Genomic DNA, 72,089 nt, shown 5'->3' on the forward strand with positions numbered 1-72,089 from the left:
TGTATTGTGTGTTTACCATTTTCTTCTTCCGACTGCGGTCACATGCGTTATTTTGTTTTCGTATTCTGCAGGTAGATCATAATCGAATTGATAAATCAAAAAAAGACAAAGGACAGTAGAATTTTTTAAGTTTAATAATAGGTTTTCTCCCCTCTTTCTTTTTTCACTTCCCAGTGCAAGACCGTGATCGGGGCGCACGTCGTCGTTATCAATTTATTAGATCTATCAGATGCAATTTCTCGAACACAATACTATCGGCATTTCATGTTAACGAATAATTGCAGATAACAGAGTTCTTTTAAAACTGGATACAGTACGTTAGCCGGTCCTTTTTACATCTTTTTGTACACCTTGCTTAGACGTGCAAAAGAGAAACAAACACAATCAATAAAATGGGCGTCTTTCATCCACTTATTTGCTTCATAATGCCTTGGCTACTGTCTTGTAAGACAGGTGAGTTTATATAATTTGCATATTATTCGTTTTACGAGGATATTTTGAAAAAAAAAAAATGGACCGGAAGTTTAGAATCGGCCATTGAAGTCCCGAAATGTGTATCGCGGTGCCCAGGGAAGCCGAGGCAAGCTACTGGTCCCTGCGACGAAATTAAAACATATACAGTACTGTGTATTTCCCACATTACACATAAATTTAAAACATAAAAATGAAAGAATGATTCCCCATGAAACAACGGCAATAGATAACTTACATCCTGGATTAGCACCTAGATCAGTGTTTTCCAAACTTCTTGATGGCGCGGACTCATTGTATCAATGCACCGCGGACCCCCCCCCTCCTCCTAGCGCAGGTCAATGTTCCGCGAGGCCCCTGTAGTGTCAGAAGGCTAATTTCGACGCCACCTTCTCATAAAATCCAAAATGCACAGATATTTAATATAAATTTTCATATAAAAAAAAAGGATAAATTACAATTTCACTGTGCAAAAATGTGTCATTCACGCCACGGTAGTAAATTTGAATGATTCCACTGAACCCTTACACCGTAGTCGCGGACCACAGGTTGGAAAAAACTGTCTTAGATCATCGCGATCAATCAATTTGATCAATCTGTGTTGGATTACAGCCGTCCACCTCGATCAGCGTTCATGCCTGTATACAGGCGCGGTCCTACAAATTTTGCCGCCTGAGGCGAATAATATTTTGTGCTGCCCCCTTAAGACACGACTACCTCTGAAAAGAATTTTCTTCTCTTCTATTACCTTGATACAGTGGTTCCCAAACAAAGGGGGAGATTGATGAGATAAGATATTGCCAGAGAATTTCCTAAATAAAAACGTCCAGATGAGTGTAAATACATCAAACCAATATAATAACTCTTCTTTGAGGGGGAAAGGTGGTACCATAATGTGTGGTTTATATTTTCTCCTATGGATTTTGGAAAATGTCTGCCCTTCAAAGGATTAATTGAGCTATTTTACACATATATATAGATCATATAACGCATTAAAATTCTACATAAAATTTACTGAACGTAATTCGAAGAAAAATCTTATTCACAATCAAATATCACATATGTGAAGTGACATCCTCGAGTTCATACGTTTGTGATAAGAGGTGTACGCAGGAGAGAGATCACGGGGGGGGGGGCCCTTTTTCTCCCCAAGACGATCAAAAATTAAAGATATTTTCAAATACAGTCGAATCCCGTTTCAACGAATACCGTTATAGCGAAAATGTCGTTTTAACGAACACTTTTCCGATCCCCCCAAATAAGTTTGATGTAATCTGGAATTCCTTTATATCGAAATTTCGTTTTAAAGAAGTGATTCATTCGGTCTCTTGGCGTTCGTTATAATGGGATTCGACTGAAAATATTAAAATATCGAAAGAAAATACCTTGGAACTGTATGTTGTATTTATCAAAATCGGTTAATTTAGAATGCTTTTTTGAAGATTAGTAGCTCAAAATTTCTCTGGGAGATTCCTTGTGCTCCCCCGAACCCAATCTGCCCCCTCCCCTAAAGGTCGATCTTGCGTACGCCAATGCTCGTGACCAGGGCGCAGGTTATTATAATGTGGTAGGTCCTCTCATTATGAAAGCTGGGAACGCAAAATCTACCATAAGTCATTATACCGCTTGTTCATTGTTTGGGAAGCATAAATCTTGATGGTCCTTGCAGCTATAAAAACAAATTTCAATCCAATCCAGCAAATCCGTCGGAAAAAAATCAGCAAATCGTTCTCCAAAAACCACCCTCTACAGCCTTTGCTAGTGTGATTGGACAGAATATGCTGTGATCAAAAATGCTTGTTTAGGTGTCTTGTGTATTACCTCTTAAAGTTCGTCCCATGAATTTAGAATCACCCTGTATTTTACATGTGAGAAAGACATCAACGAACTAGAACTACTTACGCCACCTATCAAATAAAACTGTTACAATTCTTCGATTGAAATTAGTAAGTGAATTTTGATTAACGTACCGTATGAAAAAAGCAATATCACACACATATGATATTAGTTAGTATTTTATAAGAAATAATATTAATTAAATTGTAAAGTTTGCTTCGAAATTTTAACAAGTGTTATTTGTACGTGGTAAAATGTTATTAGTAAAACAAACAAAGCATAGTTACTGCAAAATAAACATTAAGGGTAGGTATAATTTGCGGGTTTCATTAATGTTATTTTACCGCTGACAAATAGCAACTGTTAAAATTTCTAGGCAAACTTGATAATTCAACTAATATTATTTACAAATATTACCTAATATCATATCATATTTTTTTTTACGCGACATATTAATCAAAATCCGGTTATTAATTTCAATCAAATAATTGTAACAATTTTATTTGATAGGTGGCGGAAGGGGTTCTAGTTCATTGATGCATTTCTCACATGTAAATACTTTAATACTGTACTGTATAACTGTTTTCAATATTTTCTAGAATGCATATTTTCACTGATGAAATTTTATTTTTACCCGTTTTATTGGTAATGGACAAAGGTGTCTAAGACAGGCGCAATTTTTTCATGGTAATTTCATCAATAAGTTTACAAAATATGGCCGTTTAGAGTCTGAGAATGCCTCCATGTACACAGAGTTTTTCGCTGCGCAGAAAAAAATTCTCTATATTATATTTATATAAGACAGCATGTTATTTTATCATTCCGCACAGATATACAAATTCTGTGAGCAAAGAAACAGGTCTGTGTAGATGAAATAAAAGGCAATGTGCCCCCACCTATTTGGGGGGAAAAAATTAAAGAGCTCATTTCATGTAATAACATTTTTCCTTTTTATTGCGAGCATCTCGGCGCTCATCATTCATTCCCCCCACCATCCTGGAGCTGAGCCACCCCCCAAGACTGAGATCTTTGGTGGGACCTCCTGTATAGTGAATTTATAGTGTAAAATAAACAACAATGAGTTTTGCCCCAGGGCCCCGCGCCAGAGCCCTGTCAGCCCTACCCTTGTTGGGATCATAGTGCTCACTTAAACCATTGAGGATAGATACTTGATTTCACACTCAGGAGATATTTACCGACATTTCAAATGAACACCCTATGAAATGATTAGTATCATGATTATTTCAGTTAAAGCCATATATGTCAGAGTTCTTGTTCGACTGCTTTTCTTCTGGTGAAGTTATAATCAAAGCTTTCGACCCGCGGATATGCCTCCCAGTAGGCTGACAGGGCTGCAACCTCGTGAATCCCAAACATGAGTTCAACCGGGCACGGCACGGAGACTCATAGCTCCACAACCCGCAGTGGGGGGGCTAGGCTGAGATCTTTGGTGGGACCCCAGTTCAGACTCTTGTGTCGGGCAAGAGCCCTGCCCGATACACTCTTTTAGTGGGGGGCATGCAAGGACCTCAGTCCTGCATAGAATAGGAGCGAACTTCCACGATAAGATCAGGCAGAATGATTTATGACAATAAATATGTAAATTAAGAGGTGCTGCCTAGGCCCTCTTTTATTTTGCCCTGGGGGCTATGATTTTGTTGGGGGGGGGGGAAACAGTAGGGAATTTTTTTTTTTGATTAAGTATACAAAAAATTGAGTTCTGTAGAACAGCCTCATTATCATCAAGGGTTTCACTGACTATCCTTGTAACTATCAAGGGTTCCCGAGATACTTTACCCTGATATAGAGAACATATATAGATAACTGAACATAATGGCAGTTTAGAACATTCCGGAACCAAACAGCACGACACTAGAGATTTTTCTATTATGGTGTTGGTGAGAGAGGCATTTGTTGGGAGATGAACAAGGAATCCAAATTTGTGCTGGAGAAATTGACTAAAGAAAGTAAAGTCATTCGGAAAAATGTTGACAGTGGCGTCGGAGCCGGCGTCTCTGTCTATAATAAAAATCTCCTATATAGATTTCTGATTTTTTTTTCCCGAAAATATCGAACACGAAAAAAAGAGAAAGAAATTAAAGGAAAAACTGCCTGTTTATTCTCTCTATACGGCTTGAATCTTTCTGGAGTTTTCGTTGCCATCGCAGTTGATAGAGCCTTTAGGGGCCGACACAGCAAACATTCTACTGTAGTGCACCGCTTCAGTCGAATAAATATTCATTTATTCAACTGAAACGCGTGTATGGATCACCCCATCAATGCAGAATTTCATTTCACTCAAGATCGCCTGCGTGAATCAGAAAAAAAAAGCCGGTATGGGCTCCAAAAATACCCATCGTAGGTACCTGAAGCGGTGCACTACAGTAGAATGTTTGCTGTGTCGGCCCCTAAAGGCTCTATCAACTGCGATGGCAACGAAAACTCCAGAAAGATTCAAGCCGTATAGAGAGAATAAACAGGCAGTTTTTCCTTTAATTTCTTAATTTATTTTAAGCCTGCAAAAATTTTTTAAGCAAAATTTGTCTCCTTGTTTATGACTGATACCGGCAGACATTGGCGTGCGCAAAAGGGGTGGTGTTGGGGTTCTAACCCCCCCCCCCGCCCCCTTGAGCCAAGATTATAGTGTTATTTGGCAGAAAAAAACGTAAAAACCCCCTTAGAAGGAAAAAAAACTGAAAATCCCCCCCTCGTGAAAATTCTACGTGCGCCTATGCCAGCAGATATGGGATAATTTGCTTATAAGGTCTCGACAGTGGTGCAATTGTGCACGCATTTATTTTTTTAGACCAGCGGTTCTCAACCGGTGCTCCGCGAAGTTCTTGGGACTCCCGAAAGGACTCCACAGTCGAAGAAAATAAAATAAATCAGTAAATTTGATAAATAAATAAAAGACGAATCTACGGAGCTCCGCCATAGAAATTATATACTAAAAAAGGCTCAGCGAGTAGATAAAGGTTAAGATCCGCTGCTTTTTAGACCGCTTTTCAAGGCAAGTCCTCTGAGTGTTTGGACATTTTATTTGAAGCAACTAGTAAGCAATATATTTCCACTTATACAATATCAAGTGGGTCTCGAGTGTTTGCCAGCCACGGCTCCCCTCGTGCATGGCCCCTCCAGGATGTGGAGGCCATGAGATTGTGAGAGCGCAAAAGATGCCAGCCCCTAGAATGGTATCTTCTGCGGGGGTCCTAGACTTGACTTTCACGGGCCCCTTTATAATGAATTTATATAGCGAAAAAAAAAAAAAAAGTGACGAGAATCGTCCTGGGCCCCAGCACTGAAACCCAGTCAGCCACACTCTTGTGGGGGAGGGGGGGGGGCATGCCCTCATGGTCCTAGCCATCGTTTCTCTTCCGCATTCTAGAAGTGCTGAAAGAAATCAATTTAATTCCACCATATATAGTAAATTTTCCGGCGTGAAAAGGGTTTCCGTGGGCTGCGTTAATTTACATGCCGCGTGGAATGCATTCCAATAGATGGTTCACCTTTGGTCTAAGATAATCACAAAATAAATCACATATCTACTACGCAATAAGATATGCTGTCATAAAAAAAAAACGATTGTTTTTTACGTTATTTTATCTCTACATTCTATTCTCATATAAAAAAAAATAATTTCGGACTCTGTCCAAAAAAAAAACAGGAGAATCCAATCAAATACAGTACCTAATCTTGCAAAGAAAAGATAAGGATAAGGACTACCAATTGTCTTACTGATAATGGGTAGTGTCACCTTCCTTAGCCTTCAATTACTTGCTGATTCCAGACTGAAAAAAAAAAACCATTCCCATTATTTTCTTTCTGTAATTTAAAGCATAATTTTAATTCAATATATTTAAGGGGCCGTTCAAGTATTACGTAAGCAAATTTTTAGCTATTTTTGACTCCCTCCCTCCCTTGTCAGCAAAATTTCGTCATCAGCTATGTCCCTCTGAATCCTAACGCATATTGGCGGGATCAGAGACGTAGACGGGGGTGGGGGTGGGGGGCTCGTGCCCCTCCCCCTCCCATGATCAAAAATTTATTTTTTCAATGCAAAAAATAATTTTTTTTAAAATTGAAATTTCGGAAGAAAATACCTTTACATGTTATTACAATCAATTTTCGTTCACTTCAATGCTATTTGAAGGCTGTGAACTCAAAATTTATCTTTAATAAATTCATTGTGACTCTAAGGCATATAATGATAAATCACATAAAAGCCCTTTGCCCTCGGACCAAATATGGCCCTGGGGGTTATCTGATGCGGCCTGCCCTCTTCAAACCTAATTTTGTAAAAATGAACTAAGCGGCACATTTACAGATCGCTTAAGTGCCCCGTGGTACAATTCTAGAACATTTAAGCGGCCCGTGGCATATTTTCAGATTACTTAAATGACCCGGGACACAGTTCCAGAACATTTAAGCGATCCGTGACACATTTAGAGATCGCTTGAGTGACATGTGACGTAGTTTTAGAGCACGTAAGTGGCCCCCAGTGCGGTTCTACATCACTCAAGTTACACGCGGCACACTCTCAGATTATTTAAGTGATGCATGGCACAGTGCCGGAGCACTTAAGCGGCCCGGGCACATTTCCAGAGCACTTAAGCGGCCCGGACACATTTCCAGATCACTTGGATCCGCGAAACATTTAGAGTTCACTAAAAAGGCTCTGTAGGGCACTTATCAATAGAGGGGAGGGAAGTTACTTCAAGTGCCCACAAACTATCCGAAGGCTTTTCTCATTTATGGCGCACCGAGTAAGATGCCATTAAAAAATATTTCATATTTTCATAAAGGGGGGTTGATGACGTAAGCATTATCAAAAATTCCCTCACCCCCTTGTCATCAAAAGTCAGCAAATCGGAAACCCTCCCCCCCATCGATGATGACGTAATACTTGAACGGTCCCTAATACGAATGAAAAATACAAAATATTATTTTAATTAATTTAGTTATGATTAGCTCCCCGATCACAAGGTAATGGTAACTATACGGTCTTTGTACACAGGGGTATCATTCAGGGCCGGAACTAGAGGCGGCAAGAAGGACAACTGCCACGGGCAGAAAATTTTCGTTAGAACAGGAAACACCGCTATAAAAATATCGAATTTTACAGTGTGGAGGATAATTTACTGATCACTTTAGTTAACTACAGTGCTGTCCCAGATCACTTGATATAAGTGGCCCACGACAAGTTTTAAAATCAATGAAGTGGCCCCGCACTCTCTTAAAGGTTTCCTTATGGTCTCTCTGATTCAGGGGCTTAATGGGTTCCTATCCAAATGGACACAAACTAGGAAATCCGTCTTTCAAAAAAGGTCTGACTATATGCGCGTATACGCGCATTCTGACAGGGTTGCTGGTTCGAATTAGTAGACGAAGTACGTGCTACCCTGTATGTTTAGGAATAAACGGTATCGCGTACTTACCATTGGCTTTTCTTTTAATATAAAAAATAATATAAGCTGTTTGATTTGACAAACGATAATCTTTAAACTTTATTGAGCATTTTTATATCAATCGATTTGTTTCTTTTCCTGCAAAGCTCTGATAAGTTTGTTTTCTTAATACAGATATTCCGTCGACCATGGTGATGTCAAGCACAGTTCCCATTGACATTACGACTGCCAACGTTTCAAAATTACCAGACACAACTATCTCTGAAATAATAACATCGTTTCAGACTAATCAGGAGTTCAATGTGACTACCGATGACCCCTACACTCTACTACCAGACAATTCGACTTCGGGAACATGGGACAACAACTCGACTAGCGATGCACCTTCCCCAGCAACAGGTAATTCTACCGATACACCTGGCAACTCGACTAGCGATGCAACTTCAGAAACATGGGACAACTCGACTAGCGATACATTTTCCCCAACAACAGGTAATACTACCGATACACCTGGCAACTCGACTGGCGATACATCTTCCCCAACAACAGGTAATACTACCGATACACCTGGCAACTCGACTAGCGATGCATCTTCCCCAACATCGGGTCATTCGTCCAGCAAATCACCTTCATCACCAACACCTGGCCATTCGACCAGCTCAGGGACGACTGGAACAACACCTGGCCATTCGACCAGTCCAGGGACTGGAACAACACCTGGCCATTCGACCAGTCCAGGGACTGGAACAACACCCGCAACAACTCCACAGCCAGATGAAAAGAAAGGACTCAGCGCAGGAGCAGTCGCAGGCATCGTAATAGGTTCAATAATCGCTATCGGAGCTCTCGGTGCGGGAGCCGTTTACATAATCAAGGCAAGAAACAGCCCCAAGTCGCATGAAAGGCAAAGATTAAACGTTTAAGCGTTGAAGAATGTCAACGAAGCGTAATTTGGTGAGAGAAACAACGAGTATGGTGAAAACTCGATAAAGTTACCACGGGTTTATCCAGCTGGACTCGATTTACCGTATGCGCATACGCTTTGTGATAAATTTGTTGCAACTTTTAATGTTTTACGTAATAAATGCGTTTTTTTTTAAATTAAACGAATTTATTCATGATTTGTAACGTTTATTTGGCTGCTGTATGGATAATACGAATTCTGATTATTATCTGAGCATTGAGAAATAGGATCACTCGTAGACCCCTTGAGAAAACACAACCTTTCAAGTTGTTTTTCGGTAGTGAACTTTGCCTTCTAGTTGGTTCGTGAGATGTTATACGAATAGAAAATCTGATGCCAGAATAGGAAATTCGCCCATTTTTCGTTGGAAACCCTGAAAATCCATGATAAGTGGAGGAGGGTTCCACTGAGTAGTGATAACTGACCTGACGTACGTACGCACACAACCCTCTTCCTCATTACTCTGCGTAGGCAGTGATGGTAACCTCTTCCAGCAAAATTTACCTTTTGACTAAATTTTTCCCACGAATTCAGAAAAATGTGTTGCCATCTAGCGGGGGATATACGTAATCAAGAATTTTAAAATAGAAATGCATTGAACTGCATTAATTTTTTTTTATTTTTTGCAAAAATTCTTTTGTTTGATGAACTCTCAAAATCTCCCACTAGGGTGAATTTTGTCCAATTTTTCCCACGAATATGGGAAATTTCCCACGAGTTACCATCACTGTGCGTAGGAGAGAAGCGTAGTAATCTCTAGTGGGCTCATCACTGGCAGCTTGCACCCTATGTACTCAATAATGGCGCTGATGAGTCGGCCCGTTTGTACAGGGGCTATAATTCTGCCTAAAGCAGTAGTGTGATATGCCATGATTGAGTAATAAGTAGGAGGACTGACCGAGGACTGACTTCATCGAGAAAAACACGAAAAATTTGGTTTGCAAATACGGGAAAATACAGGACATCCCCCCACAAACAGATCATATGAATGATCAAGTGAGTGACTGTGTGAGTGAGTGACCGTAGGAGTGACTGTGTGAGTGAGTGACCGTAGGAGTGACCGCATGAATGATCAAGTAAGTGGCCGTATGACTGGACAATTCAACGGCCGTATGAGTGACCAAGTGAGTGACCATATTGGTGTGTGAGTGACCATGTGGCCGCGGACTTGGCCACTCATTTTGTCACTAACTTGATCACTAACATGGTCTTTTGTGACTCATAAGGGCCACTCACCCACTCATTTCTTCACTCACTCATTCACTTGTTCACTCACCCACTCACTTGTTCACTCACCCACTCACTTGTTCACTCACCCACTCACTTGTTCACTCACTCACTCACTTGTTCACTCATATGGCCACTCACGCAATCCTCTGGTCACTCACACGGTCATTGATATGGTCACACACTTGATCACTCATAAGGTCACTCACCCACTAACTTCTTCATTCAGAAGGTCATGGCATTATTGCTGGGGGAGAGGGGGACAATGATGATGATGATGATGTCAATTCATATATATACATTAGATCAGTTGACTCCACCTTTGGCACTAGCCCCCCCCCTCCCCCCCCCCCCCTATCTCCTCCCATGAGGTAACTTCTACTGAGAATATTTTTCTCGAATATATTCCAGTTGCATCACGTACGTTCCTTAACTTTTATAGGGTTGATTGAAAGCCAACTCAAGACAGATAATTTCAATGGTCTTCTGAACTTTCTGATAATTTTTAACTACCTTTTTGTTTTCATTTGAATTAAATCTAGCTTTTAAAAGCCTTCTTTATTATTATTATTTTGAATGATAATATCACAAGAGATATTATTATTTACCAACTATTTCTTGGATTTAATCCACTTCTTAAAAATTATAAAAATACCACACACACATACCCGCGACACTAAAAAAACACCATAAGCTACTAAAACTTTGAATAATCCTCTTCAATACAGTACGTCTTGTAAGCCGATGTCATCTGCGAAAAAAAGGGAGAGATCATGTCATCGCAAAGGAGCTCCAAGACCACGCCAACTCAGCCAAGGCGGCAATCGTAACATCAAAGAGATGAAACAGTCCTTATCACATACAGCTCTTGCTTAGATTTGGTACTGCCGTGAGCATTACTCTGGAAGAACGTCAAAAAAAGTTCAGCCAAACAAGCATTTATATATTATTGTTCCGGCTGGAGCCAAAATTTCAAGTGCGAAATTCGAATTCCTTGAAACTTTTCTTTCCGAATTTCAAAAAATGCTGGAAAATAGTAATTTTTTTCAAAAGTTGAGTTTTCGAATTAATTAAAAAAAATGGAAGCCATAGATATATAAAGGGGGAATTTAATAAATAAAAGGGTATATAGATATTAATTAACCCCCTCAAGCCACAGCCCTGAGGAGAGTTAAATGGAATCGCTGGTTTTCACAGACGTTCAGTAAAAAAAACAAATTTGTCTAGTAACTTATAAACTAATCATTCAATTTATTTGAAATTTTTTATGTTTATAAAATAACGTATTGTCTATAACGTAGTTTCCCAACCTTTTTTGCCTCATCGCCCCCCTTCTTCAGAAATTTTTTTCCCCCAACGCAATCTATCCCATAAGATCCTATGTTATACCCTTAGCTTCTACCGCCCCTGGAACATTCCATCGTCGTCGGGTGTTAACGCCCACGTTGGGAATCACTGGTCTATAGTATTGTACAGTATCACTTGTATTACTTAAAAATTTATGTGATATTTTCTTTGGGCGTGGTACCACAGGTCGATAAGATACTCGCCTAAAGTACCAAAGGGTGTTTAAGAGGTGTCGCGAGTTCGATACCCGGTTCGTCCTTGCAAGAAAACTTTCCTGACACAGGGGTACAGCAGAAACTGCGACATGACCGCAGAAAAACATTGCTACCGCAGAGAGTCCCCCCCCCCCATCGAGGGGTTAGCGCACCAACCTCTCGATGATTATAAAAAAAAAACAAGCTTGCCGTTCGGAATCGGCAATAAATTGTATGTCCCAGTCTCTCTAATTAGCCCTCGTGTGCCGAAAATGACTGTGGCGCGACAAAAATGATCAAATATTTTCTTTGGTAAAATAGTATTTTTTTTCACTTGTACGGCTGCCAAAATTCGAATTCATAACATAGCCTCCTGGCTGTAATAAAGAACCACTAACTCAATTATACAAGGCATTTTAGCTCGGAGGGACTTAAACAGGCTTTTTACAATAATAATTATACCGGGCGTTTCGATCTTTACAGTAATATCTCGGATCCCACGTGTGAAGCATACATTGATCATACCCATAATAAAACATGATAAATGACAATAATAAAAATAGTCAAGAACCACTTGGTTAAAAACTTGATAAGGGTAGAGTATTTCGGTTTCGTATTTGTTTTCTGCACGACTCGTATGACATTCAACTGCCATTACTACGTATTTACAAGTGCAGATGATCTGCATTGGTTTGATTTCCGATTGCACCAGCTATTGGCATTCAAACACTTGTGCATATGCAGACACACACACACACACACATACACACACACAAAAAGATAATGTAAATAAATAAAAAAAATATATCGCCAAAATAACATCTGGATATTATGGATTCATTTTTATTTCGCAATGTTAACAAAAAAAGCACATTCGAGTGAGAAGATAGCGTTATCATTACCTTTTTTCGCTTCCTCTCCCCCCCCCTCTCTCGTCCTAGATCGAAAAATGCATTAAATTTAGTAGAATCCGAAAAAATAGAAACTGTTATCAGTGAGTGTTTTAACGAATGGTAACACTTTTATAGTGAACGGAGATGATTTTCGCACTCGACTATTGAGTGGAAAGTATTCCTTTTTCGTCTGATACATAATTTAAAGCCTTTGTGTGTGTGCTTACCTTCATAAGAGATGGGCATAATTATACATATTATATGCTTCCTCTTCCCTCTTCTACCTATGTGCCATAAACGTAAGTTGATAATTTTTTTAAAACTATCGGATTTCACCTACAGTCGAGTTTACTTATACATATCCCCTTTGGTGATTCGAGAGTTGTGTAATTATTAAAATTAAAAAAAAAAAAGAAACCTTTTATACGGACACCCTGTCCTCAAAAAACCCAATTATAAAGTTGATTGTTTATCTTGAGGACAATAGAAAAATTGCACGTTTCTAAGTGCGATATTCACTGAGGTATTTGAATTCAAAAAACGAAGTTTGCAACCACTACATAGTGACTTTTGATTTCACATTATATGGTAATTGAAATGTTATTGAATTAACTTCATTGTAACAACCAGTAATGGGACCTTGGTGTCTCCTTGGCGGTTTTCATTAACCTAATGTATTGTTATTATTCACCTAACATATTAAGAAATTGAAATTGAAGTTGGATAAAAACAGGATAAATAAGGTACCGTATATAAAAGCGCTGTCTGTGCTTATGCTGTTCTTTCCCAAGTTTTGTCCGATTTTGAATTTAAATATTTCAGTTAATATTGCACTTGGAAACGTTGAATTTCTTTTTTGCTGGTATATATCAGGAGAGACAAGGCAACATTTTTCTTATTGGGTTTTTGAGCACAGGTTGTCCGTATATTACGTTAATTTTTTTTAATTTTAATAACTGATATATGAATGCAATATGAATGATCCATCTGAGTTCTACATTTAATTTGGATAAATTTTCTAACCGGAAGTATGTTTCTAGGATCAACTGTTCGCCAGTAAAATTGCAGTGCGTGCTGGTAGCTATGCGCCCTGTATAGCAGTTGTATGTATGCATAAAGTGTCATACTCAGACTGTTCGGACAAAATAAGCTCAAGCAAGCACGTATTTAAATTTTATATAGAAGGAACATAATTTGTTTTATATCATCTGAGTAGTTTGGAAAATTTATTGGAGTACGTATTGTACGTACAGGATATATAAAAATTGTATAGACTTTCTCTTAATTCAAATTGATTCCATTAGTATTATTTGAGTTTATGCCAATAGTTTTCATTCAAAGTTGTTAGAATTTGTGCAGTCAAAAATAATAATAAATAAATAAATAAAAAGTTCATGAATGGTTGCTTGTCATTCATCAGCATAGTTTTTGCATAGTCTTCTAATAGGTAGATATTTGATGCTGACAACAGTGCGTCAACAAGCCAGAGAGGCCCTTAGAGAAATTTGCAGGCATAATACAGCCCTTTCTATCAACAACACTCATTTTGTTTAAATTGATCATGCATCCTACATTACTTTACGCAGCTCCTGCCTGGGGATGTACGCTAGAAATCGTAATATTATTGCGCTTGCACGTTTCCAAAACGTGACACTCCGAAGTTTTACCAGGTCCCCCCCCTGGTTCATCAGAAATAGGCATATACGCAGAGATACCAAAATTGAATCATGGATTATGCCAAAAGTCTCCCCAGAAACTGCGTTGATTCTTTCACACACAACTGCATTGATTCTTTCACACAGCTGCATTGATTCTTTCACACACAACTGCATTGATTCTTTCACACACACAACTGCATTGATTCTTTCACACACACAACTGCATTGATTCTTTCACACACACAACTGCATTGATTCTTTCACACACACAACTGCATTGATTCTTTCACACTCACAACTGCATTGATTCTTTCACACACACAACTGCATTGATTCTTTCACACGATCATCTTCGTGAAATCTCCAATTTTCTAATAGCACTGATACTTTCAGACTCAAAAAGCCTAAAAATTTTCTCGAGATGTCTAAACCCAATGTTCCGGGTCTTTGACATGTATTATATTGCTAGTTTTTCCCCTCCTGGTACTGTCAGAATCGATACACTGCATTATATCATTGTAAATACTTAATGAGTTAAACATATTATATGCCCTATTTAACCCGAACGTTTCCAAAACGTAACACTCCGAAGTTTTACCCCACAGGTCTCTCTGGTTCATCATAAATAGGCATATACGCAGAGATACCAAGATTGAAATAATCATGGATTATGCCAAAAGGCTCTCCAGAAACTGCTATTACTCTCTTCTCAACTCTGACTATAAACATCTTCGTGAAATTGATAATTATAATAGAATTGATAATTTTAGACTTACAAAGCCTAAAAATTTTTTCGAGATGTCCAAACCCAATGTTCCGGCTCTCTGACATGCACTTGTATTATAAGGCTGCTAATTTCTCCCTTCTGGTGGTGCTGTCAGAATTGACACACTACATATGTCATTGTAAATACTTCATGACTTACACATATATATTCTTGTATTATATACGACTTGTATTATATAACCTCAAGTTAAATATTGTACATCATTATTATTATTTTTTCTATATTATCATATTCATATAGCAACAACCACATCACTATTAACATATTGCACCTCCAGCATCTTCGCATGGCGACTTTATTACCATTTATTCATTATTACATCATATTATCATGATAATTAATTAGCATCAATTATCATCAACATATGATATCTATTAGTTTCTGCGGAGGTGGCTGGTAGCTCGCTGGGTAAAGATGCACTTTCATCCACATTTCTAAATTTTTCGTCATCTTGACATGGTGTGAGATGACTTAAATTGTCCTATCATCATAACCATCCCTATTCCTTTTTACCAGTGATTCCCAACGCGGGCATTGACGCCCCCGGGGGGGGGGGGGTGATGGAATGTTCTAGGGGGGTGGTAGAAGCTATGGGTATAAACACAGAATCCTATGGGTTACATTGCGTTGGAGGGGCATGGGAGAAATAAAAAATTCTGAACAAGGGGCGATGGGACAAAAAAGGTTGGTAAACTATGCTTTATACCAATCATGGCTTCAATGAACAACTGCATGTAGTTGACAGAGTGATGATGAAGGGGGTATGAACTGTTAAAGTCTCATCGACGCCACTCCGATGTACGAATGAAAGTTCAAGAACAGTGCGGATATCTGCTTTTACCGATCACAACAATCGTTCATCACTGCCATCTACCAAGTGATCAGAAAAAGTAAACATTCAATAATTTTAAGAACATATTCCATGCAGTTTTCACAGAAAGTCATAGACACACGGAAATGTTCTCTTTTAAATAACACCCAATTTTTTTTTTACTGTTAAAATAGTTATATTTGTTACTAACAGGTAGCGCTGTTCATTTCGTTTCCCAAAATTATTTTGATCATATCCCCCTGTTCAGAATCTTTTTTTCCCGTCATCGCCCCCTTTCTGAGCGATCACACAGGACCCTATGTTGTATTCCGTAATTATTACAGCCCCTCCCCGTGGTGAAACATTGCCCTCTTTAGGAAACACTGTTTGGACCATTACAGTGCTAATGCACTTATTTACAGCTGAATGTAATTATACGAAGGTTTTAACAACTGGATAATGCGAAGATATATTTTGGAAAGAGAGAAAATTCAACTGCCCCTGCGGGGAATCGTAGTCTAGTGCAGTGGTTCTCAACCAGGGGCCATATGGCCCCCTTGTGGTACTGGGATACTTCAAGGGGGCCACGGAAGAAAATGGAGAAGGGGCCATGACAGGTGGTTTGGAGAGCTGAGAAGAAAAATTAAGGTGTGAAGAAATAAAGTTTTTATATTAGTGACTAACACTTTCAGAGAGAGAGAGAGAGAATCCAACAAAACCACCCATAAAACCAGGGCCTTCTTTAGGGAATGGACCCACCCATTTGGACTCACCGCCTACATTTTGCAACAAGTTCCCTAGGATGGGGTTTTTCTCAAGTCCCCGGCTAAATTTTTCAGACCCCCTTCCCTATATGAAATTTATTGTATGAAAAAAAAAAGAAAAGAAAAAAGATGAAAACCATATTAGGCCCCGGGCTGTAGCTCTGTCAGCCCCACTCTTGTGAGGGGCCTCATGCCCATAAGTGACCCTACCTTATGATATTTTGTATAGTACAATTAATTTTGAAAATAAATAGGAAATATGTAGGCAGTTTATTTCCAGCTAAAGTATGGGACTACTATAACATCACTTTGCCTGGGGGGGGGGGCATGATATTGAGACGGTCCTGATAGAACTCGGACTAGCGGGGAGATAAATAAATTCTAGGCTACTGGTCTGGAGGCCAAAATTTTCGTTCAGTATAAATTCACTGAAAAAAATCATTTCAATACGTATAAAGTGTCTTGCTTCTAGATGAGAGTTGAAAACTCTGGGTAAGACAGGGGAGCCACGAGAAAAAAATATGGCCTAAAGGGGGCCACGGGCAAAAAAAGGTTAAGAAACACTGGTCTAGTGCGCCTCTGTAGTCTAGTGCGTTCACCCGGAAAGTGAAAGGACGTGGGTTCGATTCTCCGCAGGGGCAGTTGAATTTTCTCTCTTTCCAAACTATATCTTTGCAACATCCAGTTGTTAAAACTTTCATATGATAGCGGAGAGTGACGTCATCCTTGTATGAATGTAATTATTTCGGCAATTAGTTTTTCGTTATTGTAAAAACACTTACAGCTTTCTTTTCAGACCCCTTTTCCATCCCAATTGTAAAAACTATTCGTTGCACCTACTTTTTTTTTATTGGTTTGATGACACGTGTGCTCATTTTAAAGTGTATGGGAAAAATCATGCGCACGCGAAACGGAAATGAAATATTTTCGCCCAATATGATAAGGAAACACATCACGGTGAAGCTAATTTTTTCCCTGAATAATATCAACCGTCCGTATCTAAGGCAATGAAATATGGACTCTGCTCGATATAATATATAATAACAATAAAAAAAAAGTTATGATAACGCACCACAGGCAATAAATCTATAAAGATTTTGGTTTTTTTTTGAGAATCTACATGAATAATATAGATACATGCGATACTTCCCAAATGCGTGAAAAGTGTCTTTCTTCTTTGCATACTCTCCAATATAGGGTTTCTTTTCTCACCGGCATCGACGAGATACCTCGCCATCTAACAATCCATGTATCTTAATAATGACAAAACCACGTATTTTATGAAATGTTGATTTTATTTTTTCTATGTTAATGGATCCCGTTTACCGATTCCTCCTTATTTTGCACTTGCTGGAGATCGGTAGAAAGTCTAATTTTAAAACGATATGGCATTTTACAGCGGGTTCAGTGATTTCTGCCACGCTGGTAAAAAGGGGTTAACTGCTCATCGAATTGTGCTGTTCTGTAACAAAAGAGGGAAATTTCATGTCTTCTGTGTTCTTCAGTGTGATGCTTGAACAGAAAAATTCTTTTGAAAATTGTAAAATATTGTGTATCCCTGGATATATTGTAGGAAGGCTATTTTTGTTATTATCGGGCTATTTTTATTGTTTTATCTTTTATAATTTTCAAATGAGCTGACATGAATTTTGTTCTCCCATATACAGATCATTCGACCACGACGGTAGTGCCCATTACCATTCCTTCGGACACAACTGCTGTATCTAATATAACGCAAACCATAACAATAACACCATCGCCACCTACTGAGTATCCGACCAATACAACTCATGGCTCGACTTCTACAATACCGAGCAATTCGAGTAGCCAATCATCTTCCTCAACACCTGCCGGTTCTACCGGTGGATCCGCAACAACCGGCAGTCTGACCAGCGAATCGTCTTCCACAACTACTGGCAATTCGACCGGTGGTTCGTCTTCCCCACCAACGAGCAGTCCGACTAGCGAATCGTCTTCCACAACTACTGGCAATTCGACCGGTGGTTCGTCTTCCCCACCAACGAGCAGTCCGACCAGCGAATCGTCTTCCACAACTACTGGCAGTCCGACCGGTGGATCGTCTTCCCCACCAACCGGCAGTCCGACCAGCAAAGGAACGACTGGTACACCGCCCACATCGACTCCGGAGCCTGCTCCCGTAAAAAAGGGACTCAGTGCAGGAGCAACAGCCGCAATCGTAATAGGATCTATAATCGCTGTCGGAGCTCTAGCTGGAGGTGCCGTTTATTGTGTTAAAGCAAGGGTATATCCTTTCTATCGGGGTGGAGGAGTTGAAAGGGAGAGGCTACAGTGATGTGCACACGTGCATTTGAATAGCCATGATCAGACGATGACAATTTACTAGGAAGTTTCAGAAAACGTCAATTCCTAGAGAAAGACCGTTTGGACAATTAGAAGACTGTCTTTGATGATGCGAGTCTTTTTCGCTTGGTGGTAATCCGTGATATTTAACCTCATAAATATGCAAACACTTAGAAAAAATACCAAGCCTAAAGCCTAAAAGTGTTTACAAGCACATAAACATATACCAAGTCTCTCTCTTCAACCTTTTAGACATTGTGGGCCCAAAAAAAAAAAAAATTCCATGAAACTCGAGAGCCACTAAGTCATACTGCGGCATCTCAATTCACGCAGTGGAGCCTTATTGAATGAGCCTAACGAGGCCCGTGGCTCCAGAAGGGGGGTGCTTATAACTATCTGAAATTATTTTTTCGATGAATGTCAAAAGCTTCATTAATTCTGGAAATATTTCTTATAATTACGCTGGGAATATTTTTCATTAATTATGAATTGTCCTGAATTTTTCGAAATATTTTGTTCAAACCAATTCTGAAATGTATTTATGTGAAATGTATTACTATGTATTTCTTTCACGAGTTCTCGAATTATGAATTTCTTTCATTAATTCTTGAATTATGAATTTCTTTCATTAATTCTTGAATTATGTATTTCTTTCATTAATTTCAAATTTCCATTAATTTTTTGGTGTGTTCATGCATTTGGAGGTATTTTTCCTCTGCATTCTATAATGATGTTATGTCTTTTTGGGTGCCAACTGCTCCTAAAAAAATATTGTGTATAAAATCATGATTTACAATTGCATGTATCATGGCTCACAAGAGGGCTCCAAAAATATCTTGGACCTAGCGCAGGCTACCGAAACCGTTAGGATGCCCTGAAAGCAACGCAACAAACAGATATAATCCGATTGTAAAGTGGATTTGTATGCCTCTGATATTTTGTGCGATCCATTTCAAGAACCCTAATATGTTAAGAACCCCTGGTATATAAAATAATGTTATCCTAAGAAAAGGGAAAAATTGAATACTTTTAGGAAAATGACAAAAAATTGGAAAACAGAATATGTATGTATGATACTATGATATCGCGACTCAATTTCTCAACACTGATAAAAGATTTAATGTTTGAAATGAACTGATAGCATGTCACAAACCCATTTGAAGTGATGGGGGAAAAAAAAATAATAAAAAAACGGAACAAAAACGAAAAGCCTGTCATCTCTTTGGATTTCACAGGAGCATCCGGAGCGGAAATAGCAGGAAAACAGAGCATCCAGTAAGTAAAAGAGATGCTTTTTGGTGAGCATTGGATTCGACAGTTTCTTGCCCTAAAGTCACGTTTTGTTTGGAGCGCTGGAGGAATCTTCGTAACACAACGCGGACACGCGTCGCTGTTTAAAAATAAATAACAAAAAGAAAGAAAGAAAAAAAACTGCAAAAACAACACAGTTTTGAATACGAGAGGACAGTTTTGGCACAAAAAGGAAAGTTCTCTGGATTCACTTCAAACTCTTCCGAATAGGAAATAAAAATATAATAGCAGCAGTTGAAATCGCGTCCACTCACTTTGGCACCGTATCGGAAAAAAACAAAATTGATATGACTAGGGCTGGGACTTTTATATGAGCTAAAAGACCGACAGAAAACTTTTCTACTCCATTAAAAAGGCATTAATGCCCTAAAAATCTTAAAATATGCCGTAAAAACCTAAAAATATGTCTTTACTACCTGTTAAATGCGGCTTCTCCCAGGAAAATTTCCCCCAGGGGTCAATTATTCCCCTTTAGAAGATTTTTCTGGTTATCAAAAATCATTTATTTATTTATTTTGTTTTCATTATGAAAAATTTATCCCTACATCTAAATATTTAAATGGATTTTCTGTCTGTGTGTGCGTATGTTCTCTATACAAATCTACAATTTTAGACCGATCGTTGCCGAATTTTGAAATATGTATATACCAAACAGGTCCCGGATTGAACGACAGGCTACTTTAAAAGTTTGTCAGAGCAGGGCAAATGCCCAAAATAGGCAAAATAATCTGTCGGGCAACAATGGTTACTGAGCTTCAACAATCACGTTCCGAATGTTTAAGGTTTGCTTAGGTTACCACGGTTCCCTAGCAATGTGTTTCAGATATGCGTTTATGGCTTTACAATGGTTTGTCCCTTTTTCAATCCTCCCAGCAATTGAAGAAAACCCGGGCAGTACCGGGTTATTATATAGATAGTCTTCTATGTGTATAAAATTAATTGTCTGTTTGTCTGTGTGGGTGTATGTTCTCTATACAAATCTACAATTTTAGACCGATCGTCACCAAAGTTTTCATATATACGAAACAGGACCCGAATTGAACGATAGGCTACTTTAAAAGTTCGTCAGAGCAAGGTAAATGATCGAAATGGGCAAAAAATAACTGTCGGGTTACAATGGTTCCTGGGTCTCAACAATCCGTTCCGGAATGCTTACTTTGGACGGTTCCCTAGCAATGCGTTTCAGACATACATTTTATGCCTTTACGATGGTTTGTTACTTCTCTAATGCTGCCAGTATTATGTATAATAGTTTTGTTCCTTTATAATGGTTTGTCACTTTTTCAATCCTCCCAGCAATTGAAGAAAACCCTGGCGGAAGCGCCGGGTGTTATAGCTAGTACTCAATATAATTTAGAAAAAAATTTTTTTTGGACGTCTAAATTATATATGACATGAATGTCGCTCTCCACTTGTTAATACAAGGTATAATGTATCTGTATCTTGTATTAACAAGTGGAGAGCGACATTCATGTCATATATATAGCCATCTGGTGGCTCGTCGTCCATGAGCTATTAGCTGATCGGTTCACCGTCCATTGCACGGTTCCGTTCGGCACATATTACGCTCTAGCGAAGGAAAATCTCTATCTCCTCTGTAGCTTAGTGGTCAGAGCACTCGTCCGGCAATCGAGGGACCCGGGTTCGACTCCCGGTAGGGGCAGCGATGAGTTTTTTTCCTTCCTTCCTTAAAAAATTAACATCTCAAATAATAAATATCTTCACAACATCCAGTCTTCCGTATGTCTTGTCTAAATTATAGCCAGAATAATTTCATCTTTCAGATCACACACACACACAAGACAGTGCTAGAAAAGAAGGATTTGTAAAAGGAATTTCCATTTTCTAAAAATCTAAAACTTCTGTTCTTTCATTGATACGCCTACCTTCAAAATCATAAAAAAAACATTAAAAAAATGTATATATATACATTTTTTCTCTTATCCAAACTTATTCAATTGAGTTTAATTGTATTTTCCCCCCTCATTCAAACACTATTTTCAAGACCGAAAGGATAAACAATAAATTCGTACAGAATGCAATCAATGAGTGTAAATGTGGTTTTAATTAAACTTTCACTTCAGGGATTCTTCAAAGTTTCTATTTAATAAGTTTTCTTATTCTTTTCTTTTTGTCATGTTAAAGTTTGATGAGGAAATTGAAAAAAACGAAAATAATGTTTGTATTTGTGGCATATAAAAACATTATTTTCTTTTTCCTTCTCGGATTCAATCGCAAAAAAATTTTAATTTACTTTGCTATAATCATAATGAAAAGAGAAAAAAAAACCAAGAGTTTCTTTCCCCCAAAATAATTTTTCGTTGCCGGTTTTATTAGTGGAAATTCGAATTGTAGGAAAGAATTGAGAGTAATTATAAAGTTTCAAACAGGGTAATTTATCAACTGGAGAGGAAAACTTAATTCCGGGAAGAAAGTTTCCCAGGGTTTTGTGTCGAAGGCCCACACCCCCGCCCGTAAACCGATGGTACGCAATAGAGAGGCGTATCACCAAGAGTTTTCTGTAAATTAAATTTATGCTACTCCTTAATCAGATGGGTGAAAACTTCACATAATCAAATACGAATGGATTTCTTGCGGAATTTGAGAGGAATTTTCAAAGTCGTGTGCGCGAGGGTAATGCCTTTTATTCCAGTGGTTTTCTCTCAATTCATCTCGAGACGCAAGTGGAGGAATCACTGAAAATTCTGGGTTGCTGCAGTATGTGTGTTGTGAAGCGGGGGGGGGGATTTTTAAACGCTTCTCAACAAAGTATTCCAAAATACAGTCGAATCCCGTTATAACGAACTCCATAAAGAAACTCATGGATAACGAACTAACTCGTTATAAAGGAATTCCAAGTTTTTGCATTGTTTCTATGTAAACTTATCTAGAATGATTAGAAAAGTGTTCGTTAAAACGAGATTTTCACTATAACGGTATTCGTTAAAACGAGATTTTCACTATAACGGTATTCGTTAAAACGAGATTTTCCCTATAACGGTATTCGTTAAAACGGGATTCGACTGTAGTTCAGTGCATCGGCGACATATCAGTGTATTTCTCTGTAACCTTTTTATTGTATATTTCTCTGGAACATTTCAGTATAATTCTGTACAGCATTCCAGGATACCTCTCTGTAGAGCGCACGAGTGGTAAGATGCTCGTCTTCCACTACGAGGTTGTCGTCGAGGTCCATGGGTTCGAATCCAGCCAAGAGAACATCAGAAAAAAGTTCTTTACCTATCAAGCCTAGGACGACAACTGATAGATGGCTGATTTATTCCCTACCTAACTCCACTAGTTAGACATTGCAAAAAAACTAGAGTTGGTGTGTAGTAAAGTGGAATATCTCTGTATAACATGACGCAATATCTCTCTATAAGAGTGGTTTCCACATTTTTTCAGGTCATGCGCCCCCCCCCTTCCTCCACCAAAGTATTTCTGAAATACTGACGCCCGTGAAACTCCATAGATCTTTCACTAAATTTGGTTTTCACATTAAAAAAAATAGTTTTTGCTTTGCATTCTTTTAAATTTTGCAAACCGGGAACTCCCCCACCCGTCTTCCTCGTTCCCCGTTACTTGATTTTTCTTCATTTTATTGGCACGGAGTGGGGGGGGGGCGTCCATGGACTCAGTGAAACCCAAAACGTTTAAAATCCCTGACCAAACCCTTTTCAAAGAAAACGCTGAAAGAGGAAAAATACAAGAAAAAAGTCACACATCAAAAAGAAATTATTAAAAAAAATGAAACTGATATGAAAATTCTGAAAAGTTCTATGTAAGCCTAAATAGAAAAACTGTCCCCTCCACGTCCATTGTTGGCTCCAAGTTCGGAAATCACCGCTCTACAATATTTAATAAAATGTGCCGACAATATTTGAGAACAATATTTCCACAGAATTTCACCAACATTTTTTACAAAATAATTTCACAACATTTTTTACAAAATAATTTTACGTTTCAGAATATTTTTCTACAAAATTCTACAGTATTTCAGAATATTTTTCTACAACAAATTCCACAATATTTAACAATATTTTCTACAAAATTCCACAATATTCAGAATGTTTTTCTACAAAATTCACTAGTATTTCAGAATATTTTTCTACGAAATTCTAAAGTATTTCAGAATATGCTTCTACAAAAAAATTCCACAATATTTCAGAATAGTTTTCTACAACAAATTCCACAATACTTCACAATATTTTTCTACAAAATTCCGAAAATACCAAAATTGCGAAATTTCAGAACGTTTTTTTACAAAATTCACTAGTATTTCAGAATATTTTTCTACGAAATTTTACAGTATTTCAAAGTATTTTTCTACAAAAAAAAGTCCACACTATTTCGCAATATTTTCTACAAAAAAATCCTCAAAATTTCAGAATATTTTTCTACAAAATTTCATAATACTTCCGAGTATTTCTTTACAAAACCTCACCAATATATTTGGCTACAAAATAATTCCACAATACATCACCACGGAGCTTCAGAACACTTTCTACAAGATCTCACCAATATCTCTAGACAACACCTCCGAATATTTCTCAACAAACTTTCAAGACAAATTTCAAAACAATTATATCAGAATATTCCTCAGTATATCATATATTTCAGAAACATTTTCAAAACATATAAAGACTCGATACGTATGTGGAACGACCCGGATTCTCTCAAATGGAAATATTCAAAAACTTAAGAAACTGGAAAATCTCTAAAAAAATTCTAAAATAATCTTCCTCCCCCCGTCCTTGATAATCCAATTTTTCGTGCTAATTATGACCTATCACAGAAGTAATTCTTAATTGCATTTTAAATAAAACTCACGTTTTAAAATATATGTATTTTTAAAAGTCCATTATTTTTCTCTTCTTTGCATTTAATTAATTCATCGCTTTAATTCCCTCGGGTAGAAACACCAAATCGGTTTTCCAGCTGAATAAACTAGATAATTTTTTGTAAAACAGTTTAAATGCGAATTTGAAGAAAAAAAAATATTACTTTTTTGATATTTTCTGTAACTGGATGATGTATTTTTGATCGGATGATCATATTTATAATACTGAAAAAAAAGTATTTTCTTTTAAAATTAATTTTTGTGTTTTATTATCTGAATTAACTCAATTAATGTCAAATAAATGTATATTTATGGGTTTAAAAAAATATTTACATAAGGAATAATCCTATTTAGTTATTAATGTTTGTGGATTTTTTTACCATTGTTGAATTTTTAAAATAGTTATTTAAAGATCTAAAAAAAAAAAAAAACGAAAAAAAATTCAGGAAATCACTTAAAATATAATGAATATCTCGTGGCATACTATGTGGAACACAGGAGTTGTTTCTGTAGGACCCAATTTAAAAAATATATACAATGAATACAAGGAATTTATGTACAGGGTGATTCAGGAAAGGTGGGGAAAAAACTTTAAGAGGTGGTAGTACACACAAAAACAAACAATTCTGTGGTGTTTGGTCAGAACATGATCACTCCAAAATCACATTTTTGAGATATAGAAATTTTCATTGCCATTTAAAAATCAAAAATAAAGCATACACACAAATACAAATGAAATATCATACATCAGCATGTTGTTTAGCCGCACGCACGTATTTGTGAGTTTGTCCCACTTCTAATTAGTTTTAATTAGTAAGACTTACTTTTAGATCAAAAAGCCACTTTTTGGAGATGCAGTCGAATCCCGTCATAACGAACTCCAAGAGACCGGGAAAAATCACTTTAAAACGAATTTTCGTTATAAAGGAATTCCAGGTTTTTGCAGTGTTCCTATGTGAAATTGTCTGGGGGGGGGGGAAAGATTAGAAATGTCTTCGTTAAAACGAGATTTTCGCTATAACGGTATTCGTTAAAACGGTCTGACCAAATACAACAGAATTTTCATCAAAGAATGCATGGTGTCTTAATGAAATGCAAACGTGCTACAGATTGCAATATAGTAAAACAAAGGATACGAGGAGAAAACACAAGAATAATGTATACGTTATGAAAGCAATTTTAGTGAATTACAAGGTCATTTTAAGCAATTTTAGTGAATTACAAGGTCATTTTAAGCAATTTTAGTGAATTACAAATCGCAATGCCTGTGGGGGGGGGGGGGGGAAAGCTCACTTTTCATTCGTGCTGCCTCTGTGGTACTTCCGTTTGCAGCTCCGTATTTGAAATGCATGTCTGCTTCTTCAGTATTACTAAAGTGTGCCATTAACCCATACGTTACAATTGTTAGAACGCGCGCGCTGGATTAACTTCACAGGACTGGTGCCCGCGCTTTTTATTTACCGTGACGCTGCGGGCAACGTTTTATTTAAGTTGCATACGGGTTTTCTTCTTCCCCAGGTTACATTTGCATGCATGGTATTACATTCTAAATGGTAGTACATGGTAGAGTATATTCTTTTCTTTCCGATAAATTTCAACAGGAATGCCGTTTTAACGTTGGCGGAGCGGCCGTTTCGAAACGCGCTAGCGCGTTTGCGTTCCATGTTAGACCATGCATTCACTGATGACAATTGTTTGTATTGGTGTACTATCACCTGTCAAAGCTTTTCCCCATCTTTTCTGAATCACCTTCTGAAACATTCCGAAAGTGATTGTTTAGGCCCAGGAATCATTGTTGTCCGACAATTTTTTTGCCCATTTTGGGGAATTCGCTCAACTCTGACAAACTTTTGAAGTAGCCCATCGTTCAATCCGGGTCCCGTTTGGTATACAAGCAAAATTTTGACGCCGATAGATCTAAAACTGTAGATTTGTATAGAGAACACACACGCTCGCGCGCGCGTCATGTAACACATAATTTTTATTTCTATTGCTCCTGAGAGCATTTTTATTGCATAGCATCATTTTTGCAACATGTTACATGCGCTACATTCACGATTGAATTATATACCGTGTGAAAACAAATAAAATATTTCATGACCGTAAAAGGGAACAGAACAAAACATTGGTTAAAAAGCAGAAATACTATTTTGTTTATATTTTGAAGAAAAACAAAATGAAATAGTTGAAATTTATGATGCATCTTTATTCTATTGCATTTGAATAAACTCTCGAGAATTTTATCTCTGCTGCGCCATAGCTCAATAAAACAATGCTAACATAAGTTTTTGTTTCATTTTGGATTTATTTCTTGATTTGAATCGTTTCATATAAAATAAGTTTTTATATTTTCTGTCTTTTCACATGATTATTTTACCTTATACGGAATTTTATCCTTCTAAAATATTGTACGTATTTATGTTTATTGCATGATTATTTTTCTGAATAAATATATGCATTGTAATATGTATGATGTTTATTGAAACCGTATCTATTAGCGTTTAATATTCAACTGATGGAAATTACAGAGGTTTTATTATATGAACCGAATGATTCAATTAGGGGTCGAAACTGGCTACTCGTGGGGTGGATACGACCTGTAATGAAATTGAACTTATTTTGATCATATTTTTTGGATTATGAATATAAGTTGGAAATTTAAGTCGTGTTTACTAAATTTTTTAAAATAAATAATAACTATTGATAATATATAATGCACTACCCATAAAAAAGATTAGAGAGCTTTTGGATTTAATCCAACATGTTTATCATACTTCTTTTTAAACGTGCAAATTGTGTTACAATTCACGACCCCCCCCCCCGGAGGTAAGCTATTCCATTTATCAAAAATCCTATTAGAGGAAAACTCCCTGCGACACCACTACCTGGAATTGTCGCTTACTGAACTATATTGGTGCACCCTCGTCGAAAAAGTTCATTGATGAAGTATTGATAACTCATGGTCCATTTTATGCATCGGTGATCCATCAACGGCAGAGTGCAGCAGATCCATATGCAAGGTTTACAAACGGTGAACTGCTTGTGGATTTGGAGCGCAAGTTCTTACAACCGTCTCATTTGTATATTTCCATCGGCGTCGCTCGCACCAGCGCCAGCTATCGGCTGTTTGTCCACTGTCTTAAAAGAATCCCCGTGTCCTTAGCGATTCTAACCCTGCAAACCGTTTTTTATTTCGGTTATTTTTATTAATTTTCAAATTTCTTCCACGGACTTTTTGCCCACCCTGTATCATTCACACATATATCGAACATATAATATCCAATTCTTAGAATCTTTCCCCCTTTTGAAACTATGAGAAGTTTTCAGAGAAAATCCCTATTTTTTTTTTTATTATTATTATTATTTTAGAACTTTCCGTATTTATCTGTATGCATAAAAACAGTTTTGAAACACTGAAAGGAATAAAAGAAACTTTTCTACTTTTTTTTTAGTTTCATTCTTCCCAACTTGGTAAGTGTCAGTCGTATTCGCGCAGAAGTTTCCGACTTTATCCCAGACATTCATGTTGTGTTTGGATTTGAAATTCCAGAGGTGGGAAGAAAAGAAAAAAAACCAAAAAAAAAAAAAACTAGAACATGAAATCACTGCCAAAACGAATTTTAGTACATGTCTACAGAAACGATTTATGCATTTTTTTCCCCCTTCTCTTAAAAAATTTATTTCTTATGCATTTTTAGAATCGAATTGTGCCGGAAAGAAAAACATTCTTGTTCCTTATTTTTCGCGCATAAATTGCATTTTGTATTGTTTTTCCTCTTTTTGCTGTTTGGAATTTGAAATATATGAAGGTACAGAAACGTATATATATAAAAAAAAAATTCACCTCTTTCTGACCTTTTCTTAAAAAAAAAAAAATTGTTTTTCACTTCCCGACGTGTTTTAAAATACGTTGAAAAATTTCCGGTAATCTTTTCGAAGAAATACTAAACAGTTTAAAATATTGATTTATATACGAACACAGAAGAATAAATTTTTCGTTGTATTTTTCGTGTGATATTATGCATGTGATACTGTTATTTATTTTTCCCCTTTTTTTGTTTTTAGCATTGAAAAGATTTTCGCAATCGGGAAAAGGAGAAATCCCTAAGCCCAAGAAATGAATACGATGAATATCAATCCGAGAATAGGTGAAAGAATTTGTGTAGCCTGAGAGGAATCATATGCCAGACATTCATTTATTTTGATATTGCTGCAATATGTAATGTTTCAGGGCGGGAGGCGCGGAAGCTAATGTTAGCGGTTAGATTCGGCGTTGATATGCTTTATAGTATTGCGCGTGGTTCCCAAACTATGGTACGTGACTGTTCGCGTAAAGTAAGCCAGTGTCCTATGAATTTCTAGGCATCAGCCAGCAACGTTGAACAAGCCCCCATGCACTCCTATGGGTGGAAAAAGCCTCTTTCTAGGGAGGTGTACAATACTTTTACGTTTTTCCAGCAGTGTTCAAGCCTTATACGCATTTCAACGGATAAGCAAGCCTCTTCCGCATTTCTAAGGGGAGAGCGGACAAGCTTTCAACTCATTTCAACGGGTATGCAAGCCTCCTGCGCATTTCTGGAAGTGGGTGAACAAGCCTTCTACACATTTTTAAGACAGAGCAGCCTCATACGATACCCATATTCTAATATGAGCATGCCTCCTACAAATTTATAGGGTGTAATAAGCGTTTTATACGCATTTCCAGGGTTCGACAAGCGCCCTCTACGTATTTTTAGAGTTGGGCGAACTCCTTCAACCTATTTCTAGGGATAAGTGAGTGATCTACGCATTTATAGGATTAATCAATCGTCTTACGCATGTCTAGGGTTAAGCAATCGTCTTACGCATTTCTAGGGATAAAGTTACCGTCTCAAGAATTTCAGGGAGGGTGGGGAGGGGGGGGGATTAACAAGCATTTGTAGGATATAGACAAGCCTTCAACGCATTTCTAAGAATAAGCAAGACTTAGACCCTAGACATGTGATCGTCTTACGCATGTCTAGGTTTAAGCGATCGTCTTACGCATTTCTAGGATTAAGCAATCGTCTTACGCATTTCTAGGGTTAAGCTACCATCTCACGAATTTCGGGGGGGGTGTTAACAAGCATTTGTAGGATATAAACAAGCCTTCAACGCATTTCCAAGAATAAGCAAGACTTTTACGCATCTCTAGACATGCTTTTTGAACATTTCTAGAGATAAAAAAGACTCCTAGTATTTTTAGGGATAACAAGACTATTACCCATTTCTGGGGTTAACAAGACTTATGCATCTCTAGAGTTAAACAAGATTTCTACGCATCTGTAGAGATAAACAAGCTTCCTGCGCATTTCTAGCTAAGGAATATACTTCTACGCATTTGTAGGACGGAAATAACCTCACACATATTTCTAGTATAAGCGAGCACCATACGCATTTCTAGAGATAAAAAAAAAAGCCTTCTACGCGTATTTCTAGGGTTGAACGAGCACCTTCTATGGATTTCTAGGATTGAACGAGCCCCGTACATGCATTTCTAGGGATGAATAAGGCCCTTCTACGCATTTCTAGAGACAAAAAAAAAGCTACTTCTTTTCTACAAAAAAAAGAGAAACGACTTCTACGCTTCTTTAGAGGATAAACAAGCCTTTTACGTATTTCTACAAATGCATAAAAGGCTTCTTCAGGAACAAAGCTATGGGAGGTAATGAAGGGAAATGAAATGAATTTATTAGATTAACGTATTAGCTTCATCACATACGTGTTACGCAATGGGAATTAAAATTTTAACATTTTCGAATCGGCATAGTCCATGTGTAAGAGGTGACCATCCTGTCCAATTTCAAATGGGACTATTTGCTACTCTTAATGGAGATTTTCTTTGAACTGAGGATTTATGATACTATTGGCCGATAACAGGCACCAGCTGGCCGGTTTTTTCATCTTACTGAAATGCAGTCAGCTCTCATATGTTGTAACTTTTCTCTGCAAATTGAATTCGATTTTTGTAAGAGAGTTTAGCAATTTTTTTCCATATTTTCGAAAAACAATTTTATTTTTCATACATTTTCCGAATCACAACCAGTGCATTCTTATCATGGGCCTACCCATCCTCAAAGGAACGGGTGGGGGGGGGGGGTGAGTGAGCTCAGAAAGACGAGATCTGGTTGAAATTTTCGAGCGTAAGCATGCAAATTTGATTGGTAGGGCCTCAAAAAAAAAAAAAAAATTAAATGACCTGGAGGCCCCATGAGGCTCTTAATCACAACGAAAACCATGTTTCACAGTCTTTCAAAATTTTCCGTATGGCGTCATACTAGTTGGAGAAAGTACAGGCCACACACACACACACACACAAAAAGCTTTTCAACCATATCGTAACAAAACCTAAAGTTGAAATTTTGTCCCGTATGTTTGAAAAAAAAAATTCAGCAATATTTAAATAAATTCATTGCATCTGCAATAAATCTGTAGGATAGTTCTGAGAATCTGGAGAAAAACGAGACCCAACTTGCCTTCAATCTTATTCTATGAATAAAAGCTTAGGCGTAATCAGATTTCATACAGAAAGCACAAAATTTCATCAGATCATGAGAAACTCTTGATTTCGAAATAAGAAACCCCCATATATTGTAGCACAAACACGTAAATCCAATAAAATTGCCTCATTTCTCAGTAAAGCATTTTTTTTTATCTTCGATTCAACTTTGCCATACGCGGAAATGGAATTTTCTCAACATTTGCAATGATCCAAATTAATGGGCCCATATTGACAGGATAACTGTCACGTCTATTGCCAATTTCTGTCACTTCTTTGGAAATTTATAATACCCTTATTTCTGAAAATATCATTTAGCTGACTGTATAATTAATTTCAATGCTTATGGATTATATATATGCTTAATATATTTCAAATAGTCACTAGGAATTATCGATATATACAGGAATACCATTAAGCCAGTCAAAATGCGGTAAATTTTCACAAAATCGTGAAATTATTTTTTGGATGCAAACTTACAGGGTGATTATCAGTGATTATAATTAAAATTATAATTAATTATAACTAAAAATCCCGTATACAGTCAAATTTTTAAGATATCTTAATGAAAATATGGAAGAAAGGTTTGTGCACTAAAAATAATTCAATTTTTGATCACCAGGTGAATAAGCGGCGCTTTTTTTATTAAATTTTTTTTTCCCGTGGTCCATACAGCGTGTATACCAAGTTTCAATGGAATACGTCCACCAGAAAGGGCGCTATATAGGTCTGAGTAGTTTCAGTATACTCACACTGCTCAGACCTGTGCAGCGCTCGTCATTATACTAACATTACTACTACTTCTACTTAACCATAAACGCACCTCGTACGCATTCCTCTACGGAATTTTTAACGCATTGGTGCATGCCGGAATGTGCGTGTACATATTGTGAACCTAACGTGAAGTGTATACGTTGTACTAAACGTACACTGCACAATACGTACTGTATGAAGTATAGTGTACTGATGCTGGACCATACTTACAGTATGCTGACACTATTCTCAGACTTATAAAACGCCCGTTCTGATGAAAATTGGTATATACGCTATATGGACCATGGGAAAAAGAAAAATTCAATAAAAAAGCGCCACTTATTCACCTAGTGGTCAAAAATTGAATTATTTTTATTTCAGAAACCTCTCCCTCATATAGTCTCATTAAGATATCTTAAAAAATTTGGCTTTATTCGGACGAGTAGTTTTTGAGGAAAAACCAGGCCAGGGGATTACACTCTGTAAAAGTTTGATAAAAGTTCTTTTACAAAAAAACTTGAAAAAAATCAACCAATAAGTGAATGTAACCGACAAGCTCATTGGTTGTTTTTTTTCTTCTCAAGTTTTGTAAAAAGGTCTTCTATATCGTAATCGCAGCATTAGAGGCATTTTTTGAATAACTAAAAAAATTCCTGTAATGTTTTTGTATTTTGACAGTCCCGATTTTTTTTTCTCCCGTGTAAAAATGTCCCGTTTTTTTCAATGATCGGCTGTTCAATGACAGCTTTCTCCGAGGTCTCTTAAATTCGTTACTTTCTTGAGACTAAGGGTATAAATAATTGTGTAGCCCAGAGGGATTCTCAAACTTTCTCCACCCGATGCGTCTCTTACTCAAATTAACGCTTATCCGCGGTTCCCGTTTGTTGGGTAGTAGCTCCATGACACCCGCATAGAGTATAATAATAGTAGTATCTTTATCTTTAGTCTAGTAGTATATATCTTTAGTGTCTATGGACACCCGTGACAAAGTTTGGTGGCTCAAAGTTTGAGCTGTAAAGCCCAACTGTAGGGTAGCTTTTTATTTCCCACAGATTGGTGATTTCTTTGATGAATATGGTATTTTCGGGAACCATTCGGAAGAATTTTTGGCAACATTTGGCAATGTTTCATATATTTTACTTTTTTATTTGATAAAAATTTCGTATTTGTAACAATAAGATATCGTCACGCTTCGTGCATGTCACTTGATAGTACCGAACTACCGAAAGAGTGCGTACTACTTGAAACTGCCAAAGTACCACAAAAAGTGCGTACCACTTGAAATTTCCAAAGCACCACAAAAAGTGCGTACCACTTGAAATTCACAAAGTACCACGGAAAGTGCGTACCACTTGAAATTGAAAAAGTACCGAAATGTGCGTACCACTTGCAATTGCCAAAGCACCACAAAAAGTGCGTACCACTTGAAATTTCCAAAGCACCGCAAAAAGTGCGTACCACCTGGAATTGCCAAAGCGAAACAAAAGTGCATACCACTTGGAATTGCCAAAGCGAAACAAAAGTGCATACCACTGGAATTTCCCAAAGTACCACAAAAAGTGCGTACCTCTTGAAATTGCCAAAGTACCACAAAGAGTGCGTACCACTTGAATGCGCAAAGATGGTTGTGTACCATTAGAAATACGTAAAGACACTTTTGTACTCTCGGAGAAATGAGTGAACCCTTGAGATACGTGAAGACTTGCGTAATCGTACGAATGTGCAAAAAACATGCGCACATTTCAAAATCATGAGGACACTTTCGTATGGTACTTGGAAGAAAAATCGAAGTAGGAAAAAGTTCAAAGAAATTAAGAAACTTACAGTTCATTTTACTTGGAAAATTATTAAAAAAAATTCAAGAAAATTTGTGTAAATGTTCTTAAATTTTAAATATATATATTTTAGAGATTGATTTTTTTCTCGAATTTTTTTAAATCTTGATTTAGAACGGTTTTTTTTTAAAATACGTAAATTTTTAATCTCGAAAGTTTGCGTAATTTTTTTTGAATTTTTGATGGGACAAATACGAAATTTAAAAAGTAAATTTTAAAAGTAAACTATTAATTTTTAAACTACCAAAAAAAATCTTGAAGAAGATAATTAATACTTAATTGTTAAATAAACACTTTATCAGAAATGTGTATTTGATGGAATTATTATCTTCTATTAAAAAATGTTTTGAAATTACTTCTTTAATTCTTTTAAATTAAATCAAATTTATTTAAGTAATCTTTTTTTATTGGGAAAAGGTTAAAATATAGCAATTGGGGGTGGGAGGAAACCATTAAGAATTTAATTGCTTTTATTAGAATCAAATTGTTTCGATTGTTGATAAGAATCAACATCCTGGAGCCTTTGTGGCCAAACGGTGTGACACCACTTAACGGTGCTGCGAGATCAGTCGTGGTGTGCTGTGCTCGGATGGATGTTAATGGATCTGCTTGGCGTGATTTGAAGCCCAGCCCGATCATGTTTCGGTTGCGATTGTTGCCCTTATGAACAATTACTTTCGTCAACAACAATCGCATAAGAAGTTATTTCTTTTTTTAGGCAACAATGACATCCCAAACAATTATTCCCCGCTATAATGGCACCAATGACATCTTAAATAATCATTTCTCCTATAATACACCAATGACACATCTTGGAAACAACCATTTCTCTAGCTAGTCAAAAATGACATCTTGAACAATTGTTTCAGTCTGTATGCAACATTGCTATATTAAACAAACTCCTCTTTTTTTTTCCGGCAGACATCAATGACATCTTCAACAGTTATCTCTCTCTAACTTTAGACACAACAGTGACATCTTGAACAATTATATATGTCTAGGCGTCACTGACATTTCAAACAACTACCTCTCTCTTTCTCTCGGCAACAGTGACATCTTACACAGTTATGCCTTTCTATCTTTAGGCAGCAATAGCATCTTAAACGGTCATCTCTATCTCTCTGAGCAACAATGAAATCTTAAAAAAAAATAATTTTTCCTATAGGCAACAATGACATCTTTAACAATTATTCCTCTCAATAGGCAACAATGCCATCTCGATCAAATATTTCTTTTATTCAGTAGTCAACAACGGAATCTTTATTGTTCTTTAGGCAAACAATGACATATAATTATTTCTCTCCCATTGTCCAAAACCATATCTCTTATTGTTTCTCTCTCAAGGCAACAGTGACATCTTAGAGAATAACAAGAACAGTAATGACCAATTCATTCAGGTTGGGAATTCGTGACCTGTTTTGTTGTTATTTCGGTCTAATTTAAAAAATATACAACCATCATTATACATAATATTTCTTTTCTGCATGTGTGTGTTACACAGCAATGGCTGTGTTGTATTATCAGTGAAAGCAGTCCAGACAGCATTATTGCCACCTTGTCCGTCATTCAATAATGCCCCGCACTATTCCCTATCTACAGTAAATAACATTTCTCCATTGTGTAAATGAAGTGTTTTATTGGTTATCATTTCGTTGGTTATCTAGAGATTTTTCCAGTGCAGACGGTTTTGTCACACTCAGATTCTTGAACTTTACAGAGCAACCTACGGAATACGATAGAAAATTTCTAGTATCTCCCCCGTGGCATCCTGGCCCTAGTCTGATGGTAACTTGGGGTGTCACGGTGCAAAATTTCTAAATCGATGCTGGATAGTAGTTGCAGCATTTGAATTACTACACTTCAGGGGCGGAGATACGGGGGCATTCCACCCCCGTCCCAGCGTCAAAGGCGAAGGCTGACTGATGTAATGTATATGCGTACATATGAATTGACATCATCATCATCATCGTCGTCGTCATCACCATCATCGTCGTCGTCCTCGTCATCATCATCATCATCATCCTCGTCGTCATCACCGCCACCACCACCACCACCATCATCATCATCATGCCCCCCCCCCGACTTTCAGGTGTATCTCGGACGCTGCTACACTTACTCAGAAGCGATAGCTATTAAAAGGACGAGAAAGCATTGGAGAGATGCACTGAACCTCCTTGAAATACGTAGGAGACTTGCGTAATCTTACAAATGCGCGTAAAGTTGGGTTTTCCTAGAAGTAGAATTTCAGTGCCGGGTGCAGCGCGAAAACGCCGATTGGTTAAACCTGAAATTTAAACCAAAAAACAATCAGCGTTTTTTCGCTGCGCGCACCATAGAAAACCTGCTCCTAGGAAAACCCGGCTTAAAGTATGCACCGCTCAAATGCGCAAGAATACTCTTGCACTTTGAAGCAGGGTTGACATTGGCGCGATACGGCAAACGATACAGCGACGACAATATACAACTCGATGACGCGGATTGGTTAAAAACCTGAATTTCAGAGACTGCCAATGGAGGCTCTGTTTGATCATTCCCGTCGCAGTGGAGGCTATATGTGTTTTCTGTGTGTTCATATTGTATATTCCGTAAAAGGGAAGGGCAACAAAACTGCCCAGCACTGTGGACGGAGGCTTTATTTCCTCGTTTCCCGTCACAGTGGACGCGCTGTATATATATTTCGTATGTATTGTGTATTTAGACCATTCTCAAATCTCTCCCACTTCAACATACCAACTTCTTCTTCTAACTTGCCCCACAAGACTTTTCCACACTTTTTTTTTCTGAAATCCCAGGCTGTGGTCTCCGGCCCTTATGTGCCACTAGGAGCACGTGCAATTTTTCTCCCTAGTCATATGGATCAGCTGTCCATTTTAATCAAATGGCTTGTCCGTTGCATCGAGTTGATGGCTGTCTTCATGGGGAGAACGACGAGTGGTTCGATACTTGCGAGCACGGCGCAAGGGTACAGCCACCATTATAAATCCTTGCTAACTTTTCCAACATAACTCTGCCTCTTTTGAGGTAACGGAAGTAAGGTGCTTTGCTTCAGTCCGGGGTTGTGAGCGGTTCTATCTATATACTGAATATAGCTACGTCTGAGTAGTGTCAGTTTATTAATAACCACCCTGTACTAAAACTCACTAGGAGCCTTCCAAACTCCATGTCATAGGCGGAGATTGACTTGGAAGTCTGGGGGGGGGGGGGCAACGTCATTATTGCCGAGGGGGGCACGATGATGATGATGTCAATTCATATATACATATATACATTAGATCAGTCGAATCCACCTTTAACACTGGGGGAGGGGGCAATGCCTCCCCGTATCTCCGCCCATGCTCCATGTAGATTATGTGGGAAAGGAGGGCATCGGGTTAATGAAGTAGATTTGAAGGGGGATCGAAAACATTTCAACCGACACTCCATAATTTCTGTGCAGAAAAGAAAGTGGTCGAATCGAAAACCCTGATTTTGTCCCTGAAATTTTGCAAATGTCTCGATAGGGAAGAGCATAAGAATTCATTGATGGGAAGGGAGTATGCCTGGTCAATATGAAGGACCCGTTCTGGTGAAAATTAATCCGAAATATTTGTATTGGTCAATCAGTTCTATTTCGTTACCCAGAGAAAACCATCTAAAAGTGTCGGGGAGTTTGAAACCCATTCTAAAAATTTCCTGACGTTTTTGCAAAAATGTCCCGGTTTTTCACGTATTTTCAACGAAGCCAACTTGACTTTTATTCCTCAAAAATCAACTATTAAAATTATTTTCCCAACTCAGAAATTACGTTACAACGATTATGAGGAAGAATATTTATTTCACATAATATTTGTCGTGCTTTCTTTTTCAGTTCACTGCAATTTGAAGTGTTGCTTAATTTTCCTCGATTAGCGACTTTTCTGTGATTTCGCCATGAGTGGACGACCTTGCTTACTTTTGGCACCATTTTTTAACGATTATCGGCAATGTCCCGTATTTTCCCGCATTTCGAAGCCCAATTTCACGTACTTTTTCTCGAGCAAATATGTTCAGCCTATCTATGAACAAACGTCTCAAGTTTGTTGATCAGGCTCTGAGTCCATCCCCGGAGTCCGCCAGCATCACAATATCATCGGCAAAAACCAGGACATTCACCGTTTCGTTGAAAATTGAGACACCAGAATCTTCCCAGTGAAAGGTCTGGTCAACAGGAAAAATCGTTGACAGAGGTATTAAAAAAACAGAGGGCTGAGGCCCACATCCCTGTTGAAAATATAAATTGAAAATAAATTCGTGTAAAACTGTTTAGGTCCGAGTTATGTAATTCCATCCATAGATGGCAGCACTTATGGTCAAATGATGGGGAAAATTCGGGAAAAATTATTGAAATTTTCTTAAAAATCGTACGAATTGGTCAAACATTCATTCGGACAGTATGACAGGCCAATTTGTTTGTCATCCGAACTTTCAGAATACGAGGGAGTACATAATCTCATCATTGAACGACACATAATAATGATAATGTTTCCCCGAAATTCCAGATTTCAGTTTGGAAACGGAGTTTTAGTGTAGATCCAGGTTAATTAGGTACTTAACAGGGATTAACACTAACGTGTGCGTGTGTGTGTACTTTGAAGTGCATCATTAGCAACATCATGGCATCTCTTCTGAGCACCAGCAGTTGAAAGGAATGAGGTGATTGCGCTTCGTGTTTCAGTGCTCAGTGATTAGTTTCATTAATTATAAATGCTCGTAAATCACTACGGGGAGGGGGGGGGAACTATAAGGCCAAGTGAAAAATGGCAAATTAACAGTCTAAATTTTTCAATTTTTTTCTTTTTTTTCCCAGAGATTATTAATACAATGAGATAAAAGCACAAATAAGGTGGTTTTTTGAAAAATTTAGTCAAAAATCTCAATACTTTTTCAGAAAATACTTATGGCACTGCCAAAACCTGAAATCAGCCAGTTCACGAATTGGCCGATTTCATTGCGAATTGACTTGGCCATGGTCCAAAAGTCGTCGGTAAATTTGAGGGTAGGTTCGCGAAGTGGCTGGAGATTCTTGGCCAAAGTTCGGAAAGAAAAGGCATGATTCCGGGTCATCGCCAAGTCGGAGCGATGCAGCTACTATATATAGCCATGTATCACACGTTGGCGATAAAACAAAAATGGATTTAGCGCCTACCAGACCGTCTTACATCAGCACATCGAACTGCATCGTCCATGGATCTCCACCCTTTTCACCGGCCAAACACCCGAATCATTTCTGCAAACCGGTCTTTAAAAAAAAACTCTTGGTCAATTCGCAAATTGGCCGCAGTTCGGGCTTTGGCAGCAACAAATACAGTCGAATCCCGTTGTAACCAACGCTAATGAAATTTCGTTATAAAATAATTCCAGGTTATCTAGCATTGTTCCTGTGTAAACTTATTTGGGGGATTAGAAAAGTGTTCGTTAAAACAATATTTTCGTTATAACGGTATTCGTTGAAACGGGATTTCACTGTATATATATTTTTCGATTATCATTGTCATGCAAAATTGCGTCACCTATTTATTTGCTTATCCTTACTGCTATACATCATTTGTAGGAGCTTCTTGAATGATTTCGACGTGTTTGTTTTCCGTGAAGCTCGATTCGTGAAGATGAGACGAAGCAAAAATTGCCATCTTCTATAAAGCAGGGTAAGTTCATCGCTTTAAAAAAGTGTAGATGAATTTCTTGAGAAATTGGATAGAATATTAATATTTAATTGATTAACTTTTAGTGAACTGCAATCTCATCACATTGTATGTGTTTACAAGGGGAGGTCAGGGCAGCCTTTAATTTTGAACACACGGTATGCGCCCCTCCTAATCCTCTATTGTGGATATTTCTACCTGTACTCTAAAAACATCTAAATCGTTCGTAATTTTCTTTGACGAAATGTTTTTCGTTCACATCTCGAATATTATTGCTAATCTGTTGAAAAAGACGGCCTAATAGTTAGGCTGGCCATATTTACTCGAGTAAAATACGGGATATTGAGCTTGGAAATACGGGATATTGCCAATTGCCGAAAATGATGCTAAAAGTTGTCAACCCGTGCTAAAATCCGAGAAAAGTCGCCAATCGCGGGAAATAAAGTGCCACTACAAATTGCAGCGAATGAAAAAAAAATTACACAAACATGTGAGATGAATATTTGTAATTGTGATTATAGTAATGTAATTTCTGAGTTTTGAATAATTGTAATTTTTCAATCGTTGGTTTGAAGAATAAAGTGAAAAAAAAAGTTAAGTAGGCTTCGTTCAAAATACGGGAAAAACCGTGACATTTTTGCAAAAAACGTCGGGACAGTCCCGAGGAATTACGGAACGTATGGTTACCTTAGCCTAAACTGTACTTTCATACTCGGAATAACATTCACTGTTCTTCAAGAAATTATTAACCAGTGACTTAGACATATTATTGTTCTATCCAACGAGCACTTAATCGACATTCTCAGCAACGCAGGTCAGTGAGTGAGCAATACAGCAAAAGAGTGACATAGAGAACGAGAGACTAGGTCTCTGTGAGTGATCGAATGAGTTTCCCCAGAGAGCGTGTAAGACTGGCAGTGGATCAGTAAAGTGACGTAGAGAGTGAAGGACAAGGTCTCAGGGTGCACCTCAAAACTATTGTCTTACAGCAGTGATTCCCAACGTGGGCGTTAACGTCCTCTGGGAGCGATGGAATGTTCCGGACGGGGCGGTAGAAGCTACGGGTATAACATAGGATTCTATGAGTTAGATTGCGTTGGGGGGCGATGGGATAAAAAAATTTCCGAAGGGTCGATGAGACAAAAAAAGGGTGGAAAACTATGTCCTAGAGAGACACCAGGTAGGTGAATGACCAAAAGACTGACCTACAAAGTGTGTGAGCATTGAAGTGAACGAAAGAGTGACCTAGAGAGTGTACAAGGAAGTGAGTGACTTATACAATGTATCCGCTGACTTTCAGCTCAGTAAACTTCATTTACAAATGATAACATAGCTTGCAGAACTGGATCAAGACTAGAATACAATATGCATCCATAAAAAAAAAACAAAATTATTGGTGATAAGTCGCCAAATTCAAGAGCAAACAAGAGGACGCATCGGGAGCTAATTTCAATTAAAATACAGAAAAAAAATCTCTTGAACGAATATATAGAAATTTAATAAAAGTCATTGTAAAAGGGAATTGTTGATGATTATGAACAGATCGGACGGAAAAAAATATTGCCAAATGAATTCCGTCTGCTCCAAGTCCCTTTCAAAAAACAATTTAAATAGAAATTTCTGATTCACATAAATTTTCTGATCGAATTACGAGGAAGCAAAATAGAGATTCAATATTTTTTCCCCGTTTTTCTTCTCCTTTGAATTAAATTTACATCTGAATGAAATTGAGAGAGAGTTTGTTTCCGTTATTTTGATGTTACCGAGATTTCGTATGTATATATATAAGCATGTTCAATGAATTTATTCGAAAAAAATAGAATATCATTAAAGTTATCGACCAATAGACGTAAAGTTATCATTAAAGTTATCCTAAAAATTTGCATAAAGAGTTAGAAATTCAATTGGCCGTTCAGAGAGGTGGTTTTTTTTGAAAAGGTATGGCCTTTCTCTAGGAGGTTTTTTTTATTGAGATGATATACACAAGTCAATGTACAGCAGACACAGAAAAATTTAGATAACTTCTATTTTTTTCCCCAGTAATACGCGGATTATTATATCGAAAAAAACCCCCATCAAATTTTCATTAATTAAATTTTAAATAACTAATCACATTTTTTTTAATGTGGATTACATAAACTGAAGAGCCAAAAAAACTGGTACAGGCATGCGTATGCAAATAAAGAGATATGGAACCAATCAGAGTACGGCGCTGCCGTCGGCAACGCTTATATAACACAACTAGTGTCTGGCATAGTTGTTAGATCGGTTACTGCTGCTACAATGGCAGGTTATCGAGATTCAAGTGAGTTTGAACGTGGTGTTATAGTCGGCGCACGGGAGATGGGACATAGCATCTCCGAGGTAGCGATGAAATTTGGATTTTCACGTAAGACCATTTCACGAGTGTACCGTGAATATCGGGAATCCGGTAAAAAATTAAATCTATGACATCGCTGCGGCCGGAAAAAGATCATGCAAGAACGGGACCAACGACGACTGACGAGAATCATTAAACGTGACAGACGTGCAACCCTTCCGCAAATTGCTGCAGATTTCAATGCTGGGCCATCAACAAGTGTCAGCGTGCGAACCATTCAACGAAACATCATCGATATGGGCTTTCGGAGCCGAAGGCCCACTCGTGTACCCTTGATGACTACACGACACAAAGCTTTACGCCTCGCCTGGGCTCGACAACACCGACATTGGACTGTTGAGGACTGGAAACACGTTGCCTGGTCTGACGAGTCTCGGTTCCAATTGCTTCGAGCTGATGGACGTGTACGGGTATGGAGACAACCTCATGAATCCATGGACCCTACATGTCAACAGGGGACTGTTCAAGCTGGTGGAGGCTCTGCGATGGTATGGGGCGTGTGCAGTTGGCGTGATATGGGACCCCTGATACGTCTAGATATGACTCTGACAGGTACGTAAGCATCCTGTCTGATCACCTGCACCCATTCATGTCCATTGTGCATTCCGACGGACTTGGGCAATTTTAGCAGGACAATGCGACACCCCACACGTCCAGAATTGCTACAATGTGGCTCCAGGAACACTCTTCTGACTTAAGACACGAACATTATTGAACATATCTGGGATGCCTTGCAACGTGTTGTTCAGAAGAGATCTTCACCCCCCTCTTACTCCTACGGATTTATGGACAGCCCTGCAGGATTCATGGTGTCAATTACCTCCAGCACTACTTCAGACATTAGTTGAGTCCATGCCACGTCGTGTTGCGGCACTTCTGCGGGCTCGCGGGGGACCTACACGATATTAGGCAGGTGTACCAGTTTTTTTGGCTCTTCAGTGTATAAACAGCTGTGCATTATCTACAGCGTTCACCATGTGCGGTTGGAATAAAAAATGAATTTTTTATTAAATTTTTCTCAGAAATGAATATTTCATAATTAGCAGGCAGCGTATAGATGCGAGGATGTACAAGGATCGAATTTTTCCTCTCTAGCTTCACAGACCATTCACGTGTAGCAGCATCCTTCCCCCAGTCCATTCACTCGTATAGCACAGCATCACTCCACTGACCATCACGCGTAGCAGCATCACTCTGCAGATAGATAGATAGATAGATAGAACCGTTCACAACCCCGGACCTTAAAGCACCTTACTTCCGTTACCTCAAAAGAGGCAGAGTTGTGTCGGAAAAGTTAGCAAAGATTTATAGTGGTGGCTCCCCTTGCCCCGTGCTCGCAAGTTTCTAATTACTCGCGTCGTTCTCCCCATGAAGACAGTCATCAACTCAATGCAACATACAAGCCATTTGACAAAAATGGGTGACTGAATCCAATGACTAGGGAGAAAAATTGCACGTGCGCCCAGTGTCTCATAAGGGCCGGAGACCGCAGCCTGGGAATTCAAAAGAAGTGTGGAAAAGACTTGTGGGCAAGAAAGAAGCTGCATGTTGAAGTGGGAGAGCTTTGAGAATGGTAAAAAAACACAATGTATACAAATTACATATATACAGCGCCTCGACTGTGACGGGAAACGAAGAAACAAAGCCTCCGTCCACAGTGCTGAGCAGTTTTGTTTGCCTTTCCTATTACAGAATATGCAATACACACACACACAGAATACACACAGAGCCTGCACTGCGACGGGAATAATCAAACAGAGCCTCCGTTGACAGTGCTGGGCATTCACATTTGAATTACATGCATATATTATTTACTTTACAAAAATTTCCCTTTTTTATACTATTGGGAATGCACAAAAACATTACTCTATGAAGGTAGTATTGGGTACAAATATCACCATGAGCTCATACAAATATTCAAGGTTACAAAACTACTATCATACTATAAAAGTGCGGCGGGAACAATCAAACACAGCCCCCCCCCCGTTCACAGTGCTGGGTGGCAGCGATCACATTTGAATTACCCCCACATATTTACATAATATATTTATATAATATACGCTATTTACATAATATAACTTTCCTTTTTATAATAATTGATGATACACATAAACATTACCATGTACGTCACATATATTCTAAACAAATGCCATAATGAGCTCATACTAATATTCAAGGTTTCAAACCACCACCATACTATTAAAAAGTGTATATACTAAGCATTCATAAATTATACAGTGTGTATTACTGAAATCACTCTGCAGACTATTTCCGTGCAACATCCCTCCATTCATGTGAAACATCGCTCTATAGACCATTGAGGAGCAGAATCCCTCCGTGAAGCATCTCCCCTCCACAGACCGTTAAAGTGAAGCAGCACTCGATGAATAATAACGTGAATCCAGACCATTTACGTGCATTATTCTGTTAACCATTCGCGCGAAGGAAGCCTCGCTACACAGAACATCCACGTGCAGCCATCACTCTAAAGACCGTTGACGTGAAGCATCATTTCCACAGACGACTAAAACGTGGAGTGCCCAAAGACGCTCCACGTGCAGCTTCAATCCACAGACCATTCGAAGGAGGCACCATTCTCCTCACACTCACGTCGTTACTCGCGTGAAGCATCGTTCCACAGACCGTTCCAGTAAGCTTTCCACGTTCTGAAATATCGACAGAACTCGTTCTACAATTACGACTTCGGATTGCAGCTGGTGGTAGAAATTTCCAGAATATTGTAAGACTATTAGAATTTATTGTTGCTATTTGTGCGTCGTCATCTGTCGGTGATATTTTGTACTAGTAACGATAGCTTTTCAAAATGAATTTTTGGTCCGTTTCACAAATTTATTGAGAAAAAGTGAAAATTATTATTTTTTTATTATAAAGTGGTTTCATTGATATTATATTTTAAAACTATGAATTTACTTTAAAGTAGTAAAATGAATAATATTTTTTTCCATAAAACTCTTAAGAACACGAACGTGTTGTAAGACAAAAATCACTGCATCGTTGTTCTTTAACCCTTACAACGGCAATCCCGAGGTATTTGTCGAACTTGATCTGATTTATTCCGGACACCCTGAAACATCTCGTGTTCTCAACACACTCTTATTTCCAATGTGACAGTTATAATGCGGATCGGGAGAATTTTAAAAACCACTTAAAGGGTCAAGATTGTTCATCCTGTGTAAAGATTACAATCATTACCATTTTAATTGGTTTTCGAAAAATTATTACTTACATAAAAATCATATATATACTACATGAAAACCAAACCCTTTCTCTCTCTCTTTCTGATCAATGAATTTCATGAAAATAGTGTTCCACTGGTTCTCTGAAACTATAACTTGATATTCAGAATCACCAGGACCCTGTTATTCTTCATTAACTCTCCGTCTGATCAAAATATAATGCCTGGAACATTCATTATTTAATTTATGATTCTATTTAAACTATTTTCGATGAAGCGGGCCGTTCCAGAAACTTGTTAATCATCTGATTTAACCAAATCAAATACGCTCTGTCGTGACTCTTCCGGTGGACGAGTGTACTGTGTGGGACTTTGTAATATTTCCGGGAACTACTTTTCGTGACTAAATCCCATGAGACCTTTTGTGCACTTCAATCATATCGATTTTGATCGTAACCAACATTGATTTATTGAATTTCCTCCAGAACTCGAATTAACACCCGCTGCCGTTAATTGCGTTAGATGTTGTATTCGCGAAGCATTAGGAAATATCTCAATGTCTATTCATACGAATGTGCGTCGGGTATTTTCTGAAATATTACGTCATGTACCCTATACTCACGTGCGTTTGGTCCGCGTGGAATTCGGATTATTTCGGTTAGATATAAAATAGTCGATGTTAGAAGTAGAAAATTACTCCGATGGAAAGATTTATATGATACGTTCAAATATGTGTTAAAATTAATGATGACTATATGCGAATAATGTGTGAAATATTTTTGGACAAATGGTCCGATGGAAAATAATTGAACTGATAAAATATGTATGTATATGAATACATCTCCGGAGCTATTATTTGCCACTATGCGCGGTTCAAATCGTAATTAATCTCTAGTCTAGGAGATCCGTCAGAGCAGAAAAAGAGCAACCGGAACGGACGGTAATATATTTTATGCTAGCATGATAGTCATTATATCATCAGCATTGGGGAATAATTTACGAAGGGTTAATAACGAATATTTATGTATTGGATGAGTAAGTATTAATCGGAATCGATTTCCATCGGAAATGCGATAAGTTGGAAATTAACAGTGAAATATACAGGGTGAGAATCCGCCCTATTCTGCCAAAAGAAAGGGGGGGGGGGGTAATAGGCGAGACCAAGTGGATCATGGACCCCCCCCTCCCCCTCCAAGTCTGTCCTGTCTCGACGCGCAAACCATCCCAAGATGGTCTCTGTGGGCGGTCATGTCATGTCATGTCTCGAATTGTTTGAGTTATGGTTAATAATCAATTATGGAAAAAAAAATGCTCGAAGTCTTGAAAAAAATAATTCCGAAGTTTATGAGAGAGAGAAGGACTTGCGCGCGCAAACTAAGCACATATTTCGAAAGAGCAGAAAAACGTTTTTGTGACGTGTCAGTTTTTTGGCGATCAGTTACGCGCCGAACACCCAACGAAAGTAAGTTTCCTCACCCAGCAGAGGGTTGCCGCTGTTTGAAAATGCACTGAAATATTCAAATCCCGATAGAAGCGTCGCCTTTCTTTCACGATTTAGCGCTCTTTCCTCTTCGTGGTAGAAAGATGTTATAACCTTGTTATTACCTGTTGATTTCGTCCGCTATATTGGCAAATTCATCACCAGATTTGTAAAGTGTAAGGCAAACGAGATTTGTTTATAAATTTGTTTGCTCAAAATCAGCAGTTTTTTTCTTGCCAAAATGAGGTAATTTTCTTGTCTAGTCAATTTTTTTGTGGGAAGGTGCGTGCAATGCATAGTGTTTAGTACAAGGTAGAGTTTTTTTTAACCTGTCGTTTTTTAATTAAGCTACGTGTTGATCAATAAAACAGGGCAATATCTTTTGAGCGATTTCGAAATTTCATCGAATCTGTTCAACACCACCTATAGCACAAGGCCTCCGCCAACACATCCTAGAGATAGAAGGCCTGCGCACGCTGCTTGTGACGTCAGTAAGTAGTCCATTTTTCCTCAGCATATCCAGGGGAAAAAATTCCCTGCTCGTGCTAGTATCATCGTTGTGCGGAAAAGAAATGATCAGGCTCAGAATTAGCGATTTCTATGCCCCCACATCCAATCACTATGCGGTATTTGTGAGCCGATCAGGAAGATTCTACGCCAAAATAAGAAGAAACGAAGTAGGATGTATATATAGTGTTTCAAAATGTGGCAAACTTGCTAGGTAGTCTGAATGACGTTTATGTCAACCCGTGAGGAGGCCTTCTATCTCTAGGATGTGCTGAAGCTTGTGACGTCAATGAAGAAAGCCATTTCTCTTATTGCGTCGGCCTGCTATATCCAATAGTAATATCTTCTTCTATAAAATTATCTTCCCAACTCAGAAATTATATTACGACAATTACGACTACAACATATAAGAATATTCATCTCAAATATTGTCTTGTTTTTTATTTTTTCAATTTGAAGTGCCTCTTCTTTTCCTGGGATTGGTGACTTTTCTGTAGTTTTGGCCTGAGTTGGCGACTTCTCTTCGTTGTGGCATCGTTTTTGGCGATGATTGACAATGTCCCGCATTTCGAAACCAAATTTCTCGTATTTTTCTCCAGCAAATTCGGTCACCCTCGTTATGAACATTGTTTCATACACACTAACATAAACGAGAAGCCGTAAAATTTTTTTTTAACAAGGTAATTGTGTTAAGTTAATTGAGTTGCAAAATTACAATCAAAAAGCCGTGACGAAACATGTTAATTTTCGGAAACTTCTGAATTGTAACTGGGAAAAAAGAAATCTCATACTTCGAAATTGTTAGTGAAAATTTATTAATTTAAACGAGACGAAAATCTCAAATGAACACAGACGTTGTTCATAATTTGATCAAAGCAAAAACATTTTTATTTTTGTGAAAAACAACCGCGTAAAAATCTAAAGAGTGCAAGGGACAGAAAAAACTGTTTTTCCACATCTTCCGCTTTCTGTGAAGGTTATAGCATTGTTATCAAATTCAAAACACCAAGTTGTACGTTCGGTGAATTTGGCAGGATTTGGAAGTGACGTAATCAATTTTTAAAGCGTTATAACTCCATAAATATTTGTCAAATAAAAAAAAAAAACGGAGAACCCTTTTACATATTAGCTTTACAAGGAATCACGTGTATAGTTATTGGGAGGTCGATAGTATCCACCCTGTGCCAATACGGGGTCCTCACGGCTCGAGTGGTCATAGTGACAGACTCACATCGCGGGAAACCAGGTTCGATCCCCACGGTCGCAACACCATCTACAGCAGAAGCCGTCCGCGCGAAGCTCGTGTCGTCACTTAAGAAGGTCATCTCACCTACAGCTAGCTATTGGATATGCTACAAAAAAGGGGTGAAGATGGCGCGTGCGTCGGCCAGCTATATCCAATGGCACTAGGTGATGTGACCTTCAGTGACGTCACGCGCTTCACGCGGAGGCTTTTTCCTACAAATGGTGTTGACCGTCGCCGCAGTGGTAGTCGGCTGAAGTTGGTTTTCTGTTGTTCCCAACTTCGAGGTGCAAATTCGGGCCGATCTCCCCCTTAAAAACTCTCGCCACAGAGAGAAACAGGTCTACAACGGTACAATTATTCAATCATTTCATTTCGCTCATAGAGAAATTGATGGCAGATGGCAGCACTACACATAAAAAGCATTACACAGAAACAACCTTCACGTTAGGTTCACAATGCGTACATGCACATTCCGGCATGTATCAATTCGTTAGAAATGCCTTAGAGGAATGTGTGCGAGTTGCATGTACGGTTAAGTACGGTATGCAGTACAGTAGTATCCACCGTGTATATATATAAATATATTTGGATAGTTAACTAGTTAGTTTGGATAGTTTGGATGTTGTTAACAACGGAAGTTGGTCAGAGGTTCAAAATTACTAACCCATAGACTCCCCAGCGAACCCATAGGACCCTATGTCACTCCCGTAGAGTCAGTTAAGCGCTCCTATTACCTCGCCCCCGGACCATTACATCGTCCCCTCAGGGAAGTGATATTGCCCGATTTGGGAAACAGAAACACTCGTTTAGGTTGAGACAATAAGAAGGGTGATTATCGGTTATCATCTACCGAGAGAGTTGATCAGTTATCGAGATTAGTTGATCGGAGGTTACTAGATACCAATATAAGTTGATCAAAAGTTGTTATATACCAACACAAGTTGATCGGAGATAATCAGCAAAGTGAAATTAATCGGAGGTAACAGAGATTATTTCATCGTAAGGTATCAGGTTTCTGATATAGTTTAGATCAGTGATAGTTAGATCCCAAATGGGAGTGTCTGGACCCCAAGGAGTCCACGGCCCAGTTGTGGAATTATAAAATCCATTAATATTGAAGTTGGAAAAAAATAATATAAATTACTTAAAAAGAGAAGCTTTAGTTAAACTTATTAGCTAAAGTCCAGCTGTATCGTTGGTAGACTGCAGTAGTAATAATGTTACGATTTGACAAAAATTGCGCATGTGGCGACAGCTCTCGGCAGGGGTATGAAACGCTGTTTTAGTTCATTTGCAATCCAGTAGACTGTATTCCTATCGCATCACATTTACTAGTACTGAATAAAATACCCTCCATTGTTTGAATACTCCTTCATTCTCGCTGTTAGAGATGACTGTAGTTTCTGCTGCTATAAATGGGGGTCCATGACAGACACCAAGATTTTCTGGGGGTCCACGACTAGAAGTGTTTGGTAACCGCTGAGATTTAGACATATCACTTATGGGCATCTTTTTTTTTTCAGTCACCTCGTTGGACATTTTGGCTGTTGTGGCCTTTGTATTTTTATCGTTAAGATACCAAAGATACGAATTAGTTGATCAAAAGTTATCAGATACCAATGTTAGATAATCGGAGGTTATGAGCAAAAAAATTTCCATTGATCTTAGGTAATCAGCACAAAAATATAATTGATCGGATGATAGAAATGCATAATAAATAGTCGATTGAGGATCAAATATGAAGGAAGGATTAAGTTCAGGATAAATGAAAAAGAGTAATATATAAAGATGCACAGAAAACTTTCTACACGTAGAGATGCTGAATGTTTTTTTTGGAAAGAAAAACTCATCTTAGACTGTACGGAGACTCCAACCCACATTCTCTGGTATGCTGGATGAGTGCGCTACCAATACGCCATAAAAGGAGATAGAATATTTCCTCTCTGGAGCGTATTATATGCTGAACGGCACCGTGCCATAGACCGCGACAGCAGTCATCCAATGGCTCGTAAATGACATCAAGGACACCAGATGGAGACGTATATGCAAAGAAAGATTTCTCCACTTGTTGATAAGATATACAGAAAAGTGGCTATCTGTAGAGATATAACGCTGTTTTGGAAAGAAAAAAAAATCAGCAAGTCTACATATATAGCCAGTTTTCTGTATAGCTTGTACAGTCGAATCCCGTTTTAACGAATACCGTTACAGCGAAAATCTCGTTTTAACGAACACTTTTCTAATCCTCCAAATAAGTTTACATAGGAACAATGCTAGGTAATCTGGAATTCCTTTATAACGAATTTTCGTTATAACGAAGTGATTCTTCAGATCTGTTGGCGTTCGTTATAACAGGATTCGACTGTATTAACAAGTGAGAGGATATCTTTATCTACATAATCTATTTTAACACGTCAATAACAACAAATCAATCCATCGATGGTCTGCACTAGAAAAGGATAGTCGATTACAGATCAAGAAAATGCAAAACAGAACGCTTGTTTGTATTTCAAACAGGTAGGTCAAAGGAAACATTTCGACTATAGTGTAAAATAAGTACTGCTACTACTACTTAACCGAACATGCACCTCGTACTCATTCCTCTACGGAATTTCTGAAAAAATAAGTACTAAGGATCATGCAAGGGTCTCAAAAAAAAAAGAAAAAAAGTAATAATAATAGCGGCATGTAGTAACAATTTTGCCGATTCAAACATTTTCTCTAGCTTCCATCGATAGTTTTACTGTTATTCACTTCCCTTCAAGTTAAAATAGACAAAGAAAGAGAGTAAAAGAGAGAGAGAGAAAGCAACAGGCTTCGCGAAAGTGTCGAGTGATGGTAACGGGAATTACGACACTTTTTACGCCCACGAAGAGAGAGAGAGAGAGACATGAGGACATAAAAAAGAAAAGAAAAGAAAGAAGAGAAGATGTGTGATGAAGCAAAAAATAAGAAAATGATTACGCGAAAGGGTTTTCCAAGACGCAGATTTTTACGACGGCCGTGTCACTTCCAGCGCCATCCACTGACGATAACATCGTGTGCCTAGGAATAAGCGGAACAGATTTTGCTGTATGTGGATGGGGGAAAAAAAATAATACTTTACTATGTAGCACATCACCCTCAATACTTCAAGAAAATGGGACAGTCATTATCCTTAGTTTTGAGAAAATGCATTCCTTTTTCACAGTAAACACTCAAATTGATAATACACTCGGTTATAACGATGTCGATGGTTGAGCGAAAATTTGTCATTATAGCCTAGGTGTCGTTAAAACCGAGGTTGAAGTTTTCAAGGACATTTTCTACGAAAGAAATAATCAAATGTTGCGCAAATACAGTCGGCTCCGCTTAATCAGATATCAACGATTCCAACTCACAATACCCGAATACGCAGGGAACAATTCAATTGCTATATCACAACGTTAGCATACAGGGCAGTCGGAAGTGTTTTAAGCCTGTGGGTGCTCGATTGGATCTATTATATTGGAGATTTTCATTTCTGAATTAGTTCCGGGGTGCTCGATCTCTCACCCACTACATTTCCTCTGTTTTGACGCAACTGTTAGTATAGTAGTTTGTACATCGAAAACGAATGAATGATCAATATTAATAAAGCTTCCCGAATGAGATATCAAGAAAGAAATGAAGATTACATTTAATTAGAATGATCATAATAACCAACTTTCGATTAAGGAAGTTAGCGCCCTCTATTGGCTCAAAAAAGAACAAAAATAAAATAATTAAATGTACGTAATGAAAGACAACTTGAATACTTTTGGAGCACAGTATGTACTCGCAAATGTTTTTTGCTTTTTTATCTTAACTCGCGAAATGTTTTATTCAATAGAAACATTATGTCTACAGTGGTTGATGTGTAGTAACAGTTGGCGTGTGAAGCGTAGTGTTCGATTAAGCGAGGCAAAGGAGCACCTCCGCGCAATGCTCATGACATCAACAAGTAGTTCATTTTCACTCAGAATATTCCGGGAAAATAATTCTCTGAATAGGCAGTATCATTGTTGTGCGGAAAGGAAATTATAGGGCTCAGAATTGGCGATTTCTATCCCCCACATTAAATCACCATGCGGTATTTGTTAGCCAATCAGGCAGATTCTACGCCAAAATAAGAAGAAACGAAATATGATGCTAAGATTCAAAATGTGCCAAACTTGCTAGGTATCTTAATTACGTTACAGATGAATCTGGCAAACCCGTGCGGACACCTTCTATCTCTAGGAGGTGCTGAGCAAAGTCGTTGGAATTATCATATTAAGCGGGAAACTTTAACATTGTCTCTATAGGAGAAATTTTGGTGCCGGAGGATTTTATCCGTTTAAGCGGGATATCCGTTTATCTGTTATTCCATTAAGCGGGAATGTTGACCTATTAAGCTGTGGACTGTACTATGAATGAAGTTATTTTTTCATTATGATCAAGGAAGAATAAATTTGATCGATGAAAAAAAACGTGAAATTGGGGTCATAAATGCAGAGCATCACCGATTCTCGTCAAAAAATAATGCCAACTGTCGGTGACATCGCCAGATATTTCTTATGAGTAACCCTTGGCGAGAAATACAGCATTACAGCGTTCTGCAGTGATTTAAAATATAGTTCATGGAAAAATAATTGATCATAACAAATATAGCAGTTGAATATTTATAATCATATTCATTACAACACAATTTAGAAATTATGCAAATTACCCTCATTCCCGAATCTAGTAAAGATTATGAAATGAAGACGGGCTTCATTCAAAATACGGGACATTTGAAAAGAAAGAAAAATCGGAAAGGGCAAAATTTACTAGGAAAATACGAGAATGTTCTGACCAATAAACAAATGGGGGCGTCAAGTATGTGATAAATCACTTTTTTTTCAACATTAGGCATTAACAGAGCAACAGACAAGCATTGCCTCAATGTGATCAAATCTAATTTCTAGGAATTTCTTGGGAAAACGATATAAAAAACGAGGAAAAATATGTCGTTATTTATGAAGTGATTGCGTTTTTATCGACTTTATAAGCAAGGTTCATTAACAATATGGAGAAACGGCTAGCACCAGTGGTTATGGACGTTATAACCGTGGTGTCACTCGAGGTCGTCATAACCGAGTTCGACTGTACTTAAATTTAGATTTACCATCAGGATCTGTTTTCTGGCACCGTAATTTTTTCTCGTGTATCAAGTCATTTGAAGGTATGGCTGGATATACGCGTATCATAAATTCGAAGAGCTATCTATCATGATTTTTTTGGAGATATCTAAATTCATTTCTCTCAAAAGTTATTAAAAGGAAAAACTTAGAAAATTCCAGAAATTTCTCCTTCTTCAGCAATTTTAAAAATAATGCCAGTAATTGTTGAAATAAGCAGTTTCAACCTTCACTCACTCATGTGATCCAGATCCTTCTAGAGATAGAAGGCCTCCTCACGCTGCTTGTGACGTCAGCAAGTAGTCCATTTTCCCTCAGAATATTCGGGGGAAAACAATTCCCTGCTCGTTTCAGAGTCATCGTTGCGCGGAAAAGAAATGATCGGGCTCAGAATTGGTGATTTATATGCCCACGTCCAATCACTATGCGGTATTTGTGAGCCAATCATTAAGATTCTATGCCAAAGTAAGAAGAAACGAAATAGGATGCTGTGTTTCAAAATGTGGCAAACTTGCTAGGTAGGTTGAATGACGTTTATGGCAACCCGTGCGGAGGCCTTCTGCCTCTAGGAGGTGCTTGTTTCCTGGAGCGCCAATGTGCGTTCGATGCCTGTTCTTAAATTTTTACTCGCGTGGTATGGATTGACACAACCATTAAACACGATATTTAAGTAGTAGCATTTAGCGAATTTGAGTTTAGATGCGTGTCTCAGAATTCACCGTGAAGTCTATTTTTGTTCCGATGAAGATGATGATTAAGATGACCATACAATGTCGTTCGTGATTCGAAAAGGTATGACTGCTCCTTGAAATCTCAAGCTGATTTATCCGCCATCTTTGAGCAAAGTATGACGTAAGCATTATCTCTATAGCCAATCGCTGATCCCTATAGCCAATCGCTGATCCCTATAGCGAATCGCTGATCCCTAAAGCCAATCGCTGATCCCTATAGCCAATCGCTGATCCCTATCATGTATTTTTTTTTAATTGTTAGTTGCCAGTTTGAACAATAAACTGGTTTTGTACTCCAAGATGGAGGACGATGAGTCCGCCCACCTCTCTAACTGCCTTAGCAAAAGGTTGAACACACCCCCTGTTTGTCTGTATGCATTTTTTGTGCAAATCTACAATCTTTGATCGATCTACCCTAAATTCTTCATCATTTACCGAACACATTTCGTGGATGATAAGCTCCTTCAAAACATTTGTCAGAGCTCGACAAATGTCCGAAATCGCAACATTTATAGAAGATCTATATTAGCGGTAAAAACTCAAGTTCAAAGTAAAAACTCATTGTTCGCATGTTAGAGATAGAAGGGGGACAAAAAACTAGTGCAGAATATATATATGTTTCACTTTCTCCCTCACCTTTTCTTTCTCTCTCTTTCTATAGATACATAGTGGAAAGAGACATTATATGGGGAAGAAGGGATTATATGAAACAGGATAACAGGAAGAACGCGGAGGGGAAAAACACCATCCGTTCATAGGGTTACATCGAAGCTTCGCGTTGATGACAAAAGAGGTAAAAAATACTAGGAGGGTTCGGATGAATGTCTTCCATTTGCATTTGGACGAGATATCTCGTCTCTGATTGTTAAGTATTGAGCATTATTTTTCTCACTTATAAATTACATTTATTATGACTAGAAATGTAAATATTCTTCTCACACATCAATCGTGCTCAACCTTTTTTTCATTACGAATAACATTTCAATCCACGGCGATTAACATTTCTAGTAAAAGCGCATCATTTCTCGCCATTTGGCAGTTTTTCAGTTATTTCATTCATACAGTAATTGGTATTTGCAAACCTTTTGGCTACCATAGGGGATTAATCCCTTCGTTTACAAGCGAATTGCCAAGAAATTCGAATGCCCTATACTTGACGAATCGGCAATATATATAGTAACACAAATAAAAGAGTAAGGCAGTATAAAAGATAAAGTGATAAGAATACAGTCAAACCTCGTTAGTACATCACCCGGTTAACACGTCACTCCACATAACGAGTCACTTTTTGGAAGTCTCAATTGTCCTAAGGCAGGAATTGGTATAGCTACAGCTTACTCCGTTTAACGAGTCACTCCGCTTACTAAGTCATATTTTTCCTCTCCCAAGAGTGACTCATTAACGAGGTTTGACTGTATAAGTGCAAAGTTAGATGTCTTTCACCCCACCCTACCTGTTTTCTCTCACTCTTACAAGAAAGATACATCATATGTGAGGAAAAAAATTACTACCAGCCTATATAAAAAACAAAAATAAAAAAAAAATTGCAGGGTTTCAACAAAGCTTCGGGATGATCAGGAGAGAGGAAAGAAAACAGAATAAACTTGTTTGAATTCATTCCACTGGCATTTGGACGCAATATTACGTCCTTTGATCGTAAAGTGGTTAAACTTATTTCCCTTTCATTTTGGATCCCAAAGTCCCATATTTTTGTCGAGAAAAATAAGGTCAGTTTAGTAAACATGCAAAATTTAGCGAAGATCCATCAAAGATTGTAGATTTTTTTGAGAATAAATACACAGCCGAAAAAATAAATTTCATACACAACACGAAATTTGCAAACATAACATCAAAATATACACAAAATTATCTAGTAAAAAAGAAACAAAGAAGACTTTCGGAAACAGACAAATTCCTGATTTTATCGTACTTTCTGATTAGAAACATTATAATCACGAAATATTCATATCTTGTTCAAGAAATAGCATCAACTTCGGTGCATAAATATGAAGTAAATATTAGACTTTATATATATGCCTCGCTTAATATCAATAAAAGATAATTATAAAAATAAAAAAATCTCTGATTTAAATTTATAGCTTATAATATAAGAACGTAATAGCATCAGATATGAAAACTAACGGTTATTACCTCTGATGTTAAGGCACAAACACATATATCATGGGAAATATACAACCAAAAAAAAAAAAAAAAATCGACTGTATTGATAGGAGGCATACAAATAAAGATCGAACTAAATTCAAAGATATGGAGTCTTATATTTTAAAAATACGAAAATATTCTACTAAGAACATATAATATATAAATAAAATGAAAAAATATATATGTATTCTTTTCTTTTCCGAAATTTTTCACTTCCGTAATAGAATTACCGCGAAAAACCGGGAACTCTCAAATTAAATTTCTTAAAAGCTTATCTAATCGAATTTACTCTATACACACACATCTGCTTTCCTCTCTCCTTCTCTCATTCATTATACTATATATATTTTCTTCTTAAGGCTCAGAAAACTTCATTTGCACACTGAACTGAAACACTCTTATTCCTTACCTACTATTTTATTATCTTGTGTTTTTCTCAACTTTTGAGGAATGTTTTTTCTAGGATATGAAAAATGAGTATTAATTTTAGATGAAATAAAATCACGTAGGATTAACTTGTTATTTTTTGGTTCCTTGTGCGATGTTCGTTATTACAAATAGCAGACAGTTTTGAAGTTTGAAATCTGTATTGATGTTTTTAGTTTTTTTTCGATGTGTGGGATAATTTTCCTGTTAGTTTACATTTATTTGGGTTTTTGGCAACAGATACGTAGTAGGCGATGGCTTTCATCGGGATATCCTATTTCTTTGTTCGAAGGTCCTTTTTGAAAAGTCGCCAATGTTCCGAGAGTTACCATGTTTCTCTGTTCAAAGTGTTGCTGTTGTTTATTTCAACGTGGGGCTACCCTATATATTCCTTTGTTCATAAAACTATCTTGGTTTTTTATTTATAGAGCTAGCTTCTTTTTTTATTGACAGAGTTATCTTGGTTTTTATTCACAGGGTTTCCTTGTTTCTTTGTTCAAGAGGTTATTCTATTTTTTTGTTCTAAAGGCTTTGTTCATGGAATTGGCAATAGAACTATTTTAGTTTTTATTGTAGTTATTTTGATTTTTATTCAGAGTCATTTTGATTTTTATTCAGAGTCATTTTGATTTTTATTCAGAGTCATTTTGATTTTTATTCAGAGTCATTTTGATTTTTATTCAGAGTCATTTTGATTTTTATTCAGAGTCATTTTGATTTTTAATTGCTTTTTATTCATAGAGTTGAATTGTTTTTTATTCATAGAGTTGAATTGCTTTTTATTCATAGAGTTGAATTGCTTTTTATTCATAGAGTTGAATTGTTTTTTATTCATAGAGTTGAATTGCTTTTTATTCATAGAGTGGAATTGCTTTTTATGAATTGAGTTATCTTGACTTTTATTCATAGAGTGGAATTGCTTTTTATGAATTGAGTTATCTTGACTTTTATTCATAGAGTAACCTTGTTTCTTTGTATATAGGGCTACTTTATTTCTTCGTCCATGTGATTACCTGTGTTTTTGTTCATATGGTATAACTTCGCCAATAATCTCGCTTCTTTATCATTTGGGTTATTTCGTTTCTTTGTTCATAGGGTTACTTCGGTTTTTATTCAAAGGGTTACTTTGATTTTTATTCAAAGGGTTACTTTGATTTTTATTCAAAGGGTTACTTTGGTTTTTATTCAAAGGGTTACTTTGGTTTTTATTCAAAGGGTTACTTTGGTTTTTATTCAAAGGGTTACTTTGGTTTTTATTCAAAGGGTTACTTTGGTTTTTATTCAAAGGGTTACTTTGGTTTTTATTCAAAGGGTTACTTTGTTTCTTTGTTTATAGGACTACCATTTCTTTGTGCATAGAAAGAATAGAAACCAAACCGGGTTTCTTTATTCACATGGTTATGTAGCTATTTTCTTATTAAGATTACCTTGCTTCATTGTTCACATGGCTTTGATTTTTTCCTATTCATAGGGTAATCTTGTTTATTTCCCTGTAAGGCTACCCTATTTCCTTGTTCATTTGACTGCCTTCGTTTTTATTCATAGGATCACCTTGTTTCCTTTGTTTTTAGGGCTAACCCACTGCTTTCTTCATGGTAATTACCAGGGATTCCTTGGTTCATATGGCTATATTGCTTCTCTATTCATAGGACTACTAGAGTTCTTTAGTCACAGGATTAACAGAATTTTTTAGTCAGAGTTACCTTATTTCTTTATTCATAAGATTACCAGGGTTTTTATTCACAGGTGCTTGTTTTTTGTTCAAATGATTACATCGTTTGTTTCTAATTACGGTTACCTTATTTCTTTGTTCGTAGAGAAGTTTTTTCTTGTATGATTATCTTGTTTCTCAGTTCATAATGTTATCATATACAATTATCATTATAAATCTATTTTTTCATGGGACTACCTTATTTCTTTTACCTAACTACACTAGTACGGAATCATCCTCCGTAAGAAAATTAAGGTTAAAGACGTCCCGTGAAGTGTATAGTCGCCCTGTAATAATAAAAAGGTAATATATAGTCATCATCATCTGACACTAAAAAACCGGTGAGAAAACTACATGTTTTTAATTGCTCTTGAAAGAGTTCAACAAACTCTTTAAATAGAACTTTCCTACATCCTCTTTTTCGTATTTTGCCTAGAAAATTGAGTAAAACTAATATGTAAAAAAATATTTGGCCTATAAGGGAGTGGACTTTTTGCAGAGGTTATCCTGGAGATAGATTCAACTGCATATAATTTGAATGAATTCTACACTTTGTTCTCATGAAAATATAATTCTAAGAAACGTATTTCTTGGGGTCATTTAAGTTAATCTTTCTCGGATTCAAGAGCCGGTGATCGCACCTCGCTGCTAGGAATCCGATTAGTATGATTTACTGCGGAAGAGACAAGAAAACAAGGTTTTACACGTGCGTACAGAGGTGTAAAATGCTTTCGAAAGGAGAAAGCTGTTTCGTGTCGCCATTAACATTGTTACCAGCGAAAGAGGGACAGAGAGAGAGACCGAGAGAAGATGGAATCAATTTCTGGAAATCACGCTCCCTCTCATCTCATGTGTTGGATATATAGAGGCCCAGCATATACTTTTATATCAATAATATCCTCTTATGCCGCCTTCTCACTGGAACGTAAGTGCTATTATTCAAGAAAGTACCCTAGAATTATATGCCCACGGATTTACGATTATTGTATATCCTGAGATATTTCTCGCCATCGTAAAACTCATAAGTGAAGTGGAATAAAAGTTATACGAGCGAATAAACCTCCAAGCGACGCCGGTACTTTGGCTGGTACGACGAAGTTTATCACTTTTCTGTGTAACCCGTTATATCAATTCTTTCAATAAATTACTTGAAACTAGGATTTTAATGGTGAGTCTCGAAATTTTGGTTAAAATTGAAAGATATTCTGTAGAGATTTTTTTAAACATTTTTTTTTTGCTGTATGAATCGAAAGATTCAGGAAACTTGAAGGAATCTTTTCGAGTATTCGGGAATGGCGGAATCGACTGTCGTGCAATAGAAAAAAGATACTACTACTAAACCACACATGAAACTCGTACATATTCCCTTATGGAACCTCTAACGAATCGGCTGTGTTCGTGTTGAGAACCTAACGGGAAATTCATTTCTGTGTAATGCTTGTGTTTTTCGAGCTATGAGTGGAGTGTAATGTGGAATGATTGGATTTTTGTACAGAAAAAGATTTGGTGACTTAGTTGTGTCTATCTTTACGGATGATAACGGATGATGAGATACTCATTAATACCTGTAATTACTGAGTAAACTTCGTGGTATAATTTTCAGTGACTCGAGCACAAGAATCCTGAAGCAAACTACGCATCCTACCACAAAATTGCCGCTTATCGGGAAACGATAACTGCTGAGAACTTACGCTTATTCAAGACGGGTGTCAAAGTACGAAAATTATTCCGGGCTAATGAGCCGAGGTACAGAGAAAATTCGTATTACAATTATTTGGCCCATATCTGTTTTACACGTCTTCAGTGGGTGATCAGAAATAACTGGAACTATAATAGAAATAATGTTCAGAAATAATACTGGAAAAATAACTTTACTTATTTATGTAACGTCAGTCAGTTACGCAGCCAGAAGATCATATTCAAGCCGATAACTTAGGCAGTTGCAGCCAGTAGATTATATCATTTTCAATTAGATAAATAAGTCAGTTACGGCAAGAAGATCATATTCCAGCAGATAGCTTAGTCAGTTACTACTGCTACTACTACTGAATCACACATGCACCTCGTCCACATTCCTCTGCGCAATTTCTAACGAATTAGTACATGCTGGAATGTGCGTGCACGTGTAGTGACCCTTACGTGAAGTTTGTTTCTGTGTAATTCTTTTTTTTATGTGTAGTGTCACCATCTGCCATCAGTTTTTCTAACTATGAGTGAAAAGTAATGATTGAACAATTGTATCGTTGTAGGCCTGTTGCTCTCTTAGCCAGTTACAGCAAGAAGACCATATTCCAGCAGATAACAGGGCCAATTACAGCCAGTAGATCATACTCAAGTAGTTAACTGAGTGAGTTATAGCAAGAAGACCATATTCCAGCAGATAACTGGGTGTAAGTAGTAAGTTAGTTAGTGATAACTGAGCCAGTAGATCATATTCAAGTAGTTAACTGAGTGAGTTATAGCAAGAAGATCAAGTTCAAGCAGATAACTTTACCAGCTATCTATTGATTGTCACGAGGATATAACTCATAGTTTCCCAAACTTATTGTTCCATCTCCCCCTTCTTCAAAAAATTTCTCTTCTCATCGCCTCCACTAAACTTAAACCAACCCATAGGATCCCACGCTAAACTCAAAGCTTCTACCGCGCCCCCTGGACCATTCTATCTCCCCCAGTGGGCGATATTGCCCACTTTGGGAAACACCGATACAACTTATAGTTATCTCTTCACAATCAAAGAGATAAGCGAGTCAATCACAGGCAGGAGAGAAGATAAAATCGATTCCTCCCCACTGAAGATGATGCCTATCAAGAAAGTGGACGAAAGGTTTAAAATTTGAATTTTCGAAACATATTATTATTATTATATCAATGCATTATATGCAAAAACTACTGGGAAAGAAAAAATAATAGATAAATTATATGCTGAAAAAAAAAATTAAGTATAAATTTTCTTTCTCATTTTTTTTTCTCTATCGCTGCATGTATAGAGAAAACTAAGTTTCCATCGCAGTTATAAGCATAAAAATTTTGTAGGAAAATCGCTAGAAGGGAAAAGACGAGAAGATACGTGACAGATAGTAGGAGAGTAAACACTGGAAAATAAACACGGAGAGAAAACACTGGCAAGAAGCAGTCATGGTGACTTTAAAAATAATAATAATAAAAAAAATGTCGCCGTCCCTGAATGTATGTACCCTTGCTCAAGGCGATACGGACAACCGATTTTTCTTCAAATGTTAAAAAAATACTGCATTTTTTTTGCATTTTACTTACAAAGAAAAATTCTCTACATTTCGCACTAACAAAAGCGTAGAGAAAGAGAACAAAATCAAGAAAAATTCGTTCCTTAAAGAATGGTTTTAATACCTAGAAATCCTGTCTTTCTCATATTGTACCATATAAAAGTTCTGTTAGTAATGAATAAAATATGAAATTATATATTATATAAAGATTAAAATTATATATATTTTGACCTTCTCAAAACATTTTTGATTATAATCATATAGATAATTATATAATTATCATTAGATAATTATTAGATGATTATCTAATCTTTTTATGAATTTTCTTAATTAATCTGGATCTATGCACGTTGTTTCTACACCGTAATTTGCGGAAACTTGAAGAAAAATTAAAATTAAGAAAAAGGAATTGGATGAATTTATACAGAGAACTACAGAAACAAAATACGGAATTAAAAAAATACAGAAACTTAAGTAAGAAATTAAAAAGCACAAAAATTTAAATGAATTAAGAAAGTGAAAAAGGTTAGAAATACAAATATTGAAAATTTCAAAATAAGAAAAAGAAATCCATACAATCATCAAATAAGAAATTAAAAAATACAAAAAGAAAATAAGAAATTAAAAAATACAAAAAGAAAATAAGAAATTAAAAAATACAAAAAGAAAATAAGAAATTAAAAAAAACAAAAATTGAATGAATCAAAAAATTTTAAATTTAAAAAATTGAAAAAGTTAGAATTAAGAAACACAAAACAAAATAAAAAAAATATGAAAAGAAAATAAGAAATTAAAAGAAAATAAGAAATTAAAAGAAAATAAGAAATTAAAAGAAAATAAGAAATTAAAAGAAAATAAAAAATAAAATAAGAAATAAAAAAATACAAAAATTAAATGAATTAAAAAATACAAAAATTAAATGAATTAAAAAATACAAAAATTAAACGAATTAAAAATACAAAAATTAAATGAATTAAAAAATACAAAAGTTAAATGAATTAAAAAATACTAAAATTAAATGAATTAAAAAATACAAAAATTAAATGAATTAAAAAATACAAAAATTAAATGAATTAAAAAATACAAAAATTAAATGAATTAAAAAATTTTAAAGCTAGAAAATTAAAATAAGTTAGAATTAAAAAAAGTTAGAATTAATAAAAACACAAAACAGAATAAGAAATTAAAAAATATAAAAGAAAATAAGAAATTAAAGATAAATAAAAGAAAATAAGAAGTTAAAAAATATAAAAATTAAATGAATTAAAAAATATAAAAATTAAATGAATTAAAAAATTCAAAAAGTTAGAAATAGAAATTGAAAAAACTAAAAAATATAAAAACAAATAAGAAATTGAAAAAACAAAATATAAATTTACAAAAAATTAAATGAATTAAGAAATTTAAAAGACTAAATATAAAAATAGAAACATACATATTTCTATAATATATTCATAGAAACATATAAAATTTTCAAATGGAAAAACAGTCGAAAATTGAAAAATCGAATGAATAAAAAGGATTTATAAAAAATGTAGAAACACAGAATTAAGTCCAATCATATACATTAAGGAGTAAATAAAAAAAAAATTGTTGCATTACACTTACCAGTATCATCTTTTACAATTCAAATAATAAAGCTCCAACGTGGGAATTGATTAATTTTTGAAGACGATCGATCAATGCCGAGTGAAATTGGACAATCATTAGAAACTATTCGTAAAAAAAATAACTCTGTACAATTAATCACTCACGAAAGGAAACAAAACAACATATCGATTGAATGGATAAAAGAGGGTGATGCTAAAAATCATACAAACTCTAATTACGAGTATTAATATTGACATTCAACTAGTAATTTAAAATTTCTTCCCGGAGCTGTGCTCCTTGTTATTTTCGTTACAATTCTATAATTTATTCCTTTCAAAAATAAATCTGTATTTAAGGATAGAAGTTTTTATTTTGAAAATATCAGTAGTGAACATTTAATAATGTTTTAAGAGATAATGATTTCTTGAGAATATCCGGCGCTTCGTTTGATCTTCTAATTTTTATGCTGATTCATTACTTATAAATTTTAATTAATAATTTTTCAGGCATAGGAAAGTATATAACTAATTTTTTTTTAAAAAACAAGTTCATACATTATTTGGATGATTAAAATTTTTTGATCACTGAGATAGTAATTTAACATTTCTCCTTTTAACGTGTCAGATTTAATTGCTTCACAAATACCGGCTGAAATGATTATTGGTTAGGAATACACAATATATGATCAAAAGCGTTCGGACATCTGTTAGTGAGTTCATTACCGCCAGAGGGGGTACAAATTTTGCTAAAATGGCAGCCGCCAACATCGCTTTATCAAGAAGACTTCGCACATATATTTTTTAGCTCGGACTCGCTGGAGTTGTTCGTCATTCTTGCGAAAGAGCCGTGGTCAGTTCTGCGACTGATTCAGAATGATTTGGCCAAGTTCCGAATCTGACGATGCATTTCATGTTACATCATCAAGGTGTTCTATAGATGCGTGGAAATATACGCAAAGGGACGAGGGTCAAAAAACTGATACGAGTATGTTTGTGCAGTTTAGAAACATTGGCAAAATATAGTTTGACGAAATACAGAGATGTTCGTAAAATCGGGGATGTTTGAGGAAGTACAAATATGTTTGACGAAATACAAATATGTTTGACGAAATACAAATATGTTTGACGAAATACAAATATGTTTGACGAAATACAAATATGTTTGACGAAATACAAATATGTTTGAAAAATATAGGGATGCTTGAGGATATACAGAGATGTTTTTGAAAAACATAGAAATGCTCGACGAGATACAGAGATGTTTGCAAAACCGGGGATGCTTGACAAAATACAAAGATCTTTGAAAAATACAGAAATGTTTGCAAAATGTAGGGGATGCTTGACTAAAATGAGATGTTTGAAGGATATGCTAATGCTTCATATAATACAGAGATCTTTGACGAATATGAGGATGCTTGATGAAGTACAGAAATGCTTGCAAAATATGGGGTGGTGTTTGATGAAATAAAGAAATGTTTGCAAAATATGCGGCGTGCTTGATGAAGTACAGAAATGATTGCAAAATATGGGGGATGCTTGACTAAAATGAGACGTTTGAAAGATATGCGAATGCTTCAACAGAGATCTGTGACAAATATGGGGATGCATGATGAAGTACAGAAATGTTTGCAAAATCGGGGATACGTGATGAAATACAAATATGATTGAAAAATATAGGGATGCTTGACAAAATACAAAGATGTTTGAAAAATACAGAAAACATTTTGCAAAATAAGAGATGCTTGATGAAATACATAGGCGTTTGCAAAATATGGGAATTTTCGACGAAATACAGATATGTTTGAAAAATATGCGAATGCTTGACAAAATACAGAGATGCTAGAAAAAAAAATATTCTCGTCAAATTTATATTAAAGTTCGCAAAATACGCGAAAGCTTGACGTAAATAAATGTTGGAAAATATAGAGAAGCTCGGCAAATATCGACACATAGATGTTTACGAAATAATAAAATGCTTGATAAAGTAAAGAGATATATGTATCATGCCAAATATATAAAAATTCTCAGCAAATTAACAGAGATGTTTATGCAGTACAGACATGTCACTTTCCTGACACAGGGGTACAACAAAAAAACGGCGACTTGACCGCAGCAAAAAATTGCTACCGCAGGGAGTCCCCCATCGAGAGGCTAGCGCACCAACCTCTCGATGAGTATAAAAAAACAAGCCTGCCGTTCGGAATCGGCGATAAATTGTAGGTCCCGGTCTAATTAGCCCTCGTGTGCAGAAAATGACCATGGTGCGACAAAAATGATCAAATGATCAAATGACATGTCAACAAAATTTGACAAAAACTGATATATATATACGGGGTGAATATAAAAAAACTATCCCGACATATGGGCCCCTAACTATCATACCATTCACAGAAACTGAATGAAATTTTGGCATAAGGTATTTTGAGGTATGCGGTCAAGAATGATATGGGAAACAACAGTGTCACTCTAACAGTTACGGTTACAGTGAGAAAATTTCGAAAATATCAAATGGCAACACCAAGTTTTTTGTATTGGAATGCGATCTCCATACTGAAAAACACGAAATAGCGTTGCAATGGCACCTGTAGCACGAAAATCCCCGGAGCTAGGCAAGGAAAAAGGACTTTGCCGTGCACCAGAGCATTAATGTTCGTTTCATTCGTCACACCGTTTCTTCGGCTGAGATCCCAGTCTGATTAGTCCTCGCTCCACAAGGTCATGTGGAAAATTTGTGAAACACAATAAAACGCTTTATTTTATGCTGCTTCTCTGTCCTCACTTTTAGCCTATCTACCGCCGGTGATTTTCATGCTACAGGTGCCATTCCAACGCTATTTAGTGTTTTTCAGTATGGAGATCGCATTCCAATACAAAAAACTTTGTGTTGCCATTTGATATTTTCGAAATTTTCTCACTGTAACCGTAACTGTTAGAGTGACACTGTTGTTTTCCATATCATTCTTGAGCGCATACCTCAAAATACCTTATGCCAAAATTTCATTCAGTTTCTGTGAATGGTATGATAGTTAGGGGCCCATATGTCGGGTTAGTTTTTTTATAATCACCCTGTATATACAGGGCGTCTATAATTAAAAGACCCTATTTTAAAGTAGCCTACAGGCGAAACCAGTCATTAGAAAATTGCAAAAGTTCCTGGAGGACTCCATGAAGTGATGGGAATTTGTTTCAGGAAAAAAAAATAGTTGCACATGTCACCACCAGAGGGCGTTTTATTACGAAATGACATACTTAGGAAAATGTTTACAATTTCACAATTGTTGCTGCAGCAAAACATATTCCACACGATGGCCATCGTTTTCAGATACCATGTGAAATCGCAAGATCTCATATTCCACAACTGGCCGAAGTGAGTGCGGGGAAATGTTGTGCACGCGGCGTGAAATGCTTGCTGCCTTTAAGTTCAGGTAAAGTTCTTGGATTGTCGCGACTTACCAGACGTTTCAAATGCCCCCTAAAACCAAAAATCGCATGGATTAAGGTCCGGGGATCGGGGAGGCAATAGACTGGGGGAAGTGCCGGCTGATGACACGTTCTTCTGTAAAATGTGTTTTAAGAACATTCTGAACACACACTGCAATGTGTGGAGGAGCTCAGTCTTGCATAAAGATCGTGTCTGCAAGGCAGTGACGTGCTTGCAGAGCCGGGACAATTTCGTTCTGTAACAGCAATGCATATCGCTTCCCGGTGATCGAACATGTCACTGGACCTGCAGAACGTAACTCCTCGTAGAAGTAGAGACCGAAAATTAATTGTTGCAGTAAATCCACACCATACCGTCACTTTTGGTGGATGCAACGGAACCTCTAAGATAGCGTGAGGATTTTCTGGTTCCCAAATTCGGCAGTTGTGAGCATTGACTCCACCATCCTAGTGAAAATGCGTTTCGTCTGTCCAGAGAATATTCCAAGGCCGTTATGAATCGACCTCAACGCGAGCTAGAAACTGCAATGAGAACCGGAGTCGAGCGTCATAATCACGTGGAAGCAACCGCTGCACAAGTGAAAGTTTGTACGGATAATATCGGAGGATATTCCGCATGATATTTTTATAACGTGGCCTATCCAACGCCTGTGCTACACGCCAGAGACTAGTGCTATCACGAGAATCTGAAGCTCTGTCCTCTCCACCTGAAGAGAAACCTCCTGTATTGCGTCTATAGAAACGGGTTTCTACCTCTTCCAGGACGAACAGCCAACGATCCCGTGGTTTCCAATTTCCAGATCATACCTCGAAGGTTTTAACATTCATTGGACCTTTTCGAATCCTCTTCCAAGTCCGATATTTCCGTAGAGCAGTTACTGCGGAATTGCTCTTCTGGTATAGCAATTTGACCAAGAAAGAGCGATCTCTTAAACTTATCGTCATTGTGAGCAGCAAACACATTGATAAACAAGATCTCCACGAATGTTTCTAGGTTCTATAACAGCTGCTGCGTGACATCACATAAATTTACATGTTTACTACCGGTAATCAAAGTGAAACGCCCTCTGGTGGCGACATGTGCAACTAACCCCCCCCCAAAAAAAAACAAATTCCCATCACTTCGCGAAGTCCAATTTTATTTGGGAATTATGCATAATCGCCCATGGAGGAAAGAATAACAGGAGGTGACGCGACCAGCGCGTCCGTTGAGAAAGCATGGGGGAATCTGGGTTGCCAGATGCAGCCAGTGATCGCTCTATTAAAGAGACCAAGTAAGCCCAAACAAACCGTGGCTTCCCATGCTTTCCTATGAGAAACATCCCCGTTTTTAAAGATCATTTAAAAATTTACTATTCACTTTAGGAACTCGATTTTTTTCCCTCAAATTCTGTGGATATATTTATACAATTGAACGAGAGCTTTTATGATTTTAGTTGTTATTTGTTTTCGAATATCAACTTCAACAACATGGAACCTTTTGCAAAAATAACCAAAATTTACCCATATCTTGTGCCCCAAAATTCCTTCTCGGCATTTTAATTAAAAAAAAATTATGCCAAAGCATGCAATACCTCAGTGCTGAGAGAGACACAATGTTTAAAGACACTTGAACAAGCGGTGTTTGAAAAAATCTGACTTTTTTTTTGCGAAAAACGTTATATATGCAAAACATTAGCATATATAATGCCTTTCAGCTGTTTATATTAAAATATTGTAGAAATACTTGCAGTCCATGTAGAACAACACAAACTCGAGCACAGACAATTTTAGATTTAAAATTCAATTTGACACTATTTTTTGTCAAATTTTCGTACACATATCACTTTAAAAGCAAAGTAATAGGTGCAAAATGAAGAGGGAAAAAAATCCAGCCCAAGTGATTATTTTCTTAAATACTATAGGCCAGAAAGATGACATCGCGGCTCGTAAAAAAAAAGTTTTTATTTTTAATATTTTTTTCTTAATACTACATCTACATAGCGGAAGGTTCGGATGGGCGGCATATATTTCTATCATACGTATTCAAGAATATGAGAGTGGAACGGAAGGAGAGGGTGGCGAAATTTGTACAGCCTACAGGCAGCAAAACCATAAATACACAGTGGCGGAGGACGCTTGAGCACTTCCAGTACTTTGAGGCACGGGGGCGGCAAAAAGCTGTTTGCCCCGGATGGCAAAAATCCTAGCTACGGACCTGTCAGAAGGTGCTCGAGCACCTCAGGATTGATTCAGAAATTAAAATTCCTCATGTAAAGCTTAATACGAGCGCCCACGGGCTTCAAACACTTTCGAAATGTCCCGGATCTATGATAATGATGAACGAAACAAAAAGGCAAAATAAACAGTTAAAAGGAAAAAATTATGAAAATTGCATTTTATTGGAGCTTCATATTATTTTAATTAATCATATTTCCATAGACATTAATGTGATACATCGAATTTTCGAAATAAATTGAAGGTACTGAACTAAAAACGTATGACGAGTTGAGAGTGTAAAATGATCTTTGCCTTTCAAAAATAAATTAAAAATATAAAAACCCCTTATACAAGGATAAACTTTTATCTTTCCCCTTTACTGGATCATGTAGATTACCTGAAGATGCATTAAACAGTCATGGTGCATGAATTTATTTAGTTAGAATTCGATCCAGCAAAACACATGTTAAGTATAGGGAAAAGAGCGGTTTGTTTGAGCTTACTTGTCAACCCATAGGGTTGCCACAACGGCTTCAATTTTCATGCCTGATGTCACCTCCTGTTATTCTTTCCTCCATGATAATCGCCGGTAAAAGCGTTAAATATAACAAATTTTATCAATTTTTTTTTATCGAGACGATTGGTGATTATACGTAACCACCGGTGGTATCACTTTTACAGAATGTCGGACAAACGAGAGACTACACTGCTCAAAACAATTAGGGGAGCAAGCAAAAAAGTGAAGAAAACCGTGCGAGACAGCCACGTATTGGCATACAATGGATAGTACACGCATGTCAATGCACAATACAGAAAAAAGACGTAAAAAAATTTGGAATTAAGCTTTAATTCTTTGAAAATATGGAAAAAACATGAAAAGATGATTTAGGGGAACAATTTGTTACATGTAAACGATAAAAAAAAGTACTGTTTAGACATGATGCATGAGTTTTAATAGGGCGTGTGGTCTCCTCGAACAGCTAAGACTGCTGCACACCTGTTTGCCATGGATGCGATGAGGTTATCGATCAGACTTTGGGGAATACTGTTCCACTCCTCAAGAAGTGAAATCTGCAAGTCTCGGACAGTAACAGGCGGCCTTGGTCGCGCAGCAATGCGTCGTCCGAGCATGTCCCAAACATGCTCGATTGGATTCAGGTCAGGAGAGCACGCTGGCCATTCCATACGCTGTATTGTTTCAGCTTCAAGCATGTTCTCCACCAGACGAGCTGGACACCCTTCGTCCTGTTGCCAAGAGCAACCGTCTTTGCAGCTGCGTAGAATTCTCTGTTCTATTTCGATGAGCTGTTAACCGTACATACCGGTCATCAGTTGCTGTAGTGGCGCGTGGCCGACCTTGCCCTGGTCAACGTGTAACATTTCCTGTTTCTTGGAATCGATTCCACAGCCTTGCAACAACACTGCTGGTGACTCCAACAGCGTCCGCGACACTACGTTGTGTTTGCCCGGATTCCAGTCTGCCTATAACACGCCATGCCATGGATACCGGTAAATCACGTTGTTGAGACATCCTCAAGTCACCTTGTCTCAAAAAAAAAATACTGCGCAATCGAATTTCACAGTTACGGCAGTGAAACAGACGTTTCTGCACCATCCCGATTTCTGCCCTTATCTCCTTTTTCTGGTTTTTGACGTCATGAACTTTGATTTGCGTATGAAGTTTTCTTCTTCCATTTCCTGCTAGGCTTTAAATTATGGATGATTCATTTTATGTTACTTATCGGTATACATCTTTGCGTAATTTTGTTAAAACCATCTGCTCCCCTAATTGTTTTGAGCAGTGTATATATAACCTAACATAGGTGCTCAATTTTTTCTCACCATTGATGATTAAAACAGTTTAAATTATGGATTAAAATGCCGTATAAATTTTCTCTACACATTTGCGAGTCTGATTCTTCTAAACACTTAACTTTTGTAAAATAAAACTCGTCTATATAATCTCTCATTTTCTAAAATGAAATCCAAGAGTTTTATAAACTTCGTCTGTTCAGAACGGAAATTTCTCCTCGCGCGCACGTGAGATAATTATCACTAAACTATAACCAGGTTTGACGTATATCGGGAGGGGGGGGGGGGACGTTCAGTAGGAAAACGCCACGAATCAATGCGAGGTCTCCTAATACGCCTTGTGTCGGGAAGTGTTTCCATATTCATGACTTGTCAGTGCTGATTATATATGTTAGAATATTTCGCAGACACACGCGGGCACAGTCTTTTCAAATAAAGCAAAAGTTTCGATAGTGACAACTGAAATGCTGTCGGCTGATTCGAGTGGAAAAGTTTCTCATTCACACGTTCACGACTTTACTTCGATGGGCAAAACCCACTGTCTTGAGATTTGGCGATATTGTTCTAAAGAAATCACTCGCTCGTATTGAATTATCGCGATTTCACTTTGCGCGGACGGAATCGCGGAAAACCGGAGATAGAGTGCGAATCTAGTGGAACTTACAAACTCGTATATAACCAATGTTTTCAAATATATAACGCTTTTCTTTCCTATCGTCATTTGGTGCATGTAAATATGATCATGCACCTCTTTGACTGTATTGTCGGCGAATTCAGGCAAATTGTACGAAAAAATAAGTCGGTGTTTTCGATTTAGATTTCATTTGGATAGAGTTCTTAAAATTATAATTTGCTTTGTCTCTCTCTATTGGGTGAAAAATGCTATTATTATTGGATTTACAGTTTTTGGGGCCGTTCAAGTATTACGTAAGCAAATTTTTAGCCATTTTTGACCCCCTCCTCCCTTGTCAGCAAAATTTCGTCATCACTGCCCCCCCCCCCCACAAATCGCTTAAATGACCCGTGGCATAATTCCAGAGCATTTAAGTGGCCCGTGGCACATTTTCAGATCACTGAAGTAGGCCTCAAAGATCACTTTGACATTCAAAGGTCATCTAAGTAACCCGCGACACTTTTAGAGATCACATTTAGAAATCCCTTGAGTGACATAGTTTAAGCACTTAAGTGTCCCCCAGTGCGGTTCTACAT

General features: G+C 37.2%; 1 protein-coding gene across 1 annotated transcript; it reads left to right on the forward strand.

Annotated features, from left to right (window-relative positions):
* Positions 1–340: 340 nt before the first annotated feature.
* Positions 341–19,283, forward strand: LOC149079838 (uncharacterized). The gene is made up of 3 exons (XM_089239934.1): positions 341–453; positions 7,887–8,633; positions 18,025–19,283. Exons 1-3 carry the CDS (start codon positions 393–395, stop codon positions 18,669–18,671), a joined length of 1,455 nt encoding a protein of 484 aa, XP_089096060.1. The 5' UTR covers positions 341–392; the 3' UTR covers positions 18,672–19,283.
* The last annotated feature ends 52,806 nt before the right edge of the window (positions 19,284–72,089 follow it).

The sequence above is a fragment of the Pholcus phalangioides genome, unplaced genomic scaffold, assembly GCF_987345545.1.
Source record: "Pholcus phalangioides strain wild (caught in Gottingen) unplaced genomic scaffold, Ppha-v1.0 ptg000012l_1, whole genome shotgun sequence".
NCBI lineage: Eukaryota > Metazoa > Arthropoda > Arachnida > Araneae > Pholcidae > Pholcus > Pholcus phalangioides.

What these genes read in the sequence shown, in the direction of transcription:
- LOC149079838 (XM_089239934.1), top strand. Translation starts at nt 393, where the DNA reads ATGGGCGTCTTTCATCCACTTATTTGCTTCATAATGCCTTGGCTACTG. An exon ending in GCTACTGTCTTGTAAGACAG is followed by an intron (nt 454 to 7,886) that starts GTGAGTTTATAT and finishes TTCTTAATACAG; the next exon opens with ATATTCCGTCGACCATGGTG. An exon ending in AAGGCAAAGATTAAACGTTT is followed by an intron (nt 8,634 to 18,024) that starts AAGCGTTGAAGA and finishes TCCCATATACAG; the next exon opens with ATCATTCGACCACGACGGTA.